The 68,054-nt window shown below is 38.0% G+C and overlaps 11 protein-coding genes, 1 long non-coding RNA gene, 4 other non-coding genes and 1 pseudogene across 18 annotated transcripts; 7 read left to right on the top strand and 10 right to left on the bottom strand.

The window, feature by feature from the left end:
* Positions 1-1,517: 1,517 nt before the first annotated feature.
* LOC126611258 (AAA-ATPase ASD, mitochondrial-like) lies at positions 1,518-3,507 on the bottom strand. The gene is made up of 2 exons (XM_050279467.1): positions 3,442-3,507; positions 1,518-3,204 (listed from the first exon to the last, which is right to left on the bottom strand). Exon 2 carries the CDS (start codon positions 3,171-3,173, stop codon positions 1,713-1,715), a length of 1,461 nt encoding a protein of 486 aa, XP_050135424.1. The 5' UTR covers positions 3,174-3,204; positions 3,442-3,507; the 3' UTR covers positions 1,518-1,712.
* A 2,178-nt stretch (positions 3,508-5,685) lies between these two features.
* LOC126611259 (AAA-ATPase ASD, mitochondrial-like) lies at positions 5,686-7,339 on the bottom strand. Its single transcript, XM_050279468.1, has one exon. It carries the CDS (start codon positions 7,287-7,289, stop codon positions 5,844-5,846), a length of 1,446 nt encoding a protein of 481 aa, XP_050135425.1. The 5' UTR covers positions 7,290-7,339; the 3' UTR covers positions 5,686-5,843.
* Positions 7,340-19,238: 11,899 nt separating this feature from the next.
* Positions 19,239-19,862, top strand: LOC126610432 (uncharacterized). Its single transcript, XM_050278480.1, has one exon. The coding sequence runs from the start codon at positions 19,239-19,241 to the stop codon at positions 19,860-19,862; it is 624 nt and encodes a 207-aa protein (XP_050134437.1).
* Positions 19,863-24,243: 4,381 nt separating this feature from the next.
* Positions 24,244-26,197, bottom strand: LOC126612061 (AAA-ATPase ASD, mitochondrial-like). The gene has a single exon (XM_050280362.1). It carries the CDS (start codon positions 26,035-26,037, stop codon positions 24,493-24,495), a length of 1,545 nt encoding a protein of 514 aa, XP_050136319.1. The 5' UTR covers positions 26,038-26,197; the 3' UTR covers positions 24,244-24,492.
* An 8,928-nt stretch (positions 26,198-35,125) lies between these two features.
* LOC126612692 (small nucleolar RNA SNORD14) lies at positions 35,126-35,251 on the bottom strand. Its single transcript, XR_007619261.1, has one exon. It is a non-coding gene; the product is annotated as a small nucleolar RNA SNORD14 (small nucleolar RNA).
* A 68-nt stretch (positions 35,252-35,319) lies between these two features.
* On the bottom strand, positions 35,320-35,418 carry LOC126612729 (small nucleolar RNA R64/Z200 family). The gene has a single exon (XR_007619289.1). It is a non-coding gene; the product is annotated as a small nucleolar RNA R64/Z200 family (small nucleolar RNA).
* A 62-nt stretch (positions 35,419-35,480) lies between these two features.
* On the bottom strand, positions 35,481-35,570 carry LOC126612728 (small nucleolar RNA U54). Its single transcript, XR_007619288.1, has one exon. It is a non-coding gene; the product is annotated as a small nucleolar RNA U54 (small nucleolar RNA).
* A 253-nt stretch (positions 35,571-35,823) lies between these two features.
* Positions 35,824-35,909, bottom strand: LOC126612726 (small nucleolar RNA Z199). The gene has a single exon (XR_007619285.1). It is a non-coding gene; the product is annotated as a small nucleolar RNA Z199 (small nucleolar RNA).
* Positions 35,910-36,715: 806 nt separating this feature from the next.
* On the bottom strand, positions 36,716-39,235 carry LOC126612576 (pathogenesis-related thaumatin-like protein 3.5). Of its 3 annotated transcripts, XM_050281038.1 has the most exons (3): positions 39,103-39,235; positions 38,894-39,023; positions 36,716-37,567 (listed from the first exon to the last, which is right to left on the bottom strand). In XM_050281038.1, exon 3 carries the CDS (start codon positions 37,557-37,559, stop codon positions 36,849-36,851), a length of 711 nt encoding a protein of 236 aa, XP_050136995.1. In that variant the 5' UTR covers positions 37,560-37,567; positions 38,894-39,023; positions 39,103-39,235; the 3' UTR covers positions 36,716-36,848. The 3 variants fall into 3 exon arrangements, with proteins under 3 accessions (XP_050136995.1, XP_050136994.1, XP_050136993.1); XM_050281037.1 differs by lacking the exon at positions 39,103-39,235 and having other exon boundaries at positions 38,899-39,017; XM_050281036.1 differs by lacking the exons at positions 38,894-39,023; positions 39,103-39,235 and adding an exon at positions 37,724-37,852.
* Positions 39,236-39,614: 379 nt separating this feature from the next.
* Positions 39,615-41,849, top strand: LOC126612575 (serine/threonine-protein kinase D6PK-like). Its single transcript, XM_050281035.1, has 2 exons — positions 39,615-40,288; positions 40,877-41,849. The coding sequence occupies exons 1-2, from the start codon at positions 39,615-39,617 to the stop codon at positions 41,748-41,750; spliced, it is 1,548 nt and encodes a 515-aa protein (XP_050136992.1). The 3' UTR covers positions 41,751-41,849.
* A 2,365-nt stretch (positions 41,850-44,214) lies between these two features.
* LOC126609612 (uncharacterized) lies at positions 44,215-44,771 on the bottom strand. Its single transcript, XR_007618210.1, has 2 exons — positions 44,617-44,771; positions 44,215-44,531 (listed from the first exon to the last, which is right to left on the bottom strand). It is a non-coding gene; the product is annotated as an uncharacterized LOC126609612 (long non-coding RNA).
* Positions 44,772-48,006: 3,235 nt separating this feature from the next.
* On the top strand, positions 48,007-49,967 carry LOC126612597 (glycerol-3-phosphate acyltransferase RAM2-like). The gene has a single exon (XM_050281057.1). It carries the CDS (start codon positions 48,233-48,235, stop codon positions 49,778-49,780), a length of 1,548 nt encoding a protein of 515 aa, XP_050137014.1. The 5' UTR covers positions 48,007-48,232; the 3' UTR covers positions 49,781-49,967.
* Positions 49,968-51,861: 1,894 nt separating this feature from the next.
* LOC126612598 (probable prolyl 4-hydroxylase 7) lies at positions 51,862-54,573 on the top strand. Its single transcript, XM_050281058.1, has 8 exons — positions 51,862-52,069; positions 52,166-52,252; positions 52,359-52,416; positions 52,555-52,659; positions 53,389-53,446; positions 53,564-53,739; positions 53,827-53,887; positions 54,095-54,573. Exons 1-8 carry the CDS (start codon positions 51,963-51,965, stop codon positions 54,403-54,405), a joined length of 963 nt encoding a protein of 320 aa, XP_050137015.1. The 5' UTR covers positions 51,862-51,962; the 3' UTR covers positions 54,406-54,573.
* A 165-nt stretch (positions 54,574-54,738) lies between these two features.
* LOC126610429 (transcription factor MYB35-like) lies at positions 54,739-56,768 on the top strand. Its single transcript, XM_050278477.1, has 3 exons — positions 54,739-55,173; positions 55,286-55,415; positions 55,952-56,768. Exons 1-3 carry the CDS (start codon positions 55,041-55,043, stop codon positions 56,766-56,768), a joined length of 1,080 nt encoding a protein of 359 aa, XP_050134434.1. The 5' UTR covers positions 54,739-55,040.
* Positions 56,769-57,846: 1,078 nt separating this feature from the next.
* On the top strand, positions 57,847-58,555 carry LOC126610428 (uncharacterized). Its single transcript, XM_050278476.1, has 2 exons — positions 57,847-58,187; positions 58,342-58,555. The coding sequence occupies exons 1-2, from the start codon at positions 57,898-57,900 to the stop codon at positions 58,553-58,555; spliced, it is 504 nt and encodes a 167-aa protein (XP_050134433.1). The 5' UTR covers positions 57,847-57,897.
* LOC126610885 (uncharacterized) lies at positions 58,464-61,200 on the bottom strand. Its single transcript, XM_050279034.1, has 9 exons — positions 60,905-61,200; positions 60,730-60,810; positions 60,254-60,592; positions 60,021-60,156; positions 59,764-59,926; positions 59,454-59,582; positions 59,078-59,272; positions 58,862-58,984; positions 58,464-58,766 (listed from the first exon to the last, which is right to left on the bottom strand). The coding sequence occupies exons 1-9, from the start codon at positions 61,047-61,049 to the stop codon at positions 58,656-58,658; spliced, it is 1,422 nt and encodes a 473-aa protein (XP_050134991.1). The 5' UTR covers positions 61,050-61,200; the 3' UTR covers positions 58,464-58,655.
* Positions 61,201-61,482: 282 nt separating this feature from the next.
* Positions 61,483-65,742, top strand: LOC126610886 (uncharacterized; annotated as a pseudogene).
* Positions 65,743-68,054: the final 2,312 nt, after the last annotated feature.

The following is a 68,054-nucleotide window of genomic DNA, read 5'->3' as shown; positions in this document are numbered from 1 at the left end:
CAAAATTTATGATGGTTTTTTAAAACGTGATTTCTTAAGTACAACCATTGCAATCCGAAAACTTGTTTGTTATGGAACTTGGGAAGTCTTAAAACAATTTTTGACTTTCAATCCCACAAGTTATCAAAGCTCTAGCGGCCGTAAAAGAGTTTGAATCTGTGGTGTTTTGTGTTTAAATCAGCCCCATTTTTCCCCAACAATGATGTCGATTGAAAAAAAAGTGTGAAAACAGAAGTTTTGTGTTTTTAAGCAACATGCTATTTCTTGAGTTAGTTTTGAGTTGACTTTTTGGAAATGCTCCAACCAAACACAAATTATGCAATTGAAACTCAAAAATTGTTTTTGAATTAAAAAGATTGGACTCAAATTCAATACCAAACATGCTCTTAATTATTGATACTTACTTTCAATAACCCTTGCTGCATTTACATTTCACCTTCTTATCCTTTCTCATGCCTTGTGTTTTTAGAGAGATTTTTAAGAAACAGGTTCATCGTCATTGTGATATTTCAAACCATTAATACTATGCGTAATATTTTATCTTCGAAACCTTGTATGTAGGGGATACGGTAGCCGTGAATTCATTCCACCTAAATTCTTATTACATTGTTAAGATAAACGCACATTGATCAGGGCGCAAAATGGAAGAAATAGGGTGATGTTATCTACACAATTATTTTTACTTCTCACATCTTTGTTAATTTCTGTTATTTGATCATTTTCGATTTTTTTGATCCAACGGCCGAAAATTAAGAAATATGAGTAAGAGGTAAAAATAATGGGTAGATAGCAATACAAGAAATAAGGTAGAAATTATACCGATAATTCCAGTCTCTTTGCCTTCAAGGGCTGACTGTTTTCTTCACTCTATTCAACTTATGTCTACTGGAGTCAATGTTTTAACTTCGCTTTTCTTGCTTGGCCTTGTGTTTACACGTGGGCAAGCAGTTCACTATTAACCACACTGATATCGGTACTATTCCGATTATATAATTCTATTTTGTTAAAGAAGGGTGGGGTAGAGTGGATAAGGATCCTCTCTTGAGCAGATGGAGAGATCCTCCTGACCAGGCTCATCGGACCGTTCATTTTTTATCCAACGGTTATAATTATTATAACTTTTAGAGCGGTCCCTGTTTGTAGCCATTGGGTAAAAAATGAACGGCCCGATGGGCCTGGTCAGGAGGATCCTCTCCATCTGCTCAGGAGAGGATCCTGGTCCGGGTAGAGTGGAGTTGGTATCGGTTAGTGAATAAATTAAGCATTCTGATCGTCGACCGTTGCCTGGTGGTTTCGTCGCCATACCCCGAAAACGATATGGAAAGTACGTAGAAATTTAACAGAAACAAGCGATGAAGCTTCACCCTGGCAATCGCCGCGGCCAGTTGAACCCACATTTCTCCAGTCATCTGTCATGTTCGTCTGCTGTTGAACAATCAGTTAACTGCAACTTACATGCAAGCCAAAGAAAAACAAGGAAACTAATCACACTCCTGATGGAAATTGCAGACAAATAGTTGTTAATTGAGAAACTTATAAGCTTATTTTTCCTAAAAAAACACAGATACTAGTTGCACAAATGAGACTTTACTAGGTTGAAATTATTCGAAGAAATAGACATTTTTCCTATCAAGCTAAGCTGATGTTCCGTTCCGTTTCACTTCGGGCTCATCTTTCTGTGCTTCCGAATCTTCTTCTTCCTCTGCCTTTGGTTATGCTTCTTTCTCTGCATTCAAATTTTCGTCTTTCTCTGCCTTCTGTTGAGCTTCTTCCTCGGCCTTGATCTTTGCCTCCTCCTTCGCAGCCTCGAGAGCTTCGATCAAGTTCTTCAAACAAGACTCAGCATCCTCTACATCAGATTTCGGCATCAAATTCTCTGCAACATCAGCAGGTGTCATATCCGTTTCCCCCAACAAACTCCCAATCCTTTCAAACAATTCGTGCGTCTCCAAACCCAAATAATTCCTAGCAAGAACTTTGAATGCTTCAAAGCAGCAGTAGGACAATTCTATGTGCTTGTCCATCCTTCCTCTTCTGATGAGTGCAGGATCGAGCTTGTCCACATAATTAGTCGTAAACACGATCAGTCTCTCCCCTCCACAAGCTGACCAAATCCCATCGATAACGTTTAGCAGCCCCGAAAGAGTCACCTTGCTCGGTTTGTTTTCTTGATCTTCCCTCTTTTTCCGAACTGAATCCTTTTCTTCCTTGTCCTCCTCATCCTTTTTCTTCTTTCGCTGTCCGGTAAGATCAAGCGAGCAATCAATGTCCTCAATCACAATTATAGACTTACTCGGCGTGTCTATCAGAAGCTTCCTCAGCCCAGTGTTGTCCTTAACCTGCGTTAGTTCAAGATCATAGACATCGTAGTTCATGAGGTTAGAAATAGCAGCAATCATGGTAGACTTTCCAGTTCCTGGTGGCCCGTAGAGGAGATAACCCCGCTTCCATGCCTTCCCGATTTTTGCATAGTACTCTTTTCCCTTACTGAACTTGATGAGGTCATTGATGATTTCTTCCTTCTTTTTCGGGTCCATTGCTAGGCTTTCAAATGTTGCCGGGTGCTCAAAAACAATGTGGCTCCATTTCGTCCCTCGGTATGAATTCCAATCCTCTGCAGGATTGTTGATGTAAAGCTTTCTTTGCCTGTTGCTTGCCGATATCGCCTTCCCCTCTTTTATCACATGATCAAGGTAAGACCCCGTCATGATATCTCGATAGCGTCTGTGGAACGTCAGCTTATAACATTTCTTCTCATTAGATTGAGGGTAGATAGAAAATGAAGTCTGGTTCGCCATTCGTTTCACCGAAGCCCACGAAAACGTAATGCCTTGAAATTCATCGGTGATTTCTTCGTTGTCATCCATGCTAAGGACTAGAGACTTGCTGTTCTTGACATCATGAGCCTTGAGCCGCCTCACTCGGGCAGAAAACTTGGTGCTGAGGTAGCTCCGGATGGCGGAATAGACTTCACTTTGCTTGCGAAACTGATTGGTGTGCTCATCAAATGTAATTTGCACGTAAGGGTCGAAAAAGTTCGCTAGTTTATGGATGTATAGTTCGACATGATTTCGAAGTTGCACCGGAAGGAAGTCTCGAAATACGGCACTCATGAACATCACACTCGCAACCATCGAGCCTAATTTTGCCCACATTTCTCCCATCATACGCATTTTTTCTGGTATACTTTCTCGGATCTCCTTCCTGTAAATCAAAGTTCAATACATGTGCATAAATAACCAATTAAAAACACAGAAGGAACCTTTTTTACGCACATCAAATTGTGATTTGTAAGTAAGAATGACTGCTTTTAAAGAGACACAAGTAGTTTCCTTGTATTAACGGAAATGAAAATGCCGTTTAATTGTTCAGAAAGTAAATCAAGAACATGAATGTTTTGTAAGTAAAGAAATTATCAATAGCTAGAGATAGCATACTTACTTCCACCTAGTTCTTCTCAGGAACTTGTTCACAGTTCAACAAAAATATATAGCAATGACAAGAAATGTTGTTGAACTTGTGTCTTGTGGGGTTTTTAACATTCTGGCTCATGTTCTTGCTGTGCTCTGCTGCCCACAAGTTTTTCATGTTTTTGACTTAGACCTTTGGTACAGATATTGTTATTCAAAAAAAAAAAAAAGAGGAAATAAAAGGTAGTAGTTGCAAATTAAAGCTTAGCTAGCATGTACTCGAAGATGTTTAGGGTCTGTTTGGTAACGTATTTCGGGAGTGTTTTTAGAGAACGAAAACAAAAAAGGGAGTTTGCATTTTCAATAAATAAGAACGTTTCAGGTAGATTAATTAGAAAATATTTTATGAGATAATTGTATTAGTGAGCTTTTATAGACATTTGAAGAAAATGTATTTCACCATAAAAACAATTGGCAATATGAGAATTAGCTCAATTCCTTATAAGCTCATATAAGGTCTCTTCTCCTGTAAATGCCAGACTCATTCTCAACACGTTCCCTAGTGACAAATTTTCAAGCCAAACACGTGGACAACACAAAACGAGGTGACGTGGAGAACCTTTGGCCATTGGGTTTCACATACAGGGTAACCTGCTCATAGCTTCAACTTCTCATTATTTATAGTCAGGGCCAGTTCATTTTGTTTTTGTTTATTTTGCTAAGGTTAAGTTTTGGCAATCAGAATGACAAGTTCCTGGAGACCTTCTCCGTAAATTTCCCGACTTCTTTGCTAATATATTATTCATACTACGATCATCCAAATTAAGAGCAAAAGTCACTGTCAATTGCAGTAACCACTAACCACGTCCGCTGCAGGACGTATACTCACATGACGCATCTAACAAAGCAGTGCAGAGACAATATCGACACCGATATGCTACCGAATGATGTCAATGTGTGTCATGGATGGTGAACCTGGAAGGTTCGGACTTGTTTCGTGGCCTTTCCTTCACTCTTCTTTTTCATTTTTTTAGTTTTTTACGTATAGGCCGGCACTTTAGTCTTCCATTTCGACTCATGCTTTCTTCCGGTGATGAAATTCCTGCCTGTAGAAACTGATGTGCAAAATCTTCTGTCGCTGATCGCAGCGTTTTTTAATCGATTTATGGATTTTTATTGTAGAGATCACAATTGTTCTTCATAAAAAGCTTTTTCTGAACGATTTCCTTGCGGCACAGGTTACTTATGTGCCATACATTAATTAATTTATTTATTACAACCCAATAAAATGATTCTTATTACATATAAAGGAAAACCACACACTGATCAGACTGTACAAGGTACAAATTAAGAAGGGTTGAAATTTATACAGATAACTTCACTCGGGGCCAAGGGGGACTGAAATACCTGTGTGAGTCTTTTTGGCCCCCGAAAGGTGGATTGCCGTGGCGAAGCCACCAACTTGTTCCCTTTTTAAAAAAAGATATAGATAATTTCATTCTTTTTCGTACGATATCTTCGCGTGTTTCAACTTATGTTCCATTACATTTCTCTTCGACTTTAGCAGACTGGTCTTTCTCCTTCTGTTCTTTCTCTTCCTTTCAGATTGTTGAACAATGGAAGAATCAAGAACAGAAATGTAAAGAGAGAGCAGACTCGAGAGGAAGAGAGAAAGAGCTCCATAACTCTTTTTCATTACTTCTTTCACGCTAATGATTACAAGCCAAAGTGGCATCAATAGTAGGCCTGGCATTTTGGACCCAACCCGTTAACCCGACCCGACCCAACCCGTTAATATTTGTATTTGGGTGGATGCTTAACGGGTCGGGTCGCTAACGGGTGAACCCGTTATTTAACGGGTCACTTTGGGTGAACCCGTTAGACCCGTTAGGACCCGTTAACACCCGTTAGCACCCGTTAGTTGAGGATAATTTAGTAATTTTAGTAAAGTCTTAATAACAAAAAATAAACTTTATGCAAAAAATAATAATAATAATAATAATTGTTAACGGGTGATAACGGGTGAAACGGGTGACCCGTTAGCTTAACGGGTCGAGTTCGGGTGACCCGTTAGCTTAACAGGTTGGGTTCGGGTGACCCGTTAACTTAACGGGTCGGGTTCAACCCGACCCAAACCCAATAAACCCGACCCGTTTACAGGTCTGATCAATAGGTTATACCATCCTATACAGTTGTAACTAACTATACACACCAACCAATCATAATATGACACCCGACCCAAACCCAATAAACCCGACCCGTTTACAGGTCTGATCAATAGGTTATACCATCCTATACAGTTGTAACTAACTATACACACCAACCAATCATAATATGACACATGTCAACTAACTTTACACATCAACCAACAATTTGACACATGTCACAATCCTAACCATTCTAATTTACACACTAAGCGCATAATACAACCTATCACAGTTTTGCCGCTTCCTCTGCCTCTGATTTCGCTTCATCCTCGGCCATCATTCTTGCCTTCTCCTTCGCACCCTCGAGAGCTTCGATCAAGTTCTTCAAACAAGATTCAGCATCGGGTATAACTGACTTAGGCATCAAGTTCTCAGCGACATCAGCAGGAGTCATATTGGTTTCGCCCAACAAACGCGCAATCGTTTCAAACAGCTCGTGTGAATCCAAATCCAAATAATTCCTAGCAAGCACTTTGAATGCTTCGAAGCAGCAGTAGGACAACTCTATGTGTTTGTCCATCCTTCCTCTTCTAATGAGCGCAGGATCAAGTTTCTCCACATAATTAGTAGTGAACACGATCAGTCTCTCCCCTCCGCAAGCTGACCAAATCCCATCGATAAAGTTTAGCAGCCCCGAAAGAGTCACCTTGCTCTGTGTGTTTTCTTGATCTTCCCTCATTTTTCGAACTGGATCCTTATTTTCTTCCTTGTCCTCCTCATCCTTCTCCTTCTTCTTCTTTCGCTGTCCTGTAAGATCAAGCGAGCAATCAATGTCCTCAATCACAAGTATAGACTTACTCGGTGTGTCAATCAGTAGCTTCCTCAGCTCAGTGTTGTCCTTCACCGTCGTTAATTCAAGATCATAGACATCATAATCCATGAGATTAGACATGGCAGCAACCATGGTAGACTTTCCAGTGCCTGGTGGCCCGTAAAGTAGATAACCCCGCTTCCAAGGCTTCCCGATTTTTGCATAGTACTCCTTTCCCTTTCTGAACATGATGAGGTCATTGACGATTTCCTCCTTCTTTTTCGGGTCCATTGCTAGGGTTTCAAATGATGCCGGGTGCTCAAACACTACATGGCTCCACTTTGTCCCCCTGTAGGAGTACCAATTCTGTGTAGGATTGTTGATATAGAGCCTTCGTTGCCTGTTGCTCACCGATATCGCCTTCCCTTCTTTTATCACATAATCAAGGTAAGACCCCGTGATGATATCTCGATGGCGTCTGTGGAACGTCAGCGTATAATGATTCTTCTCATCAGCCTGAGGATAGAAAGAAAATGAAGTCTGATTCTTCGTTCGTTTCCTCGAAGCCCATGAAAGATTAATGCCTTGAAATTCATCAGTCACTTCTTCATTGTCATCCATGCCAAGGACTACAGACTTGCTGTCCTTGACATCATGAGCTTTTAACCGCTTAGCCCGGGTGGAAGACTTCGCGCTGAGATAGCTCTGGATGGCGGAATAGATTTCACTTCGCTTGCGAAAATCATTGGTGAATTCATCAAAAGAGATTTGGATGTAAGGGTAGACAAAGCTCACTAATTTTTGAGTGTATCTTTCGACATGGTATCGAAGTTGGCGAGGAAGGTATTGTTGGAATATGGCAGCAACGAACATCACGCTCGCAATCACCGAGCCCGTTTGAGCCCACATTTCTCCCATCATCTTCGTTTTCGTCGGAAGGGTTTTCGGAAGCTCTTGAAGGTTTAGGTTTTTTATTTTTGTTTCTGCTACGATGAAAGACATGGTTTTATATAGGGGAGGAGATGCTCGTTTCTTGGAAGATAAGTTTCAGTTGTATACAATATTTAATTGACTAAAGGAAAGCAAGAGGAAGTTTGGTGGAATTCTCCAAAGGCGGCCCGCCATGAAAAAGAAGAGGTTCTGGAGGGACGTAACGACAAAGTTGAGTGAGCTGGACAAATTTGTTTTTTCTTCAAAATCCACATAAATAACATTTAAAAATTACATTTTATATCACGAATTTTTTTATTTTTTGTTGAAGAATTGATAAATTTACATAAAGAATGAGGGATCTAATCTAAGTCGTACAATTTTCTTGTTATAATACATTGGTAACAAATTTGACAAGAATACCCCTGGTAGCCAGCTTTTGTAACAAATTCTATTTGTTCTTCGCCTCATTCAAAAGATTTTAATCTAAAACTTCTAAACAAGTGGAGTGAAATAAACCATATTACTAAATGACATATTACTGAAGCTCTATCCTAATAATCAAGGGTAATTAATTCGAGCTTATGAATCAAGTGACAAGAGCAATTAGCCATGTATAATAAACGAAGAAAATAAAACAAACTCTTTGTTTTCCATGGAACCTAGATCATACGTGAAAAATTTAGATAGGAAAAAGTAAAGTTACACCTAGTCAAGAGACAAAAATCTTACCCCTCAAAACACAAGACGATGAAGGAACAAAAACTTGAAGAATACAAGAAAAAAGGGGGATGTAGGAACTCCTCTAAAACAAAACTTAAATGCCGCCACGAACTGCAACCAAGCGACAAGCTACAAACCATATAAAAAAAATTACCTCGAACGAAGATAGGAAGCCAACGCGGTCTCTTCTATAAGACGCATTTGCAAAATCAAGTATTAAGTTCCCCCACGTAAAACTACTATTCATTCCCCCAAAATTAGCAAAAGCATCCGCCAAACAGGTTTCTTCCAAAAAATTATGCAAAACACGCAAGTGCAAGTGAGCAATATCATAAACAATTTGCCCAAGAAACTTTGAGAAACCCTGGGACATCCATGAAGCGAGCTAATAAAAGGTGAATGACATGCATAGAATCTGTCTCTAACCAAATGTGTTGTCACTCTTTATCTCACGCAATCTAAATTGCCTTGATCACAACAATAATCTCAGCAACAATTACACTTGGACAAGAAGATTGTAAACATGAAATTTCAAAATTTCAATGCATACAAAGATGAGGAAAACTCTCATAAAAAAGACCATTGGAGTCACGGAAAACACCACCACTATCCACAAGACGATTTATTTAGAAAACCCATTTGTGTTAACCTTAATCCATCCAACAAAAGCAAGAGCAATCAAAGAAAACAAAACCTAACAAGTGGATAAGTGGATAAACATATCTTGAAATCTCACTACTTCTCTCTTACCAATATGGGTCATCACATCAAGATTTGAATCTATGTCAATTACGATTCTTCTTCAAGATCTTTATGAGCCCTTGAAAGCTATCTATTTACTATTTCTAAATTGCAGTTTGTCACTTCAATAAGATAGTCTTTCCACCATTAGGAGTAAATAAGAATGTCAACGTTCATGAAGAATGGCACGAATTGGCGTGGACGTTGCCCGCTATGCCTCATCTCAATCCCTGTACCACATAAGTATAATAAGCACATGCAATGTATTCTAGCTTTCAGAATGTTGCTCCAAATGCATTTATCTGATCTAGGTAAAGTGACGAGACTATATACCAACTGCAAACATGTCTATAAAGATAGAAGTACCTAACAGAAGTCAAGTTAACATCATGAAGGGTGTGCCGCTTCGGTTGGACGGCCTGGTACATCGGTGGATAGCCAATCTGTCATTGGCCTGAAGCGTGACAAATCATTGGATTTGTAGGATTCACTTCCCTAGGAAAAAAAGGCAAGGCACAAAATGAATCCGTACTCAATCACTATCTTAATCATTTCCATCTCAGGAGATTAATCTGGATTACTCCCTTAACTTGAAGTTCTTGGTCCAATATACTAGTTTGGGTGAGAATTTGTATAATTTTGTGGAGATAAAATTAAAAATTAAAATATATTTAATTGAAAGGGAGTTTTGGGTGAGTCGGCATTGATTATTCCGTGTGAATAGATTCAAACAATCCGGTTCAAAAGTTGACTCGATTACTTGCTCAGTAGGTTAAGTTAAAGTAAAACCAAATGGAAATTATTATTTTGTTTAAAAAATTGGAAAATGTATTAGTTCTATGACGTCATATTGCAATGATGTCATCCTTGTCTTTCAGTTCAGCATCATACACATACTTTCTTGGTACTTTCCTTTTAGCATGGTCCAAGAGTAAATCATGAACCCAAATGTTTGTTAATGAAATATGATATCAACACATAACTGATGAGATGTAGAGCAGACGTTTGTTTCAGAGCCGGACTAGTAAGGAAATATTAATGAGTAACCGTAAGCCTTGCTGCATTTACTTTTACCTTCTTATCCTTTCTCAGGAGGCTCCTTGATCAGTTATGTCTTCCCCTTGTTCCCTTGTTTTGTGTTTTTAGAGAGATTTTTTAAGTAACAGGTTCATCGTTACTGTGATACTTCGTACCATTAAATACAAATTCATGTGTAAGATTTTATTTTCGTAACCTTGTATTTAGGGGACCATGGTAGCGGTGAATCCATCCACCTAAATTCTTATTACATTGTTAAGATAAACACACATTGATCTGGGTGCAAAATGGAAGAAACAAGGTAGAAACTATATACTGATAATTTCAGTCCTGTGCCTCCCAGGGCTGACTCTGTTTTCTTCACTCGTTTCAACTGATGTCTAACCTTGCTTTCCTTGCTTGGCCTCTGTAATTTACAGATGCGGACAAGCGAAGCGGCCACTACTAACCACACTGATACCAATAGTATCCCAAATATATAATTATATTTTGTTTAAGAAGAGTTGGGTGGATTGGAGTTGGTATTGGTTAGTGAATAAATTAAGCATTCTGATCATCCGCCACTGCCTGGTGGTTTTGTCGTCATGCCCCGAAAACGATATGGAAAGTACGTAGAAACTTAACATAAACAGGCGTGAAGCATCACGCTGATTGTTTAAAGTGAATATCTTAAGCATTCTGATCATCTACAAAGCTGGTGGATTCGTCTCTATGTCCAGAAAGCGATGGGGAAAACACGCAGAAACTTAGCACAAACAAGCATGATGCTTTTGATGCGATAAGAAAACATTTAGTTAAAGTTTTCTATTTTTGTCAAATGTTAGATGAACAAAACAAACCAAATGATTTTGTATAGTTTTTCAGTCATAAGAGTCACTTCCTTACAAATATCTAGAATAAATATGTTGAGCTCACAAATTTTATGTTCTAGATCCCATGACTAATGTTTTGCCAATGGGAGTATGTGAAAGGTATCTGTTTCATTTTGTAGACATTTACAAAGTTTTGTTTTACTCTCTTAATCAATGGGAGTAATAATAATTTATCTATATAATTTTGTCTCTGTTAATCAATGGGAGTAAGAGATTACCTTTTGTATTAAAAATTTGAAGTGTTAGTGGCTGATACTTTAATAGTAAATTTTGTTCATAAGTTTTAATAAGAGGTCCTGATTTTGTAAACAATATGTCGTATTTTACTTGTTCTCTTATTATATTCTAAATTGACAGAAAAGTTGGATTTTGTTACCAACCTTGTTGAGTTCTTTTATGAACTACTTTTGTACTGAAATATATTTTCATATTTTCAGTTCGACTATTGTGAGCTAATGTTTTGACTATTAACTCTTGACACCATGACTTTGTTAGCAACAAAGTGCTTTAAGTTGAATGTGTATGTGATCTTGGAGTGCAAGGAACATACCAAGTTGTTCTTTGTTTTCTTTGGTTCTTGTTGACCTTAAAAACTACTAAGCCTACGTGGTGCGCAGGCCGAGTAATCTATAAGCTAACTACGTCCTTCGGTTGAATGCGGGGCGTGCCAACTTGTCGGCCGAGCTCGGCCGAGGAGTAAAATTTGTTGCTGTTGCGTTGGGTGCGCGGCTGACTTCTGCGTCTTGCGATTGCGACCGAGGAAGGAACACGTCTCGGCCTCTTGGGTTCTCGAACCTGAAGACAAGGCTACTATTCTTACGAAGTTCACAAATCGTCGTCGTTGGATTCGGTCACAGTGATGGTATTCGGCACAGATACTCAAAGCGGATATAAGTCTTAATGGTGAACGTGGTTCGGCCGTTTGAATGCCGAACTCTAAATCCCACTTGAGAGTATCCAATCATAAAATAACTCGGCGTGCAATGCGCCGAGCTTAGTAAGTTGTAACACCTCACTTCGTCGAGAAGGCTAATGAGATGACCTCGACCAATAAGGATTCGGAAATCCTTCTTGACCGAGACTTGGATAGGTAACCAACCATCCTCGTCGCAGTGCTGTTGATGCCAACGGAAGATGCTGCGAGATCGGCTGATTCTACGGTGGCAGAGCTATCTATGCCGACTGAAGATATCACCGGTTGCTTTCACAGTGCTGTTGATGCCAACGGAAGATGTGTCAGCGAAAAGAGAAAATAAAAATCTCAAGTTGTTGAGAGAGTTTGCGCAGGGCAGTTGTGTGTTGAATTGAAAGGGGCTCGAACGATGCACAACCTCCTCTATTTATAGCACCGGATACCTTCAAGGTCGAGTTAAAAACCTACCCGGATTAGGACTTCTTCTCCCAATCAAACTCCAACTCGACCAGTCCTTTTTCACTATACTTTTGAACCCAGTCCTATATCGAGCCGGATTCACTTCCGGGTTGTTAATCTCACCGAGACTCCTCATTGCACCAAGATTCGACTCGTCTTGCAGCATGACTTAACCGACCCAGGTTTGGAAGCCCACGAACTAAATGATCCATGGTAACTTTGTCGTAGGGCCTTCCGGGCCGAGAATAATTCTATACTCGGCCCAAACTAATATTTTGAGCCCAAACAGTTCTGCATTCGATTCAAAGTGACAGGTTGCTAGGAAAGGTTATTGCATACTTATGAAGACTCAGTGATCACCATGAGTTATTATTTTGTTAGGATGAATCATTGACATTCAAGTTGGAGAATGTAAAATTGTGAATGACAATGAATGTTGTATTGGATCATTTTGTTGTAAGCCACTTGTCTATCAAGTTGTTAGCAACTAAAGTGATCTGATAGTCCTAACATAATAAGGATTATGGAGTCTTATCTCTTGCAATTGACCTAAAGAAATCTGATGGATTTCACTACAAAGATATAGTATCATGGTGGGACTTAAACACTTAAGTGATAGGGTTTGACTTTCACAACCAATAATAGGATGGCTGTGATTAAACCCTAACGATATAAATACCACGGTTAAGTCTCTGCTTCCATACGCTTAATCTCTCAGATACGCTGAACCCTATTCATATAGCAGAGAGATATTATTAAAGTACTGGAAGTAGAAGACTCCCTTTGAAACCCTAGCAGTCGTGGCGTCTTCTTCCTCCACTTTGGAAGATAAGTTTATTTCCCTTAATTGTTTGATTGGTTTATTGTAATTATTTATGTTTTATCTGTGATCCTAGTAACTTGTTGTTTTTCAATTACCTCTTACATGTGGTATCAGAGCCACTCAACTCGTCTAGGATTCAGAATTTCGATCATGGTTGGTTTTGAATATAATGGTAACGTATCATGCCATCACTTTTTATCCTTTACAATGTGTAAAGCTTCCGCAAATAATATGATTCATTGATTTAATTGCTGATAATTCAATATGTGGATTGATTATCATATTGGCTTTGCAAATAATTATTTAGATGTTATTATTATTTTTTTTAATCTAACCCATCTGCAGAAATTACTTCTGCGTGCAGTTGTATTATTTTGTCTGTAGATACAAATCTGCCAGGGAATTTGCAAAACTTGGGGGTTCGGATTAAAGGTAATCTGTTTGAACAAATTTTTGACAAACTGAAGGCACAATTAGTTTGTGTTTTAGTTAAAGGTCTTTTACTTATCGATCCTGAGGCTTCCGCTTATTTTTAGAGTATTTTTATAATTACTTTTCTGACTTCATGATTCTCATGTAATTATCAAAAATGGTTTTGTTTTGCTTTCATGGGAAAACATAAAGATAAGTTTTCGTAGCCTTATTGCGATAATGATTAATTAAGAAGCAAATCTGATTGCTTTATATATGGCTATACCTCTAAAATATATATATATATATATATATATATATATATATATATATAATAATTTTGCATTGGATTTAAAGTTCAAAGGCTTGACACATATGCATCTAAATAATTTGATTAAACTATTATTATTTTTTAACATGATTAATACCAAGATTGGCTTTGATCCACTTGGATGGCATTTGTGTTGCTCCTGGGCAGTGGTCAGGGTTCCTTGTTCTGGAATCCCATTTTAAATTAATAATTATTTTTGCACGCTTCTCTCTCCTAGCACACCGTGTCAATGATCAGGTATAAAATTTCGGTTGTTTTCGAAGGTTTTTCAATGCGAATCACTTGCCATCAGGAGATAACTTGGGTGAGCCATTGTGATCTTATATCATGTTCGCATGCATTTTATGTTTTATGGGCCTTCAATTCCTAATGCCTACAATGAGGCTTTGAGGATTTTCCTCAATCGCAAATAATTTTGTTTATTCCAGTCCGCTGCATATTTTTGAGTAATGGTTTACAAGAGTAATGGTATGGAAACTTTGGTGTATTAGTTGATTAGTTGAACTAATTTGAATATAAAGTCCATCTGCTTTTGCAAACTAACTTTCCCATACATATTAATTAAGTTGATTTATGCTTCCATCTATCGTTATGCCTGGAAGCATCCCTCTTCAGGAATAAGAATTTGTTAACTTTTGATTTCCCTTATGCTTCTATGACTGATGGTTGAGACCAATTAATGTTGAGACTTTCTTTTCTAATATCAAATAAAAGTTGACGGATTAATAAGTCTAATTTATCATTCATTTAATATTATATATATATATATATATATATATATATATATATATATTACAGTTCATGTTTGCTACGTTTGTCCTTTGTGACCATCTTCAAACATAAAATTACAAAGTTGAGACTCAGGTGCTTTTGGGAAATTTCTTAAAAGACACTAATGACTGGGCTTGATAAACATCCTTTTTTTTTTAGAGACTTTCGTAACTCCAAACCTTATGTAATTGTTTTCTTGTAGTTCAGAATAGATTGTATATACTGCAATTTTTTACGTTTTTGGGACATTAAATAAATTTATAGTAAAGTGTTAAAGGTGATACCACGCTGCTGGAATTCTGCAGACTTCAGCAGCAAAGTTTGTTTGTGATATTATTTTGATGTACTTCTGCAACTCCTAAATTCATGAAATTTTATTATGATATATATTAAGATGTTTATTTTAAATCTGGAAATTTTCATGAGCAGTGGTCTGAAAATGAATTATTGATGAAGTTTTAATCTCGGGAATGTACTGCAGAATTTATAAGGCTTCTGCAGCACATTCCATTTCGATTTATTTTTAGCCCACTTGTAGAATCGAACAAATTATGGAATTTTGGGTTACAATAAATTTATGTCTACTTCATTTCTGGAAATTTTCATGCGCATTGGAGAAAAATTGAATTTTTGGTGAATTATTTAGTCTCCGGTATGTACTGCAGAATTTTTGCCCTTTCAGCACATCCCATTTCGTATTTTCTTTTAGTACACTTGTAAAGTGTCAAAAATTATGAACTATTGGGAATTAACAGATTTGTATGTTTACTTATTGTCTGAAAATTTTCATGCATATCGGATGAACAATGAATATTTGGTGAATTTTAATCTAAGGTATGTACTGCAGATTTTCTGTAGTTTCTGCAGCACCTCTCTTTTCGAATTCATTTTTGGCTCGCTTATAAAATTTTAAAAATTATGAAATTTTGCAAAACAGTACTCATATATGTCTAGTTCACACCTAAAAAAAAAAAAATTTCATGACAATCTAAAGAGAATTGAGTTTTTAGTGAATTTGCAAACTAAAGTGGTATTGCTAAATTTTTGGTACTTCAAAAACTAGTTATGTTATGCAATATTGTTTTCACTAATTTGTGCATATCCAATAGTACCAATTGTTTGACATGTTTATTTGTTGTCCTGGTTTTCAATGCAAATTCTCAATTCTAATGACTTTTATTAGTCAACACTAATTAAATTTTGGTTGAAAAGTGTATTGGTTTATTTTGCTCAAACCAATGTTTTGCTTGGTCATCAATTTTGATTATGAAGATCACTGTCTTTTGAGACAAAAAAATTGGAAAGTGACATCAATTTACTAATTGATCATTTGGGTCCCTATCGAATAACTGAATAACCATATTTCCTCTTTCGAGGACTTTATTGTTTAATGTCAAACAACGACATACTTTTTGTGTCTGATTGAATCTTTTGAGAATCATTGAATATCCAACAAAACGGTTATTTAATATTGTTCTAAAAGATTATTTTGAAAAATCAGAATTCTAATTTATATGGCGAATACTTTTGTCCCAATGGGAATTTCAAGAAATCACTCACCAATTATAAATTAGTATTATAGAAAATCATGAAATACTTTTAACATATGTTCATTTGGTCAAAGCTATTGAAGCTATATGTATTTTGTGTATTTTATGTTTTGGCTAGCTATGCAGGTATTTTCTTTGCATAATTAGTTTCTGCCCAAAGGTGTAACAATCATGCAATTTGCGTTTGGTTTGATCCTCCACAACTCGACTACTTCCATGATGAATCTTGCAAAATCGAGAATGAGTAGGTAAATTTACCAATCTTTTGTCTTAATTTTCTTTGAGTTCTAAATTGGATTAAAATGATTGTTGAAAAATTGATGTTATTGAGATATCTAAGTGTTTATTTTAATCAACTTTGTTTTAGAATTAAACATAAATTTTCAGTTTGAATTCTCTTAATAGGTTTCATTTTTAATTGATGACCTAATCTTTAACACATATGTGAGTCTTCTCTCATACACTAAAATAAAATAAAATTTGTAGTCATTGCATAAGTTTTCTTTTATTGCTTCAACTAGCCTATATTTTGTTATATGAAAACCACTTTCTCTAGTGTTTAATCTTGCAATTTTGAGTGTTTGCCCAAGTGGGAGAAATAATGTATTATGGGCTTCACACTCATCAATTTTGCATGCTTTTAATGGTCATAGTTTTGGTAGATAAAACGTACATTATCATACTTGTTTACATTTTTATATATGCACCTAATCTTGCAAGAAATTCAAGAAGGGTTAATGAGTATATTATGCTCAAAAGTGTTTTGCTTATTAATTCTTGTTTGTTGTTCAAGAAATTGGACTTGTGATTTATATGTTATTGAGGAATAATTAATCTGCTCAAAAGTGTTTTCTTATTCAGTACAACTATAAATCAATGTATTGTGAAACATGGAATTGACAAGATTGTATATACTTCATCTGCTCAAAAGTGTTGAAACTATATAAGTTTACCCTTGTATTTATGTTTTAGCTATGCAAACCTAATATAATTAGTTTCTGTCCAAAGATGATTATGGAATTATATGCTTTTGATGCGATAAGAAAACATTTAGTTAAAGTTTTCTATTTCTGTCAAATGTTAGATGAACAAAACAAACCAAATGATTTTGTATAGTTTTTCAGTCATAAGAGTCACTTCCTTACATATATCTAAAATAAAGATGTTGAGCTCACAAATTTTATGTTCTAGATCCCATGACTAATGTTTTGCCAATGGGAGTATGTGAAAGGTATATGTTTCATTTTGTAGACATTTACAAAGTTTTGTTTTACTCTCTTAATCAGTGGGAGTAATAATAATTTATCTATATAATTTTGTCTCTGTTAATCAGTGGGAGTAAGAGATTACCTTTTGTGTTAAAAAATTTGAAGTGTTAGTGGCAGATACTTTAAGAGTAAATTTTGTTCATACGTTTTAATAAGAGGTCCTGATTTTGTAAACAATATGTTGATTTTACTTGTTCTCTTATTATATTCTAAATTGACAGAAAAGTTGGATTTTGTTACCAACCTTGTTGAGTTCTTTTATGAACTACTTTTGCACTGAAATATATTTTCATATTTTCAGTTTGACTATTGTGAGCTAATGTTTTGACTATTAGCTCTTGACACCATGACTTTGTTAGCAACAAAGTGCTTTAAGTTGAATGTGTATGTGATCTTGGAGTGCAAGGAACATACCAAGTTGTTCTTTGTTTTCTTTGGTTCTGCATTCAATTCAAAGTGACAGGTTGCTAGGAAAGGTTATTGCATACTTATGAAGACTCAGTGATCACCATGAGTTATTATTTTGTTAGGATGAATCATTGACATTTAAGTGGGAGAATGTAAAATTGTGAACGACAATGAATGTTGTATTGGATCATTTTTTTGTAAGCCACTTGTCTATCAAGTTGTTAGCAACCAAAGTGATCCGATAGTCCTAACATAATAAGGATTATGGAGTCTTATCCCTTGCAATTGACCTAAAGAAATCTGATGGATTTCACTACAAAGATATAGTATCATGGTGGGACTTAAACACTTAGGTGATAGGGTTTGACTTTCACAACCAATAATAGGATGGCTGTGATTAAACCCTAACGATATAAATACCACAGTTAAGTCCCTGCTTCCATACGCTTAATCTCGCTTAATCTTTCAGATACGCTGAACCCTATTCATATAGCAGAGAGATATTATTGAAGTACTGGAAGTAGAAGACTCCCTTTGAAACCCTAGCAGTCATGACGTCTTCTTCCTCCACTTTGGAAGATAAGTTTATTTCCCTTAATTATTTGATTGGTTTATTGTAATTATTTATGTTTTATCTGTGATCCTAGTAACTTGTTGTTTTTCAATTACCTCTTACAGTATGGCCATATTACGAGATTCCCCTGCCGTTTATCGAAATGAGCTTGTAGTACCTTTTCTCACCAACAGGGTAGAAAGAATACGTCTATCTTTTCAACATGTTTGTCCCAGAAACCCACAAGAAACTGAGTCCTTGGAACTTGTCGGTGACCTCTTGATAGTCATCCAGGCTAAAAGCAAGGGACTGTTAGTTTTTTATGTCGGCCTTTAGGCGCTTTGCTTGCGTAAAGATTTGGAGCTTAGATATTTCTCAATGGAGGAATAAGGTTCATTGCGCTTGAGACGCTCTCCAATGAATTCATCGAATGTGATTTGGATGTAAGGGTAGACGAAACCCTCCAATCTTTGAGAGTATTTCTTAGTCTGGCTTCGAAGGCTGTAAGGAAGGTATTGTGGGATGATAGCCCACGCAAACATCAAACTGCCAACTGCGGATTGTTGAATTATAAGTCTCTAGCTGATTGAGTATTAGAAATAAGATGAGTTTTAATGTGTGTATTCACTTGAGCATATCTACCAAGTGTAAGGTTAAATGATGTAAGGCCATGAGTGCCATGTGGTGTTTGATCCATGTAATTAGGTTGATGAGTGACTAAGATTAAAAGTAGTGTTTTGTGTGGTCCTAAAGCTAAGGCCATCAGTTAAATGTAAAGCAGTGTTAGTGCGCATTTTTCTGTGCAGTACAAATATTCCTCTGCAATACTTTTGCAGCAGAGAGAACAAGAAAGAAAAACTTTTCGGTTCAACTTCTATCTTTGCTTTGCTTCTGTTCAGCATTCTGAAAATAAACCCAGCAAAATCAAGTTACACTAACATGGCCTCAGAGCCTTGTTTCGATTAGATCTTGGCGTGTTTCTGTGAGCTCAAACATCACCGTTTCTGGACTCGGTGAAGTTTGCCGGAGTTTGTTTGTGAGCTAAGAACTACGTGTTTCTGGATTCACACAAGCTCACGATGGCTGGATCTGGGAGTGCTGAAGTGAGGACCCCGATCTTCTCCGGTGAGAACTACGAGTTCTGGAGAATCAAAATGGTTACCATTTTCAAGTCATATGGACTGTGGAATCTGGTGGAAAAAGGGATTTCGGTTTCTGATTCGAAGAAGAAGAAAGCTAAGACTGATGAAGATACAGATGTTGATGCTGACGATGATGAGAAAATGGCTGCAACCTTCATGAAAGATGCAAAAGCACTCGGAATCATTCAAAACGCAATCTCTGATCAGATTTTCCCTCAAATCGCAAACGCAGACTCAGTAAAAATGGCATGGGATCTGTTATATGGCGAATATCACGGTGGGGATCAGGTAAGATCTGTGAAACTCCAGAATCTTAGACGAGAATTTGAATACACTAGAATGCGTGATGATGAATCTTTGACTGGGTATCTTACTCGTTTAAATGATCTGATTAATCAAATGAAGACGTTTGGTGAAATTCTGTCAAATGAGAGATTAGTTCAGAAGGTGTTAATCAGTCTCACTAAGATATATGATCCTATATGCTTAGTGATAGAAAACACCAAATGTTTAGAATCTGTTGAACTGCAAGAGGTACTAGCTATATTGAAGAGTCAATAGCAGAGGTTTGATTTGCATTCCTCTGATGCAACTGAGAGAGCATTCTCTTCTCTTACTGTTAGTTCAAAAGGGCAGAATCGAAGTTATGCTCAGTCTAGTACTTTTAAACCACAGAAAAATTGGAATCAAAAGGGTAAGAAATGGGATTTAAAACCAAAGTTTCAGCAAAAATCATACACAAATGTTGCACAGAATAGTATTTCCTCACAGATTATGGGTCAAGAGAGTGTAAAACCTCAATGTAAGGTGTGTTCAAAGTTTCATTATGGTGAATGTAGATATAAGGGGAAATCCAAGTGCCATAACTGTGATAGATTTGGTCATTGGGCCAGAGAGTGTACTGTTGGAAAGTCTGTTCAAAAGGCAAACTGTGCAAGTCAAATGGAAGTGACAGGAAACTTATTTTATGCAAACTGTGCAGTTGCTGAGACTAAGGTTAATGGAGATTGGTACATAGATAGTGGCTGCAGTAATCATATGACAGGAAATGTTGATCTTCTTGTTGATGTGAATACAAATGTTGCAGGGAAAGTTCAAATGCCAACAGGAGGGTTAGTTAATGTGGCAGGAATGGGATCACTGGAAATTGAGACTAACAGAGGAAGAAAATACATTCGAGAAGTCATGTACTTACTTGGTTTGAAGGAGAATCTATTAAGTGTAGGACAAATGGATGAGCACGGATACTATCTTGTGTTTGGTGGACATATGTGTACTGTTTTTTATGGTCCTTCTCTGAAATGTCAAATTATCCGTGTAAAAATGAAAGAAAACAGGTGCTATCCTCTATCTCTACGGCCTGAGAAACAACTTGTGTTGAAGACCAGTTTTGCTCATTGTTCTCTGACTTGGCACAGAAGATTAGGTCACCTACACTTTGGTGGAATTAAGAAATTGAAGGATAATGACATGGTACATGGATTACCATATCTAGATGAGTATGACAAAGTGTGTGAAGGCTGTCAATATGGTAAGCAACACAGAGAAAGGTTTCCTAGTGGTCAAGCACAAAGAGCTGGTGTTCCACTTGAATTGGTTCATGTAGATCTGTGTGGACCGATGAGAATCGAGTCTACTGGAGGAAACAAGTACTTTATGTTGCTTGTAGATGATGCAACCAGGATGATATGGGTGTATTTTCTTAGATTCAAATCTGAAGCTTTTACTTGTTTTCAGAAATTCAAGGCCATGACTGAGTTGCAAAGTGGAATGAAGGTAAAATGTGTAAGGAGTGATAGAGGAGGGGAGTTCTTATCAAATGAATTCAAGCAATACTGTGACACAGAGGGAATCCAAAGGCAACTGTCTCTCTCTTACACTCCACAGCAAAATGGAGTGGTTGAAAGAAAAAACAGAATTGTGATTGAAATGGCCAAGTCTATGCTTCATGACAAAGGAATGCCTTACTATATGTGGGCAGAAGCTGTGCATACTGCTGTCTATCTGTTAAACAGATGCCCTACCAAATCACTGGATAGTATAACACCTTTTGAAGCTTACAGCAAAAGGAAACCAGGTATTGCTCATTTGAAGGTTTTTGGCTCAGTTTGTTATGTTCATACTCCATCCGAGCTAAGACACAAGCTAGAACCCAAGAGTATAAAAGGAGTCTTTGTTGGATATGCAAAATGTGAGAAAGGCTATAGAGTATTTGATCCAATCTCTAAGAGACTGATTCTGTCAAGAGATGTTGTGTTCGATGAAAACTCAGCTTGGGGTTGGGAAAGAAGCACTAAAAGATATATGTCACTGCCTACTTATGAGTTTGACTCTGTTGATACACAAAGAAGTGAAAATGCAGAAAATGACCCTCAAGTTTCAAGTGATTTATCATCTGGAATATTGGAAGAAGCTGCAAGTGGTATTGATGATACACAGATCAACTCTCAGTCAAGTGCAGGTGTGAATGACACTCAGTTTTTTTATCATACTCCATTAAAATGGAGAAAGCTGGATGATGTTCTTGCTCAGTGTAATCTTTGTATTATAGAACCAGAGAAATATGAAGATGCAGCTAAGGATGAATCTTGGATGAATGCTATGAAGGATGAGCTCTCCATGATTGAAAAGAATGCAACCTGGGAGTTAGTGGACAGGCCAAGTAACAAGCCTATAATTGGAGTAAAATGGGTGTTTAAAACCAAACTCAACCTGGATGGAACTGTGCAAAAGAACAAGGCAAGGCTTGTTGCAAAGGGATATGCACAGAAACCAGGAATAGACTACAATGAGACCTTTGCTCCTGTTGCTCGATTAGATACAATCAGAACCCTTATAGCATTGGCTGCACAAAAGAGTTGGAAACTCTATCAACTTGATGTTAAATCGGCTTTTTTAAATGGTGTTCTAGAGGAAGAGGTTTATGTGGAGCAACCTGATGGTTTTGTAGCTAAAGGGGAGGAAGACAGGGTATATAAACTTCACAAAGCCTTGTATGGTCTAAAACAGGCACCACGGGCCTGGTATGGAGAGATAGATACATATTTCTCACAATGTGGTTTCACAAGAAGTTTAAGTGAACCAACACTGTACATCAAGACAGAAGAGTAAAGCATTTTGATTGTGTCGATCTATGTGGATGACATAATCTATACTGGGAGCAACAAACAAATGCTTGAAGAATTCAAGGAAGACATGAAACGAAAGTATGAGATGACTGATTTGGGCCTTCTCCATCATTTTCTTGGAATGGGAATAATTCAAACCACTTCAAGCATTTTCATCCACCAAAAGAAATATGCAAACTCTCTGTTAGACAAATTTGGTCTAAAAGAGTGCAAACATGTGCTTACTCCATTGGTTGCAACTGAGAAGTTAACCACGGATGATGGAAGTGGTGCTGCAAGTGAAGAATTATACAGAAGTTTGGTGGGAAGTCTCTTATATCTCACTGCAACCAGGCCTGATATTATGTATGCATCCAGTCTGTTAGCCAGATTTATGCATTGCCCTACCAGTAAGCATGTTGGAACTGCTAAAAGAGTGCTAAGATACATTAAGGGTACACTTGATTATGGTCTGGAATATGTGAAGGGTAAGGACTTAATGTTAATTGGGTTCTGTGACAGTGACTGGAGTGGATCAATTGAGGACAGTAAAAGTACTTCTGGTTATGCTTTCTCCTTTAGCAGTGGAGTATTCTCTTGGGCATCTGTGAAGCAAAATTGCGTTGCTCTTTCCACTGCAGAAGCAGAGTACATCAGTGCTTCAGAAGCAACTACTCAAGCCATTTGGTTGAGATTTGTTCTTGAAGACTTTGGTGAATTTCAAACCGAAGCCACTCCAGTGCACTGTGACAACACCTCAGCAATTGCAATCACCAAGAACTCTGTGTTTCATCAAAAGACCAAACACATTAACAGAAGATACCATTTCATCAAGGATGCACTGAAGGATGGCATCATTGATCTGGTGTACTGTCCAACTAATGAGCAACTTGCTGATATCTTCACAAAACCTTTGCCTAAAGATCGGTTTAATTATCTCAGGAGCATGCTAGGAGTGAAATCAGCTCAAGACTTAAAGGGGAGTGTTGAATTATAAGTCTCTAACTGATTGAGTATTAGAAATAAGATGAGTTTTAATGTGTGTATTCACTTGAGCATATCTACCAAGTGTAAGGTTAAATGATGTAAGGCCATGAGTGCCATGTGGTGTTTGATCCATGTAATTAGGTTGATGAGTGACTAAGATTAAAAGTAGTGTTTTGTGTGGTCCTAAAGCTAAGGCCATCAGTTAAATGTAAAGCAGTGTTAGTGCGCATTTTTCTGTGCAGTACAAATATTCCTCTGCAATACTTTTGCAGCAGAGAGAACAAGAAAGAAAAACTTTTCGGTTCAACTTCTATCTTTGCTTTGCTTCTGTTCAGCATTCTGAAAATAAACCCAGCAAAATCAAGTTACACTAACTCCCAGATGAGCAACCATGTCTGCTGGAGTCATGTTTAAACTTTGCTTTCTTGTTTGGCCTCTGTATTTTGTTGAGAAATGATGTATACTTCATAGCTTTACATAAATAATTTTTTCTTAGAGAAGGGAAAATACGTAAAATTTAGCGTAAACAAGCATGAAGCACCACACTGATTACTTTGTATGAATATACTAAGCATTCTGATCATCTACAATGGCGGGCGGATTCAGTCTCTATGCCTCGAAATCGATGGGAAAAAATGCAGAAATTTTGCATAAACAAGCATGAAGCATCACACTAGCAAATCTCCGCGTCCGGTTGAACCCACATTTCTCCCATCATCATCATCATGTCTGTCTACTGTGGATCAATCAGTCTTAGTTTCTTGCAACATACAATTAGTTGTTTAGTGAGAAAATTTCACTTTAAGAAACAAAATAAGATACGAAAGAACTTAATTAACTAAGGATACTTTGATAAAACACAGATTAGAGTTACTTAGTTAAACTTATTCAAAGAAATAGACATTTTTTCCTTGCGGTACAGGTTACTTATGCCCTTGATGATCGAAACGCTTATGTTCCATACATTAATTAATACAGCCCCATGAAATTATTCTTAGTACACATTAAGGAAAAACACACACTGATGAGACTCTACAAAATACAATATAAGGAAGGTTGAAATTCATACATATGATTTCACTCTCTTTCGTTCATCTTCAAGCCCTAACTCTGTTTTCTTCGCCCGTTTCAACTTGTTTTCCATTGCATTTCTCTTCAACTTTTGGCAGGTCTTTCTCTTTTTCTTCTTTCTCTACCTTCAGTTTTGCCTCTTCCTCTGCCTTTGATTTTGCTTCTTCCTCGGCCTTCACTCTTGCCTCCTCCTTCGCAGCCTCAAGAGCTTCGATCAAGTTCTTCAAACAAGATTCAGCATCCTGCCTAACAGACTTAGGCATCAAGTTCTCAGCGACATCAGCAGGAGTCATATTGGTTTCGCCCAACAAACGAGCAATCGTTTCAAACAACTCGTGTGAATCCAAATCCAAATAATTCCTAGCAAGCACTTTGAATGCTTCGAAGCAGCAGTAGGACAATTCTATGTGTTTGTCCATCCTTCCTCTTCTAATGAGCGCAGGATCAAGTTTCTCCACATAATTAGTCGTAAACACAATCAATCTCTCCCCTCCACAAGCTGACCAAATCCCATCGATAAAGTTTAGCAGCCCCGAAAGAGTCACCTTGCTCTGTGGGTTTTCTTGACCTTCCCTCATTTTTCGAACTGGATCCTTATTTTCTTCCTTGTCCTCCTCATCCTTCTCCTTCTTCTTCTTTCGCTGTCCTGTAAGATCAAGCGAGCAATCAATGTCCTCAATCACAATTATAGACTTACTCGGCGTGTCAATCAGTAGCTTCCTCAGCTCAGTGTTGTCCTTCACCGTCGTTAACTCAAGATCATAGACATCATAATCCATGAAATTAGACATGGCAGCAACCATGGTAGACTTTCCAGTGCCTGGTGGCCCGTAAAGGAGATAACCCCGCTTCCAAGGCTTCCCGATTTTCGCATAGTACTCCTTTCCCTTTCTGAACTTGATGAGGTCACTGATGATTTCCTCCTTCATTTTCGGGTCCATTGCTAGGGTTTCAAATGATGCCGGGTGCTCAAACGCCACATGGCTCCACTTTGTCCCCCTGTAGGGATGCCAATCCTGTGTAGGATTGTTGATATAGAGCTTTCGTTGCCTGTTGCTCACCAATAACTCTTTCCCTTCTTTAATCACATGATCAAGGTAAGACCTCGTGATGATATCTCTATGGCGTCTGTGGAACGTCAGCCTATAATGTTTCTTCTCATCAGACTGAGGATAGAAAGAAAATGAAGTCTGATTCGCCGTTTGTTTCCTCAAAACCCATGAAAGCTTAACGCCTTGAAATTCATCAGTCACTTCTTCATTGTCATCCATGCCAAGGACCAGAGACTTGCTGTCCTTGACTTCATGAGCTTTTAACCGCTTAGCCCGAGTGGAAGATTTCGCACTGAGGTAGCTCTGGATGGCGGAATAGATTTCGCTTCGCTTGCGAAAATCATTGGTGAATTCATCAAAGATGATTTGGATGTAAGGGTAGACAAAGCCCACTAGTTTTTGAGTGTATCTTCCTACATGGTACCGAAGATGGGGGGGAAGGTATTGTTGAACTATGGCATTAACGAACATGACACTCGCAATCACCGAGCCCATTTGAGCCCACATTTCTCCCATCATCTTCGTTTTTGTCGGAAGGGTTTTAGGAATCTCTTGAAGGTTTAGGTTTTTCTGTTTCTGCTACAAGGAAAGACATGGTTTTATATAGAGTGGAGGAGATGCTCTTTTCATGGAAGATAAGTTGACTAAAGGCAAGCAGCGGGAAGTTTGATGAGTTTCATTGTTCACAATATTCCATTGATTAAAGGAAAGCAAGAGGAAGTGTGCTGGGGTTTTGCAACTGTAGCCCACCATTATTGACTAAAGACTACAAAAGGCCATTTTTTACGGCTTTTTAGTTCTAAGATTGACAGAACTTCTCATTAGATATCTAAAATTTAAAATGATAGAAGTGGTCTGTGAGTTTGTCCACCGTCATCATTTTAGTTTTTTGTAAGAAAATTTCTGTTAAATAAGAACAAACATAACAAAATACCTTCAATTTAATAAATAACGGGTCAAAATGATTTGAAAAAAAATTGAGACTATTTTCCTTATTAACGAACATTTTTCACGAAATGATTGACTGTGGACAAACTCAAGTACTAGTTCTATCAATTTTAAATCTCAGAGACTAGATGAGGAGTTATACCAATCTCAAATACCCATATTTCGAATGTGAGCATGCAATGGGATGATTTGTAGTACAAAAAATGAGTCTGCAGTATTAAAAGAGAAAACTGCCATGTATATATAGGAGATTTTCTCTTCGGGAATTGTTATTAGCACTTCAAAAATCTCATTTGACACTCTAAACTTGTTAGATCCCACATTGCCCAGGGGTGAGGATCCTCTATGCCTTATATGTACATGCTCACCTCCTTTAGCACGTGGCATTTTGGGAACTCACTGGTTTCGGATTCCATAGGAACTCCAAAGTTAAGCGAGATTGGGCGAGAGCAATCCTATGATGGGTGATCCACTAAAAAGTTCTTGTTTGAGTTCCCAGAAACAAAACCATGAGGGCGTAGTTGGGGCCCACAATAGACAATATCGTGCTACGGCAGAATCGAGTCGGGATGTGACAAAACTTTCTAGAATTAGAAAGAAAAATACACTTGTGAGGAGTGTAGAATAAGATTTTTGAAATGTTAATAACAATTTCCTTCTCCTCTTTTAGATGTTCCAAATTATGTGCCGTAATGGAAACACTTAGAGGTGAAAGATTTGGACATGGAATCGTAGACCATAATGTTGCTGTTATGAAAATTCCGAGTCTCTGATAAGAAAACAAAAACAAGACTTACAAGTCAATGGTCCACCTCACCACTCAAAACCAAGGCCAATAACATCTACATCTTCCTCGTTTAATGACAGCTACTCCCGTGCCCTTCGAGATAACAACCGTGTTGTCGAGGCTATCCTTAATGCTATGAGAATCGACACTGGTACGATCGTCCAAAGACTTCCAAGTCAGTGCCATCCTTTAATGTACACATATCATGTCTTCTAGCTTAAAATTTAAGAATTTTTCTATGTTAGAGAGATTAACAGGAAAAGTATTGAAGTAACACCAGTTGTTTGCAGCAGTCAGCTGTCAAATATAAAAGCTGCTTTCGGTAGACAAGAAGACCGGAAGCTTGTGTGGAAGTCCGGTTTAGAGAACATATTTTCGTTTGTACTCAGTTAGTGCTGACCGAAACGTGCTCTTATTTTCCGCTTATGGACACCGAAATTTCAGCAAACTTTTCTGTCCTGGTATGTCGAACATTTTCTCGAATCAAAATTTCTCCAAACGTATAACACAAGTAAATATTGAAAATAATGGTTCCATATGAAGTTTGGGATTGGAGGGTTTGGAGGGAGTAAGGTGCAGTTTGGGATTGAGGTGATTAAAACAAAAGCTGGTATGAAAAAAAGTTAGGAGCTTTTTTGTGTTTGGTAAACATTCAGCTTCAGTTTTTTTTCACAGTTTTGGGTGAAAAAAACCAAAAACAAGAAGCTGCAAAACCCAGCTTTGAAAAACCGGCTTTTTTTCACATTTGTTTTATATAAAAGTTTACCAAACACTATAATACTGCTTTTTTTTTTCAAAAGCATTTTTACAAAAAAATTTACCAAATACTCTACAGCTTTATTTCACAGTCGCTTATTCTCACAACATAGCAGAAGCAGCTTTTTTTTCAAAACACATCAATACCAAATCAGCCCTAAGTCGTGTTGTTTGAATGAAACGAGTATTTTGGTTTTGGCGTGAGTGATGAGTGGGAAGAGTTTTTTTTTTCTTTACAAATTTTAAGGGTTTTGGTTTTGGCGTGAGTATGGGTGCAACTTGGATAGGAACATCCGATTCCGACCGATTTGAGCTGAAATATTCCAAAGATTTTGTCCGATTCAAATTCAAACATTTGAAATCCAAAGATTTTGTCCAATATCAGGAACATCATACAGAAGTTCAAGTATACCTCGTTAACTCTCAACTCCTCAACTCCTCAACTCCGTCACTCTTCTCCCCATTGTTTTCTAATTCACCTCTCCTTCGAACTCTTCAACTACAAATTTATATATAGCAAATTGAACTGTCCATTTCAAATCATACATACATAGGCAGAAAAGCAAAAACTAAACTCCCGCCACATAAATTAACTGGTAACCAAACAAAGAAAAATTCTTGGAAACCAGAACAAATCCAATTGAACCTTCATGCTGAGTGATTGTAATTGAAAAAAAAAACGTATATTTAAGTGCCCAAAATTGGAGTTTTACATCATATTATGTTCTTCTAACACAAATGATTTCTCGGCCGTTAGGTAATTTATGTGGTTTTCAATCAATAGTTGTACTTATATACCAAAATGGTAAAATAGTTGAACACAAATGAAAGAAATTAATAAGAAATCTAAGTTAGAGCTGTTAAAATTCACTTTCATCTGTACAATTCAAACCTCCACACATTTATTCATACACTTCACCAATTGTAAGACACTACTAATTGCCAGGATAGCAAGATAATGAATTTTGTGAACGAAAAAAAAAATTATATGCAACTTCAACTTACCATGCCAAAGAAGCTCCATAAGAGTAGTAGCATCCTCCTTATTGCATGCATCAAAAGCATTGCAACCATAGATCCTGGAAATTATAAAAATTTATAAAAATTCATCCAATCAAGAGACAATGTAATAGTTGTGGGAAGGTGACTCTACAACCAATAATCTAAGATATACCTCACAAATTTGCGATTCCATCATAATTTCACACAAAAAAAGTTTGAATTTCTTACTTTGAGTACAAAACTGTATTTTGTAGTTTTAACCGTGGTTCTTTTCCGGCCAAATTTCAATCAGTTAAGGAATTTCCTTAAGAAAATTACAAAACTTTCTAAGTGAACGAACAAAGAAAGAAGCAAAATTTCTATGAACGAATTGCATCCTGATCAAAATTAGCTTAATCGTTTTAAACACAAAATTAGCCAAAAGCGGTAAAGGATTACATCCAATACAAAACTTATCAATGATTGCACCTGCTTGCTTTACGTTCCAACCAAAATTTGCATTGAACAACAATAAAAAAAAACAAAAGAAAACAGAGAGAATATCATATTGATTGATTATGCCAACATCAAAGCCAAACAATAAAGCAGTGAGAAAGAGAGAAAATATAAAGATAAAATCCAAAATTGGATTTAGAAATTTAAGTCCTCCTCTCTCTTCATGTGTTTGTAACTTTTCAGCCCTTTTTTTGTATTGTTGTGCGGTGGATGAGTGTGAGGTGGGGTTAAGGGTAGCAACCGTTCCTGGAAAAAAAAAAAACCACTCAATTGGAAATAAATCCAAACTGATGCAATTTTGCTTTGCAAAGGGAAAACTTTGTAGAACGTGGAGGTTACTTTTTTAACATATGAATTGCAACTTTTGCTTGCAAAGGGAAAATAAATCCGGAACAAAATTACAAAAATATCATAGAATGCTAACCTTCAGTCTTGACTTGAGTATGAAAAACCGGAACCGGATCCCCTCCATATCCAATAAAACTAAGCCTACTGAGCAGGTCATTGAAATTTGATTCAACGACTACAAACAATGGGACCCTCTAAAAGTTATAATAATTGTAGTCGTTTGATCAAATTTCAACGGGTTGAATGGCCTGCTTAGCAGGTTCAATAAGTGCTAAAATCTTACTTTGTTAGAATTTGAATTTTTTTAGGTTGAAATGTTCATAATTTTTTTTAGACAACAAGCCAAAAAGTCACCTTAAGAAAAGTTAACACAAAAAAAAAAATCGCGTAATCAATTACTACATAAATAAATAAATATATATAACCCCGTATAGAGCCCGAAAGTAAATAGCCCATCATTAGGAGAAATTCTTGTATAAAGACTGACGGTTCGAAGCTCTTTGTATTGGGATTGACTGGTACTTTAGCGTTGGGAATTTGCTTTTGGACTTTCTTTTTGTATTGGGATGGACTTACTTTAGTGATGGGAATTTGATTTTGAACTTTCTTTTTATATTTGGATAGATTTATAGTTTAGTTTTGGATGCTTTTGGACTTTCTTTTTGTATTGGGATGGACTTACTTTAGTGTTGGGAATTTGATTTTGAACTTTCTTTTTATATTTGGATAGATTTGTAGTTTAGTTTTGGAAATTGCTTTGGAGTTTTCTCATTTTGTATTAGCGTTATTTTTAATGAAATAAGTTGTTTGACAAAAACAAACAATTGGGTGTACACTAGATGATATTAAGGAGGTGGTTTGGGATAACAGTTTTATTTTAAAGAAATTTATTAAAAAAAGTTTGGTAAACAAAGATAAAAATCGTGTTCAAAACAGCAGAAAGCATAAACAGCTTTATACTTACTTCCAAAAAAGATGCTTTTTCTCATTAAAGATATGAATAATACCAATTAATATAACTTTTTTATTTACAATCTTACTTTCATTTTTTTTCCTAAAAGGACCAAGACCCTATTTGGTGAGCTTGATGAGATGGGTTGTTTCCAACTAATTTATACTGGTAACTCAACCAATGTTTGATGTGAAAAATTGTAATGTGAACCGGATTGGCTACAAATCCAAAGTAAGGAAACTAGGATGGATTACGTAACTGTTTGGGCCCAAAATATTAGTTTGGACCAAGTATAGAATCATTCTCGGCCCAGAAGGCCTTACGACGAGATTATCATGGATCGTTTAGGTCGTGGGCTTCCAAACTTGGGTCGATTAAGTCATGCTGCAAGACGAGTCGAATCCTGGCGCAATAAGGAGTCTCGGCGAGATTAATAACCCCGAAGTGAATCCATCTCGATAAAGGACTGGGTTCAAAATTATAGTGAAAATAGGACTGGTCGAGTTAGAGTTTGATTAGGAGAAGAAGTCCTAATCCGGGTAGGTTTTTAATTCACCCTTGAAGGTATCCGGTGCTATAAATAGAAGAGGTTACGCATCGTTCAAGCCCCCTTCAATTCAACACACAACTGCCCTGCGCAAACTCTCTCAACAACTTGAGATTTTTTATTTTCTCTTTTCGCTGACACATCTTCCGTTGGCATCAACAGCACTTTGAAAGCAACCGGTGATATCTTCAGTCGGCATAGATAGCTCTGTCGCCGTAGAATCAGCCGACCTCGCAGCATCTTCCGTTGGCATCAACAGCACTGCAGCGAGGACGGTTGGTTACCTATCAAAGTCTCTGTCGAGAAGGATTTCTAAATCCTTTTTGGTCGAGGTCATCTCATTAGCCTTCTCGGCGAGGTGAGGTGTTACAATTTATTAGGCTCGGTGCATTGCACGCCGAGTTCTTGTATGATCGGATACTCCCAAGTGGGATTTAGAGTTCGGCATTCAGACGGCCGAACCACGTTCATTATTAAGACTCATATCTGCTTTGAGTATTTGTGCCCTTACACTTTGGTGTCGATTCGGCGAGAGTTTACTCTGACGAATACCATCACTGTGGCCGAATCCGACGGCGACAATTCGTGAACTTCGTAAGAATAGTAGCCTTGTCTTCAGGTTTCAAGAACCCAAGAGGCCGAGACGTGTTCCTTCCTTGGTCGCAATCGCAAGACGCAGAAGTCAGCCGCGCACCCAACGCAACATCAACAAATTTACTCCCCGGCCGAGCTTGGCCGACGAGTTGGCACGCCTGCATTCACCGAAGTACGCAGTTAGCTTATAGATTACTCGGCCTGCGTGCCATGTAGGCTTGGTAGTTTTTAGGGTCAACAGTAACCCAACCATACACACAAGTTACAAGTCCCTATCCAACTCTCCGTTCTTCCACTCCATTTCTTCTCTTCTTGTGCAATTTTTTCTGTCGGTAGCAATCTGTTTCTTCAATTTGTTTTTGTTCATCATCTTCTTTTCAACCGACGCTCTTCTTCGTTTCAGCGACCGCTTTTCAGCCTCCATGTCTCGTCGCGAGAACCGTCGTTTGGATTGTCGCAAGCAACACCGTCGAGTCGTCACGAGCAGTGCAATCGATTCTTCGATGCTACATATTTTAGCTAAGCTAGCTATCCCATGTCCCAAAAGACAGAGGAGAGAGATTTTCGTATATTCCAAGTCAAACAGTCAAAATCTGCTATATGTTTCTGTTTGGACCCGATTTTACATCATCGGCCCAAGCGATCGAGGCCGTTGAGTGGACATGATTCTCGACTGGCAGATGAGACAGTGGAAATAATTTGATTATTAAAAGATAATATTATAATTATCTTTTAATATGAATTATCTTGGTATCTTTTTAAACCAACTAAATAGAGTGCGATTCATATCCCGAAATAAGCAGTAGAATTCGAATTGATGTCTGACAGCACTTGGAAGTAAAATGAATTTAAAATTCGTCTTATCAGAATGGTGATGGCTATTATGGATGAGGTGAGGATGAGATAGGAGACCTAAGGGGGTGTTGTCAGATGAAGTAAATTAATGGCATGTATGCCGTGAATCTCCCAAAATCTCCCAAATATATATATATAGCCTGCATGCCTATATGGCTATGCCGTGAGGCTCCCAAATATCTATTTTATATATATATATATATATATATATATATATATATATATAATAGTAGTTATCACTATTTGGTCAGATGATGTGATAAGCCTTGACATGCTTTTGATTTGTTTGAGAGGGCACGGCAGTTGAAGGATAGCCCTCTGATATGGATCAAATTTCTTTTCACAAGTTTAAGTTGCAGTTGGACTTTACAACTCTATCTAGTCGTGCCAAGCAAGTACATCAGCCATTATAAATACAGAGTCACGAACAACGGAAAGAGGACCTCCAATTCAACACACAACTGCCCTGCGCAAATTCTCTCAACAACTGAGATTTTTTATTTTCTCTTTTCGCTGACACATCTTCCGTTGGCATCAACAGCACTGTGGAAGCAACCGGTGATATCTTAAGTCGGCATAGATAGCTATCACCGTAGAATCAGCCGATCTCACAGCATCTTCCGTTGGCATCAACAGCACTGCGGCGAGGACGGTTGATTACCTATCCAAGTCTCGGTCGAGAAGGATTTCTGAATCCTTATTGGTCGAGGTCATCTCATCAGCCTTCTCGGCGAAGTGAGGTGTTACAAGTGATTACATTCGGCACGTTGAAAGCCGAATTTGATATTGGACTTCGTAAAAATAGTAACCTTATCTTCAGGTTCGAGAGCCCAAGAGGCCGAGACGTGTTCCTTTCTCGGCCGCAATCGCAAGACGCAGAAGTCAGCCGCGCGCCCAACGCAACATCAAAAAATTTACTCCTCGGCCGAGCTCGGCCGACGAGTTGGCACGCCCCGCAATCACCGACGGACGTAGTTAGCTTATAGATTACTCGGTCTGCGCGCCACGTAGGTTTTGTAGTTTCTAGGGTCAACAGTTTCTTAAGCAAAAAAAAATACTCATCCCATCCTTTTTTTTTTTTTGAGAATTTAACAAAAAAATTCTTTAACTGTTTATTTTAATAAAAAATTATATTTTTACACTAAAAAGTTAATTCTAATATCATTCACCTTACCCTTTATTTTGTCCTTATCGTTAAAACTTAAAATTTTCAAATCTTTTTCATTAGTTTTTCTTTTTTTTTTAGTGAAAAGTTGCTTTATTAGAACACAACAATTACACTAGAAAAAGGCCACATACATACACACAAACAAAAAGACCTTCAAAGCAATTAAAGAGCCTGAAACAAAATTTTGAGCCCAAAACAAAAAACAAAGGAGTTTTAATACTGTTCACTTTAACGAAAAATCATATTTTTACACTAAAAAGTCAATTCCGGTAGTACTATTCAATTTACCCTTTATTTTGTCCTTATCGTTAAAACTCAAAGTTTTCAAACCCTTTTCATTAATTTTTCTAAAAAAAACATTGAAACTAACCCTAGCAGCTTCAAACCGTCTGTGTATTTACTAAAATAGATTAACAAAATAACCTTAATTTTATTTCATTTTTTTACAAAGATGATCTTTATAATATGATTTATAATATAAACGATTGTGCAATTCAAACACAATAAGTTTTGAGTAAGTTTCTTTTCAAACCTTTTTCATTAATTTTCCTAAAAAAAACATTGAAACTAACCCTAGCAGCTTCAAACCGTCTGTATTTACTAAAATAAATTAACAAAACCTTAATTTTAATTCATTTTTTTACAAAGATGATCTTTACATTATAATTTATAATATGAACGATTATGCGATTCAAACACAATAAGTTTTGATTTCAAGTTCCTACTCATCAACCAAACATTATTGTTTTATTAAATTAGATATTAAATTAATCACCGTACGTTGAGCTATATAATCAAACGGTGATAAAAACTAGTGACTACTTGGAGTGGATGTTTTTTCCTTGCAATCTCTTTGGGATTTAGGTTTCTTGCCTAATTAATGGTGAAGTATGTGATCGTGTTTGGGTCGACTAACCCCCACCTTCTCATTTGTCCATGTTCTGTGTAATAATGGCCATCCATGACTCACCCTTAGTGATTATGATAGTGATTATGATAATGCAAGGAGGGACGCTTTAGCATTAGATGCAACGTCGTGGTTAGGTTGTGAACTCCTCGCACTACTCTTTTCTAATAGTTTATTCGGTTGTTTGCCTCGGAGTAGGTTTTCTTGTAACTGAGCAGTAACTGCGCAGAACAAATGTGAAGGAAAACAATCTCAGACATCCAAGGAAGGAAAAAAGCAGCATAAGCTCTCAAGCCCGGCGAAAGGCGAAAGCTCTTAGGCGGCCACTGCGAATGTTCTTGAGAAACAAGCCTTACATTTTGTCATCATCGATATCCATTTTTTTACATTCAGACAAAAATTCTAATTCAAAAAAATAATCATAATATAAATAAAAATAATAATTCTGCTCAGATAATTTGAATTTTCATTCTCATTGATTTTTTTACAAAACCTCTGAAGTCTGACATGTGAATTAATTCAGAAATCATCACAGCAGAATATTGTAAAAATAAATAAATATTAACCCCGAAAACAAAAATTAAGCAACAAGTAGAAACTAATTGCTCTCATAATTTCTCTTAAGAGTTATCCATTCATGTTCTGAATCGGAATAGCGTATATTGCCAATTCCAGGCACGTAATCACAGAGCAAGATTAACACAAAATTCGAACAGAATTTAAAAAAAAAAATAGTTTAAACGAAAATTTGAAATTGGTAAAAATTGGAAGAGCGATCAGAGATGGTTAAGGGTTGTCGGTCACGGTTAAATCAGAAACACGGACCAATAAGTTCCTCATCATATCAGACTTTAAACCCTAATATTTCTAATTAAATTGGTTTTTTTTTTTTTTGAGAAATTCATGAAACAAAAAAATATCAACAAAAAATAGGAAGAGTGGAAGAAATCATCAGAGACTTAAATACTACGAATCACGGAAAATGGAGCGTATCCATCATATTGTTGCAGTATTTTCTTCATCACCTGATTCGCAATTTCCACATCACAAAACTAAAATTGAAGTATAACAAACTAAATAAATCATACATGAAGAGGGAGGGGCGGCGGAGGCGGAGGGGCGGCGGAAGGGGAGCGGGCAGCGGAGAGTGTGTGTTTCTGTGCAGTTGACGAGAAACCCTAGAGCGACAGGAGGTGGAAGAAGAAGATGGTTTGGAGCTCTAGGAGAGCATATTTATAGTGTAACGGCGGAGGTGTTAAAACCCTAATGCGAAGGTTCTGGATTTTGATATGGGCTTTCAGACATAAATGGGCCTTGTATTCACTTACTACGTATTCATACTGCAAAGGCCCATCTCTATACTAGTCCACAAATGAATTCCAAAAACAGATCTTTTGGGCTAGTATGACCTACAGGTGGGCCAGGGGCTATTCCGTTTGGTTCGGTTAAACTTTCAAACCACATACTGACTCAAAATTTTGCTTACTCACTTTTTTTTACGTGTGAACGGTTGAGATTTAAGTGATTAAGCTTGTGAAAAAAAAAATTGCAATGGAGAATTTCGACACTAACTCAATGCAAGTGTTAACAAAATAATAAAAGTAATATTGACAATTAAGTTATGTTTAGGTGAGTTTCAAAGAGTCAAATTCGATAGGAACCAAACCGCTTAGTTTGGTTCTGTTCGTATAAGATTTCATTGCTTTAACATAAAATTCGAACCAAACTGCTCAAATTCGTTTGGTTTGGTCTGGTCTAGTCTGGTCAGATTGAACAATTCGAACAATTGTCTGACTACTCCTAGGTCTTTCCCTTCTAAAATTCGGAGAAATTGAGGATCCAACGAAAATAAACGTAACATATAAACATAACCATAAGAACTAAAAGCAAATAAAACTTGATACTTATTACAATGAAAATACTCTTAATTCAAATATAAAACTGGATTACCACAAATGAAGGGCAAACTAGCTACAAAGAGGTATACCCAGCAGCACCCCACCCTGCAGGACAAAATGTGATCACATACTCGCTTGCCTTGCAAGTCACCAATGGAGGTGGTGAATCATAAGCATAGCTGTAATACGACGGGCAAGCATCTTTGAATATCTTCGAGTACACACTCGGCTTGCATTTTTCCGGGGTTCCATACTTATTCCGGCAACAAAACGAGTCCGTATCAAACGCCAAACAAGCGCTTTTGCACGCCACAACTTCCCCTTCGTCGTTTAAAACCTTCAGCTCATCGGGGCAACAAGTTTTCAAATCTTTCAAACACCCTCTGACAGCGCAATTGGATGCCGCTGGCCTTGATAAGATTGCAACCGGAAGATTATATCCATCAACCACGCTCACAGCGTAGAAATTTGGCTTGCCTTTGTCGTCTTGAAGCGAAACTTCCACTAGTGTCACCGGTGGATTGCCTATTAGTCCATTGCATGCTAATCTTCCGCCACAATCTCCTGTTTCGCAAGCAGGCTTGCAGTTGGAGACAAAGTCGCATCCTGTTCGGGCCCAAATCCGACCACTCCATGACCACGGGGCAGTAATGGGCTGAGTATGTCCGGCGGGGAGGAAGAAGCCGCCATCAGCTATCACAGGCTCTCCGGTGTTGGGGGCAGTCGCTGGCCATATGGGGAAGGGGCACTTATTCTGTATGTAAAATGTAACTGTATGTGCCATTCCCTGTCCTGCAATAGAATATATTGATTCAATGCTGTCATACATATAAGATTAAGAACATATTTGACACTGAAAAATATGAATCTACTCTAAAAGCGGAAAGTGATTTTCGCATTCACGTTTTCTCCCCTGTACTCCTAATTTTTATGTTTCAACGAAATTACCAAATAACATGAAAGTCCACAGTAGGAGCAGAAAGAAAGCGGCAACAGAGTCAGGCAACTTCATGGTACATTCAGGTGGAATACAATGTTTGTTTAGCAGCAACATTTATAGGTAAAGTTAAATGGTGCTTCTTCTTGGATTGCACTTCAAGGTTTGAAGTGGACAATCTTCGGAGATAATTAAGACAGGATTATAGTTATGTTGCCCCTTTAAGCAACATTCTTAAACTGCCATTTGGACCCTCCGTTGACAAATCATGAGAAGCAAAACAATGTCTAATTACTTTTGCACACAAAAATCACCACTAATAGGCCACATGGAAAAAATAAGATGGGCAGTAATTATCAGCGGTGCCGACTAAGCAGAAAAAAGAGTTATGTGACCCTCAATTCCCAACTTTAAGGTCACTCTTTTATATGGTAAAATATTATGTGCAATCGATTATATATGATAATGTGTCTATTTTTCTTCTCATGTGATATATTATGTGAAGGAAGAGATACTAAAATAATGCTAAACATAAGAGCATATAAGTTCGGTTATACCTAAGTTTCTCTCATTTTGTGTGCAAAATCTCAACTGAGTATAAACTTGTTCATGTTATACATCTCATGTGTCACGTGAGGAGCAAGATTGATAAGGGAGGATATACAATTGGTTGCACCTAAATTTCTCTTAGAAAGCAGAAAGGCAAAAGCTTTACAACAATTTGACAACGGGTCAATGATGATGAAAGATTTGTGTAATATGATAAACGAAATATTAAGGAGACTCACTCAAAAGTGACTCTCTATGAACTAATGTTGACATGAGAATTAAAGTTAAATTGTGAGGTGATAAAAAGTTTATAGAGAGTCTCCTTAGCATTTCTCAAAAACTCTCGGATAATCATCAATGCAATTAATGTGGTAATCAAGAAATTCAACCCAGGATTCTGACCAGACCCTCTCAGCTTTTGTGCATTGTTTTCTTTCCAAAATCCAGATAATATTTGTTATAACAATAGTGATATTTGTTGCCCATTTTATAACAAAATAATAAATGAGTTCCCTTCTTGTTCCGGTCTCTGCAAAATATGTTTCAGAAATTCAAAAAATAAAAAATTGCCTCTTTTTAGTAAAATCTATTCACATACATGGAAAATGACATTATTGTCCAGAGTGGATTACCTTACCTTCTCCTTCACCTGCCACATTCAGCTGTCAAGAATATCCAATGGTATGCACACTGCATCCCCTGCATCAATTTCACTTTGCAAATTTGCTATTCACCATCTCAGCAAATACCATCTACTCAAGTCTGGATGCAGTACATTGAAACTGTTCATACTCACAAACTTATATACACCAAAATGTCGCTGTGACGATATATCACGGACCTTCCACCAACCCAAAATTGAGAATCACATTGCACCAAACACTCAAACCAGAGGGAAGGCCACCACGGTATTGGCTGAGGAGGTGTAAAATATGTTTTTGCACTTTCGATTTCATTAGAAAAATCTGAAAGGCTTTTGTCGTCCTCGTGAACAGGGATTCTCTGTTCCTTTCTCTCTCATCCTCCCTCTCTCTCTCTCTCTCTATCTCTCTGTGTTGTGTTTTGTCTCCAAGCTGTAACATTTTCTGGGACAGAGAGTAAGAAAATGGACATTGGTTCTCTCACCCCGTTCTTCCCACACTCAGTCTCATTTCAAATTTGAACACCGTTTTTGTACACTCTCTTTTGGGTCCCTACGCTCAGCTCCCTTCTTCGCGCCCGCGTCTCTCTCGTCCTCCCTTTGACCACCTCGTTCACACCCCCATCCAACCCCATCCCACCACCAACCCCCATTTCTTATCGCATTTTTTGTCTCTGACATTCATCGAACACCTCATCCGCAACCTCTCAACCATGGACAAGACGCCCCCTTCCGGCGAATACCAGAACGGCGAATCCGTCACCAGCAACCTCCAAGATCTCAGCTTCCAAAACAGCTTCAGCATTAGCATGTGTAGCAGCACCGTTTCTGGGTCCGATAGCACCAAGGTCAGCAGCACTGGAACTCCAGAAGTACACAAGAACGCCGAGAATGCTGATTGCGAAGACGAAAGTGACAAAAGCAGTTTAAGTCACTTGGGTAATTCCAGCCTGTCCGATCCGAACGAGGGCAGCTGCAGGAGCTTCTGCCCTTCGAAGCCGCACAAAGGCAACGACGCGCGGTGGGACGCGATACAATCAGTGAATTCCAGAGACGGAGACTTGGGTCTCGGCCATTTCCGGCTGCTGAAGAAGCTCGGCTGCGGTGATATCGGAAGCGTCTACTTGGCGGAGCTGAGAGGGATGGGTTGCTTTTTCGCCATGAAAGTAATGGACAAAGGAATGTTGGCGGGGAGGAAGAAGCTGATCAGAGCTCAGACGGAGAGGGACATATTGGGGTTGCTGGACCATCCGTTTCTTCCGACCCTCTATTCGAATTTCGAGACCGATAAGTTTTCTTGCTTGTTAATGGAGTTTTGCTGCGGCGGCGATCTTCATACGCTGCGGCAGCGCCAGCCCGGGAAGCATTTTACTGAACAAGCAGCGAGGTTAGCGTCGATTTGTCTTGATATTACCCTTTTGTCCTTGTATTTTCTCTGCGTGATATTATTAAGGAATAAGGACGTCGTAGTTCTTTCGTCTGTATATTGTATCCACACTGATAACTATTTAAGACACGATAGATGGATGATGAACGGACACAATTAATTAATCCTTCGATTTTTCATAATGAGAATTCGGAAATGATCATATTCCCTATTTAAGGACTTTGAAAATACATTAAAATAATTGAAAGCGTTTTTAGTATAAATATTTTTCAAAACTCACCACTTCCTTCAGTTTTCAACCATCTTGTTATGTTTGTAGCCACAACACTCTTATATGTGGTTGGACGGACCTAGATCCCAAAACCGTTGGCTTGATAGCCGTGTGGCCACCAACATTATGATTCCGTTAAATCCTCCCCCTTCCTGTTCTCTCTCGTGGGGATGGACTTACCTACATCGCGTACTGCACTGTGGCAGTATCTCACAGTTATAACGCAATATATGTCATGTGTTTTAACATTCTTACATGTCAGTGAGTATTGGTTACATTCATAGTGATTTATGATCAAATTGCATTTTGTTTTGCAGGTTCTATGCTTCAGAAGTGCTTCTTGCCCTAGAGTATCTCCACATGATGGGAGTGGTGTACAGAGACTTAAAAACAGAAAACGTGTTAGTGAGGGAGGACGGCCATATCATGCTTTCCGATTTCGATTTATCGTTGAGATGTTATGTGAGTCCTACTCTCGTTCAGTCCGGCAACGATCCATCTTGTAGAATAACTACTTACTGCATTCAGCCTGCATGCATTGATCCGTCGTGCAAATTACCGGTTTGTGTTCAACCTGCTTGTTTGCAACCCTCTTGCTTTAAGCCTCGGTTTCTTAGGTCCAAATCAACCAAGGAGAAAGCCGAAAGAACAGGTTTTGGAAATTCGGATTCGTTGCCTGTACTTATTGCTGAGCCAACGAGTGCCCGCTCTATGTCATTCGTCGGGACACATGAGTATTTAGCTCCCGAAATAATCAGAGGTGACGGTCATGGTAGCGCAGTTGATTGGTGGACTTTCGGTATCTTCTTGTATGAGCTGCTGCATGGGAGGACGCCATTCAAAGGGAATGGAAACCGGGAGACGTTGTTCAATGTGGTTGGTCAGTCTCTTCAGTTTAAGGATGGATTCAACGTCAGTTTCGCCGCAAAGGATTTGATCCGGGGCTTACTTGTGAAGAACCCTCAAAAGAGACTGGGATTTCAACGTGGTGCCACAGAAATTAAACAGCACCCCTTCTTTGCAAGCATAAATTGGGCTCTCATTCGCAGCACGCGCCCGCCGGAGATTCCAAAACCGTTTGATCTTGCTACTCTAAGTCACACATTCAAGTCTGCAGTGCCTCAGAACAAGAAGGGAGCTACCGAATCGAATCGATCGTCAGGTCCATACTTAGATTTTGAATTTTTCTGATGAATTTTGATGGCGCGAGAGAAAGGATTTTAGCATTCTTGTGAGTTGTTCATGTTCTCAATGACATATTATCTTCACATAATTCCTTCATTCAACTCATTGCATAGTGGGGGTGTAAAATGGAACCTAGCTAGCTTTCCTTTGTCACTTGGCATGGGCGTTTCTTTACCCTTAAGAGCAACTCCACCCTTGGTGGTTGCTCGAGGGACAGGCGAAGAGAAAGGGCCCGAGGGCCGGTGGATAAGGCTCCAGCGTTGGGCAGCCCGAGTGAAGGTGGGAGCCCGAGGGCCAGGTCCGTGGAGGATTGCCAGCCCTACAGCCCGAGGTGGGTGTGACGTCAGGCTAACGCCAGGCCTGGCGTCGGTCTTTTTTTATTTTTTTTGTGTCAGGCGCGTGCTCCTCACTCACGAGTAGGGGCGCGTCAGCCGACAACTTTATAGGGCACGGGGCTCGCACGCTAGTTTTCGCAGGTGATCGTTGGGAAGCCACGTGGCTTCCCACGATCCGTTCGATCTCAACGGCTCTTTAATATGAGCTGTTCGATTTGAAACGGTAATTAAAAAAAATTGATTTAATATCAACCGTTCGATCTGAGATCAACTGTTTATATTAATATGCTTTATAAATTAAAAAAAAAAGTTTTAAAATTTAGAAAAGTTACCGTTGTGACATGTGGCACAATCTGGAGTGTTAGAATTTAATTTTTTTTAAATCCAACGACAGAGATTAATTATTTGAATAAAAAAATTTAAAAATTGTAAAAAATCCGAAAAAAAATTCTGAAAATTTAAAAAAAATGTTTCTACTTTTCTATAAATACCTTCTCATTGGATAAAAATTTTATCGAAATTTATGACCAATAATAGTCGTTTTGGGTAAATGACACGTGGCGCAACGAGAACGATTTAAAATATCTTATCCGAAATTACAAATAAACTTATTTAGTATTATTTTGTAAAAAACAATAATAATAATAATATTTTATTGCCTATTGCCAGGGCTATTCAAGTGCAACAATGGAGATGCAAAAGGCAGTTACTGTTCATTAGGGCAGTTACTGTTCACATGGTGGATTGAATAGTGGATTGCCTGGGGGTAGGGCTCCAAGGGTGGAGTTGCTCTAAGGACGTCACAATGGCGGGGCAAGACACTAATCACGCGTTGGCATATGAAAAAATTAAAAACGCTACCCTTTGCGATTTGTTTGGAATACTATAACATCCAATTTGTAGATGGTTACTTAAGTCTCTCTCCCTCTATTGGTGTGAGGTTGTGGAGAAAAACATCGGGCACATACTATTTACTTCATTCGTCCTGACATAAAACTAGGAACAAGATTTGGTTACTTAAAGAATGCGTAGGAGTTCCTACTCAAAACCGTTCGTTGCCGATTTATAAAACTTTGTGTTTATGATCGGAACCATTTATGTTACAAATCACTCTATAAAAATCACCTCTGCAAAAGTCAATTAAAATTACGGTTGGTTGTGTAGTTTTGTTGTACAATAAATTGACTAAACAATCTTACTTTTAATTCATTTTTTACTGAGATGATATTTTCTAAGTGATTCATATATGAAAGGTTCTCAATATATGCATGAAGCTCTGTGATTCTAACATGAAGAGTTTTGTGTATAAATTCTTACTTATCCTTGAGTGGTCAAACATTGTTCATAAAACCAGCATTCTTCATGTATTTTAACTCACCAATTATTCTTGAACCCTACATGTTGTACGAACTGCCTTAATGAGGCAGCCCTACACAAACATCGGGCACAACAATTTGCCTCGTTCGCTCTCACATAAAACCAACCGTCCCATGTATTAAAACTCACAAACCCTAACATATTGTACGCACTACCTTAGAGCACTTCCAGCGTTGGCTGGAGCTCAGGGGACAGGCCAGCAAACAGGGCCCGAGAGCCCGGCCTATTGACTCCAACGTGTGGGAGCCCGAAGGACAGGGCATGCTCAAGCACCAGGCCTGTCACGAATTGCCAGCCCGTGAAACCGAAGGCTATCTGACGTAAGGTTAACGTCAACCCCTTTTTTTATTTTTTTCTGTTAGGCGCTTGCACTGCACCCACGCGTGGGGGCGTGTCACCCTACATGTTTTCAGCGCATGGGGCCCGCAACGCAATTTCAAATTGTTTCCGTTGGGAAGCCACGTGGCTTCCTATGGTCCGTTGGATCTCAATGGCAAGAAAATGTAGACCGTCAGATTTGCAACGGTGAAAAAAATAAAAAAAATCTTATTTAATATCAACCGTTGGATCTAAGATCAACGGTTGATATTATTCTCCTTTATAAATAAAAAAATAGTTTTAATTTCAAAAATGTTACCGTTGTGCCACGTGGCACAATCTGGAGTGTTGAAATTCAATTTTTTTAATCTAACGGCAGAGATTAATTAGTTGAATAAAAAAAATTTAAAATTAATAAAAATCTGAAAAAAAAAATTGAATTTTTTTTAAAAAAATTGTTTTTACTTTTCTATAAATACCTTCTCATTATCATCTACCTTACACCATTATTTCATATTTTCTCAACTACTTTCAACCACATTCTTATCTTTCTCTCAAAGTTTCAATCCACTTTTTTTTTCAACAAATGACTACTGATGCAGATACGAATTGGACGCTTCTTGAAGATGTTGCGTTATCATCTCTCATTCTATGCTCCTCGTCCTCTTCCCTCTCATTTTGGGCCACCTGGAGATTGAACATTTCTTATGATTGGTTAAACAATTCTTCCTCTTGCTGATCAAGTTTCCACATCATCCTTAAAGAAGAAGACATTGTAAAAATGAAGCATAAACTATGAATAATGATATAGATTTTCGTGAAGAATGAAGCAGAAACCACACCTGGAGATTGAACATTCCTTCTGATTGGTTAAACAATTATTTCTCTTGCTGATCGATTTCCCACATCATCCTTAAAGAAGAAGACATTATAAAAATAAAGCAGAAACTATGAATAATGATATAGATTTTCATGAAGAATGAAGCAGAAACTATTAATAATGATAGAGATCTTGAGAAAATTGGTGTAAGATTTGTGAGGATGGATGGTAGATTATATGGAGGATTCAGAAATGATTAGGTTGTAGATAATGCCACGTGGCATGCTGTCATTCGTTGAAAATCTGATGGAAATCTATCCTAAAAAATTATGACACGTAAACACGACGTGATTGGTTAATAATTTTATCGGAAATCCATCACCAATAATTGTCTTTTTAAATTTTATGACACGTGACGCAACGAGAACGATTAAAAATCTTATCTGAAATTACAAATAAAATTATTTTGTATTATTTTATAACTTTTCGGATAATGACACGTGACGCAACGAGAACGATTAAAAATCTTATCCAAAATTACAAATAAAATTATTTTGTATTATTTTATAAATAAATAAAATGATAATATTTTATTGCTTATTGCCAGAGCTGTTGAAGTGCAACAGTAGAAATGCAAAAGACGGTTATTATTTATTAAGAACAGTTACTGTTTATTAAGTGGATAACATAGTGTCTTGCTTGGGGTGTAACTGCTCTTAATGCGCCAGCCACACACGTACCGGTACTGCCATGATGTGGCAACCCTATTGAATACTCCATCAGTGGTGTCGTCTTTTCAATCACTTCACTATATGTTGGAGCCGGAATTGACATGAAAAATGTCTGAAACTTTGGCTGGAAATGCACTTTTTGAAAATGAACTTTTGTCTCCTTAGCACTTTGATCTCTTTTGTTCTTTTATAATCTGATTTATGAGTGTTTTGATTCTGCTTTTTTTTTTTTAAGAGCGTTTTAACAAAAAACTTCTAGTATTGTTTATTTTAACAAAAAATTATATTTTTATCTTTTTTTAGTACTATTCATTACATCTTTATTTATCATTTTTACTAAAATTAAATTTTTTTTTAACATTTCATTAATTTTTCTTTTTTTTTGAATGGTTCCATGCGCTTCTTTTTCTTGTGCAGCCAGCCTTTCTTTAGTATTATACTTGAGGGTGACGTTATTTATACGCTTCTTATAATTTTCGGTTATCCGACCAAATGCATTAAAAATGATCAAATGACACAAATTAATAAAGAAAGTGTAAAAGATAAAAAGAAGTATGTGGATTCCACTACCCAAACTTTTTCATTAAACTTTTCCTAAATTGTGAAAATGAAAATTTTATTTGGACCCATTTGTTTTATCCCGACATCCAACTAAGCAATTTTCTCTAACGAACTCCCAAATTTGCCCCTAAATAAAGAAAAGAAAGAAAATAGAGAGTGGTCTTTTTATTCTCTTTCGCTTCCTCCCTCTTCGAAAATAGAGAGTGGTCTTTTTATTCTCTTTCTCTTCCTCCCTCTTCTCATACCTTTAGAAGAATATGAATCATCATACTATATCGGCGTCGATGCCAACGTCGACGTCGAACATGGCTCCGCACTATGCTCCCGTCAATCCCACTTCAAATCGGCCTCCAATTGACTGGATCCACATTCAAATAGAGAAACAAGAAGGAGAGCATCAATGATCGACGGTATTCCACTAAACATTTAATGGCAAAGTTGGAATTCTAAATTTAATTTTCTTAAATTCTTTATTTATTTAATGGCAAAGTTGGAATTCCACTAGATATATAAAAAAAAATGAAAACAGTATTTAACTTTCAGTTTTTGTTTTCACTTTTGAAAAATAAAAAATTATTGGTTAACTAGGTTTAGTTTTCAGAAAATAAAAAGCAAAAAACAATTCAAAATTTGAATTTGGGTTTGAGTTTTTATTATTTTTTTAACTATAAAAACTTAAAACAAAATAGTTATCAAACGAGACATAAAAATTATTATATTTCACCACAACTTTTACATCGAGCATTTTTCAACTCCCTCCTTCCCGAGAGAAGTTTCTATGCTATTAAAACATAGCCCAATACATTATATGTCATCATAAAAGTTGAAATAACTTTGTAAGTGTCTATTTCTGACCTTATAATATAGGAAGCCTTTAAGGGAAGAGATCCCTATTTTTTTTATTATATAAAAATAGGGATTAGTTGTGGGATCCACATGACATTGAATTTTAACGATCTGAACCGTCTATTTTTCAAGTTGCACCTCATAGATCATTCTTCCAGAATATTAGGCAAATCGGAAATATTTAAGACATCTAATTGGGTTTAAAAAAAATTAACGTATTGTTTGAGCCCAAAAATATGGTTTTGAGCCAAGTTTATAATGTTCTTGGCCTAATGTTGGTTGGGCCGAGTTCAGAGTCCTTCTCGGCCCAGAGGTTGTGCATGGGTATCATTGAGATTGAATTGAATTGTTGCAAGAATTATTTATTAATCAAGACTTACAAACTAGATGATTCAGATTGTAAAAATTTGATGTGGAATAAACCTCATACCTAGTCTCTATTTAAAAAAATAATAATAGAAATTCTTTTGCAAGAAGGGCCTGAATTCATGACATACTGGGTCATGTTTCAAATCTACTGGATAATCTTCATCCTCCCCCTCACCCCCTCCAGCTACGTGTCATCAATGACAGTCTTAAAAGCCACATGAATTATTACGGTTATTGGGCCACCGGTGGGCCGAGCAAACCAAAGACCGCGCGGATAACTTTCCATTATCATCTGATTAAGGACAAATACGAGGCCACTACACGACAGACATCGGCGACACGCACGAAGATGCTCTCAATTTCTTTCACCAAAACGCATTAAAAACATTAAAGCATGATAGAGATCAACGTTCATGTCATTAGAGTCATGCATGGCTAATAGATCAATATTTTTATTAAGAAATCATTTTGAGGTTTACGATACAATATAATCAGTTTAATTATGTTATAACACGTTAATATTTATTATAATATGACTTTACAAACTCGGTGTTTAGAAGAAAAATTTCTTATGACTGTCATCGTTAGCATGATATATTGATTCACTTACATTATACCTTAACTCATTACAACACGTAAATTGACTCACATTTTGAGTAATGTGACTCATATTCCAAGTAATGTAGCATTGTCGATGTGCGCTCAAAGCACAAAATAGTACATTGTATGTTATAATTTTTCAGATACACTAAAAAAAACCTATTCATAAACGTCTCCATAATATTAAGCACTAATACAATAATTAGCATCTTTCTCTCTCATCGTTCATTATTAAGCCTCATACACAATACAACACACACAAGACAAATGGGTGGTGAATCCAATATGATGTTTTCACCATTTCTCACTTGTTTTCGGAACTCTCGGCGACACTGTCATTGATCACATAAGCCAAAACATTCAAGCAACCACCATATTGCTCTCTCTGTCTCCCTCTATATATATCCACATACAAACCCTCTTAGTCAGGTGCTAATAACAAATTAACACTAACTAAACATAAAAATTGTTAGTACAAACAGTTTTTCCATAGCCAAGGTAGTCTAATTGGCAAAAAATTCATTCCCCTCCATGGCCACCACTGTAGAGGAACGTTCTCTTCCTACCTTCTCGACAATCGACCGCTGCCCGTCAATTGGTCGCGAAAAACATACCGTGATGGCGGACATGGATGGCACTTTGCTTAGAGGACGGAGCTCATTCCCTTACTTTGCCCTCGTCGCGTTCGAGGTCGGCGGCATACTAAGGCTTCTCTTTTTACTACTGGCGTCTCCACTCATTGGCCTGCTGTACTACTTTGTATCGGAGTCAGCCGGCATTCGTGTCATGGTTTTTGCCACCTTCGCCGGCATGAGAGTTTCCGACATCGAATCCGTGGCGCGTGCGGTACTCCCCAAGTTCTATTCAGCGGACTTGCACTCCGAGACGTGGAGAGTCTTCTCTTCATGTGGGAAACGCTGCGTTTTGACCGCGAACCCCAGAATCATGGTGGAGCCGTTTTTGAAGGAGTTTTTGGGTGCTGACCTGGTTCTGGGGACTGAGATCGACACCTACAGAGGCAGAGCCACTGGGCGGGTTCTCAATCCCGGAGTTTTGGTCGGTGAAGCCAAGGCCAACGCGCTTAACAAAGCGTTTGGCAACGAGCCCTCGTCCGCACCAGATATCGGGCTCGGTGATCGGAAAACGGATTACCCATTCATGAACCGATGCAAAGAGAGCTACGTGGTTCCTGCTACGCCGGAAGTCGAGGCGGTGAGCCACGACAAGTTGCCAAAACCGATAGTGTTTCACGACGGAAGGCTGGCTCAGAAGCCATCGCCGCTCATGGCTTTGCTTATAATTCTTTGGATCCCGGTCGGTTTTCTTTTAGCTTGCTTGCGAGTAGCAGCCGGCTCACTGCTTCCTATGCACGTCGTATACTACGCTTTTTGGGCGTTGGGCGTACGGGTGTATATCAAAGGGACCCCACCACCTCCCGCCAAGAAATCCACAGGCCAAACCGGAGTTCTTTTCATTTGCTCCCACCGCACTCTCCTCGACCCGATTTTTCTCTCGACCGCTCTAGGCCGGCCCATTCCGGCCGTGACCTACTCTCTCTCGCGCCTGTCGGAGCTCATCTCGCCAATTAAGACCGTCCGGCTCACCCGGGACCGGGTCAAGGACGCGAACCAGATTAAAGAGCTCTTGGAACAAGGCGACCTCGTCATATGCCCCGAGGGAACAACGTGCCGGGAACCATTTTTGCTCCGGTTTTCAGCCCTGTTCGCTGAGCTGACAGACGAGCTCGTCCCCGTAGCCATGTCAAACCGGATGAGCATGTTCCACGGGACGACGGCTCGAGGATGGAAGGGGATGGACCCGTTCTACTTCTTCATGAACCCTAGCCCGGCGTACGAAGTGACGTTTTTGAACAAGCTGCCTTACGAGATGACTTGTGGTGCCGGGAAGTCGAGTCATGACGTGGCGAATTACATACAGAGGAACATCGCGGCGAGCTTGTCGTACGAGTGCACCACCTTCACGCGGAAGGACAAGTACCGGGCTTTGGCGGGGAACGACGGCATCGTGGCGGAAAAGTCTAAGCGCGCGGCTACAGCTAAGAAAATTATGGGCTGCTAGCCATAATTGGTGTGTGTGTTTTTTTTTTGTTCCTTCTCATAAATTTAATCGCAGATAATCACATGCATATAACAACTTATGCATGGTAATTAGTTGAAATACATTTACTAGTTTAAATGTATTTGTTATTCCTTTGCTTTGTACTTTCGCCTAGTCCTAGAGGTCAATTGTGAGAGAGATTTTTCAATGTGATTGGTACACGAGGTGGTACATCACATGTCACTATACAAATTGTGAGATATATATATTAAAAAGTTAATAACTTAAAAAGTAAAATTTTCCACCACTTACAAAACATGTGATGTACCACTCGTATTCTCGTCACAATTAAAATTTTCTCTAATTTTGATAAGGATAATTCTATTCACACATTCCCTTTAACCTCCTACACACTTTTGTTAATCTTTGTTCATTGATTTTTTTCAATTCTTTAGATCCGACGGTCAAAAATTAAGAAGGATGTGTGAGAGGTAAAATTGCATGTGTGGATAGTACAACCTTTTTGAAAATACCTAAGGCCAATTGCCCAGTTAATATGAGACATTTTTCAATATGATGGAAACACAGTGCAATATGCTAAGTGTAATAATATTTTCGTGCAAAACAATAAAATTTGTGAACTTTATTATAGTAGTCAACAGTTAATATTAACTGGCCCAATAATAAAGAGGTTGGGTAGTAGCAAAATGTAAATTCCCACAAGATCTCAGGCCCAATATTTAACCTTCCTAGGCCCAATATTTAACATTGTGTTACACAATGCAAGCCTAGATCTTTGAAGTTATACAACGAACGGAATCGAGAGTTCTAAGTGGGTCATTTTTTTTATTATAAGTATAATTAAGAATTTGGGATGAACGGGAAGTCGATTTAGTTACAGTGCGTAACTACACCTAACTCATGATTTACAAAAAATGTTGGTCGATGAAGACAATAGAATAATAGTCACAAAAACAAAAAAATTTATCATTGTAACAACTGACCTGACGAATCAACTAGCTACTAACTCGAAAAACCGATGGCACTAAACCGCACCATCTATACTCAGTTTACATGATAAGTTTTAGACCCATGACGAGTAGGAGAAAGCAACATTGCTGCAAAACATGAGTTTGATCCAACACCTCACTAATCCACTTAATGTGATAGCTACCCAATCAAACAGCCCTATCGAAATTTTTCTCTAACTAGCACAACAAAAAATAATCAAAAGGGTTACCAACGTAATTTCTTGAAGAACAAAGTCAATCCACCAGAAAGTTGAGAGAAATCCCAAAGGGTTAATATTGATTGATGATTGAATGATTACATTTGTTACATCATGATGACTTAAATAAAAGATTACAATTGCTTGGAACAACTAAAAGAAATCTAGGGATTAAACAACATTAATTAAACATTAATCGGATGGAAACCGAAAGGTATAGTATTTACTACGAAACTTTAAACACTATTTTGGAAGCTGAAACGATATAAGGTAGCCAAAATCCAACGCATATTCGTGGCGTCGTTCCTTTTTTGAAAAAAATATCACGGGCCCAAATCAGAACTCGGACACTAACTCTATAAATCCCACCGCATCCTTTTATTTTCCGACGATCCATTTCCTCTTCGATCTATTCTGTCATTTCTCTACCTCACCAACCCTTGGTATTTGTTTTTCTTTCTTTCGACTGACCTTTTGGATTTTGTATACCCTACGAGCCTCAAACTCAAGGAACATTCCAAAAAATAACAATTGGGGCTTTGACCGTAGAAAACATATGGAATTGGATCCTCCCCGAGGGATCCTCCCCGAGGGATCCTCCTAACCGACACGGATCGTTGGATTTTGATCTAACGGATATAATTATTATAATTTTAAAGAGACCTTCCTATTTGTAACCGTTGAATCAAAATCTAATGATCCGTATTGTCCGATCAGGAAGAATCCGAGGCTTTGCCTCGGAGAGGATCCAATTCCAAAACATATCCATTTACTTGTCACACCTGAATAAAAAGCTAAAAAATCGAATTAATTAATTAACTTTTAGCAAGAAAATTAATTAATTTGCAAACCAACCCACCGTTTTAGTACTTTTACCGCCATAAAACCCCAAGGAAGGGCCAACGTCTTCCCTCTTCGTCTCCTCCGATTCTGTAACATTTCTTACAGACCTTCACCAAAGCCCTAGATTTTCTCATGGATCTTCGATGCTTTCTCGCACTTTCTCTCTGTTTCCTCTGCATTTTCCCTCACCTCGCCCATTCTCGAACTCGCATCCCAGTATTGCTCGAGCAGAAGAAAACGTATTTCTCCGTCTCTTTCTCTCTCTACGTATTTTTTTATCTACATTTTTGTGGAATTAAATTTTTTGTTTGTTTGGAAATTGTGTGAATTTTCAGCGAGGGATCGGTGATCAGATTGAGAAGAGGAGCTTCATCTGCTACCTTCGATCCGACTCGTGTCAGTCAGCTCTCATGGCGTCCCAGGTTTGTTTTTCTCAATTGCATCTCCAATAATATCTGCTGAATTTCTCTTTTTATTATTGTTTCATTAATTTTTTTTTAAAATTCCCGTGTGATCAACAATCTACAGGGCGTTTTTGCATAAGGGGTTTCTTTCTGAGGAGGAATGTGATCATCTAATTGAAATTGTAAATGATTTTCTTCCCTATATTTTCATTGAATTTTGTTTTTAGTCCATCTGAAATTCACTAATTAGAGTCTTTAATCAGTAATAATTTGGTTTTAATTTTGAATTTGGTTTGGTTTGTGTGAATTTCGCGAGGTAGGCGAAGGATAAGCTAGAAAAGTCTATGGTGGCCGATAACGAGTCTGGCCAGAGTATGGAGAGTGAAGTCCGGACGAGCTCCGGCATGTTCCTTCTGAAAGCTCAGGTTTGTCAATTCCTCTGCTTTCCTGAATGGATGGTTTGAATTCGTTCGATGATTTTGATTTACTTCATTAATGTCGTAATGGTATCAGTCTAATGCGTTGTGATTCAATTTTTTTGTCACTTCATGTTATCCATTATACGTTTGAAGGTCTGCGGACATAGCTTAGAAATAGAGGATGTTGATGAGTTTGACAATTTGTAGTGCATCTTACTATGTACACATTTATGTATACTGTTTGTGGTAGATTCAACAACTCATAGTAGTCCTTTCGTGTAGTTCTGGACCTTCTAGTTCGGTACAATTGTTAATTTCTTTTGGTGTTGTCCAAGTTGTGGAATTATAACTGAAAAGCCGAACATTCTTCGGGTTATTAAGTATGGTTTTTCCACTGTGGACAATTGAATCTAGTGTGCGGAAATGGTCAAGATGATCATCTTCTTCTAATTTACATAAACTCAAGTTTGTTGTTCGTCATATAAAAAATGTGTGAGTGGGATTATTGATCAAACCTTCGTATCAACGTATCTGTTTCGGAAAATAGAGAAGTTTCTGTTTGTGCTTAGTTGTCAAGTAATGATCCTTCTTACTATGCTCTGAGGTCCATACCCATTATTCTCCTTTTGGTACGTTGCATGATAGATACATTCCCATGTGTGCATATATTTTCTATTTATTCTGTGACTTTTGAACTCAGAAGGCTTACTTGGTGTTCTTTGTTTCACCTTAAAGGATGAAATAGTTGCTAACATTGAGGCCAGGATTGCTGCATGGACCTTTCTTCCAGTTGGTAATTTCTCGTGCGCATTTGATTTATAGCTTATTGGACTACTGAGAAAGTGTCTTATTTCATCTTTATTGAAGTCTTATTTCATCTTTATTGAACTTCCTTTTCTTTTCTTATCAGAAAATGGGGAGTCCATTCAGATACTGCATTATGAACATGGTCAAAAGTACGAACCACATTTCGATTATTTTCAAGACAAGACTAACCAAGAATTGGGTGGCCACCGTGTTGCCACTGTATTGATGTATCTCTCTAATGTTGAAAAGGGTGGGGAAACAGTCTTTCCCAATTCGGAGGTAATTGGTTACTTGCAAGGCTGAATTCTCGTCCTCTTTTTTTTCCTTACCTATTGAATTTTCATTCGTCTTCTTATGTGTTGACAGGGAAAACTGTCTCAACCTAAGGATGATGACATGTCTGATTGTGCTAAAGACGGCTATTCAGGTATCACGTTATGATATGGTCACGTAAACTAAATGTATTTGAAACTTGCTGCTTAGTTATCTTTTAACTAATTCACAAGTGGGTGTGTCCTGTGTACAGTGCGGGAGCGGGTAGTGAATTGTAGTTTGAAATTCATAGAGACAAATCGTATTTGCTGTTATATTTGTGTTGTATTCATTTATTTACTATGTCTATGTATCCTTACAGTGAAACCGCACAAGGGTGACGCCTTGCTGTTCTTCAGTCTCCATCCCAATGCAACAACCGATCCAAGCAGCTTGCACGGGAGTTGCCCTGTCATTGAGGGTGAGAAATGGTCTGCAACCAAGTGGATTCATGTGAGATCCTTCGAGAAGTCACTAATAAAGCGTGCAACTGGCAGGGTTTGTTCAGACGAAAAAGATAACTGCCCCGTGTGGGCTAAAGCGGGAGAATGCAAAAAGAACCCAACTTATATGATAGGCACGGAGGGACTTCTTGGATACTGTAGGAAGAGTTGCAAGGCGTGTTCGTCCTAAGGGAGGTCAATATTTACACAGAACGGTTAAATGCTAAGTTGTACATAACATTGAGCTCTGCCATAGTGAGATATATGTTTGGCGCTGCTGTGCCCAGATCAAAATTTTAGAAACATTGTTCATTGTTGCACAGTTTACTATTACAAATATGAAAGGTTATTCGTTGAAGCATCGCGAGCTCTTTACATCCTATGAATGTGTTGAAATGACTAAATTTGCTAACGGACTACACCACGAGGGTTTAAAATCCTAATTTTTGTTACCACGCGGCCTTGGATTTATTGTGCTTGTGCCTTAACCAAATAATTCATCCAATTTGAGCCAGCTGAGAGAGAGAGAGAGAGAGAGAGAGAGAGAGAGAGAGAGAGAGAGAGAGAGAGAGAGAGAGAGAGAGAGAGAGAGCATAGGTTTGTGATGTCATGTTAAACCGTTAGTTTTCCGAGAGATGAAAATGATCATGCAATTCTGGTTAATTGAGAGCCTATTAGCATGCATTCCTTGCCCTCTTCTCTTTGCCAATTTCTTTCCTCTTTTTAAATAACACTTGCAAAGCTTAGAACTTGCATCACCATTACATAATTATTCTCTTTCACCTCTCTCTCTCTCTCTCTCTCTCTCTCTCTCTCTCTCTCTCTATGGGAAGGCCGCCTTGCTGCGATAAATCGAATGTGAAACGAGGCCTCTGGACTGCCGCAGAGGATGCAAAAATTCTTGCATATGTATCGAAATATGGTGTCGGAAATTGGACATTGGTTCCTAAAAAAGCAGGTTCAGTTTTATGCTTAACTTATTTAATTGCTAACCGAAGTGCCTATTTGATAACTATTTCGTTAGTTTGTCCGATGTTTAAAGATTATGTGTTTGCATGGTTTGTCTGCAGGACTCAACAGATGTGGGAAGAGTTGCAGGCTTCGGTGGACTAATTACCTGAGGCCTGACCTCAAGCATGACAACTTCACTCCTCAAGAGGAACAACATATCATTAACCTTCACAAGGCCATCGGAAGCAGGTGGAGTTGATTTCTTTGTTTACTTTTCTCCTTTTCATATGAGTGTTGTTGTCAATACCACAAGCAAATACAACAGTTTACAAACTTTTAGCCAAAAAAGCGAATTGATGGACACAGATAGACAGTAAGCCGTACATAAATTGAGGTTTAGTGTCCCTTTAATGTATATTTAATATCAATCCTTTTAAATTTTTTATGAAAAATTTGTAACTGCTTTTATGTGCACATATTTGCTTAGAAAAATTAACCAAAAGATGTCTCTTTTAAGTAGATAAAATTAAAATGCCAAGAGATTAATCAAGATTAACATGAGAAAAGTAAGATTCAAAGATCTGATTTGGCCTTATTGAATGGATTTCAAACACTCACTCTAACTCTAAAGCCTGATGACATGTTTACTTGCTTAAAATGAGAATCGAAATTATTCTGATTTCCGACTTTTTCATATCTACAAGCAAATAAATATTGGAATTATTCACATTATTAACTTCCTATGCGTTTACTAACACATGCAATACTTGTTTTATGCAATGCAGGTGGTCTCACATTGCCAAGCAACTACCAGGAAGAACAGACAATGACGTCAAAAACTACTGGAACACCAAGCTCAAAAAGAAGCTTTCCAAAATGGGAATTGACCCTGTCACCCACAAACCCTACTCCCAGATCCTCTCCGACTACGGAAACATCAGCGGCCTCCCAACCGCTGCCGGAAATCAATTATCGTACTTCTTTAAGTTCTCAAATAGGGCATTCGCACCCGAACCAGAGCCTTCTTCCGGCATCACAGGAATCCCATATACCCGTGTGATGATGAACCCTAATATTAATGGACAAGGATCAGAGCACAATTCCTGTGATAGCACACTTTCACTTGGCTTTTTGGCTCATCGGTTTCAAGAGAGTGTGCAAATTGAGCAGCCGCACTTTTTAAATGAAGTAACCTCCTCTTGCTCCTCATCATCCTCTCCTCGTGCCACAGATCATCAATTAATTTCTCAACCAACTTACGCGTGCCGGGAATCACACGAGGCTCAGGTTACGCCGTCTTCTTCTCCGTTTAACTGGAGTGAGTTTCTTCTCCATGATCCTTTTGCATCAGCTGATCCTTTGAAGCAAGAACAAGATTTGCATGACGTGGTGATGTCAGCTTTAGAAAACCCTAAACTTGGAGTGCAAGGCAACTCTGATGCAATTGAGGGATGTGATTTCGGAGGTCAGAGGAGCAATGGCTTGCTTGATCAGCAAGCTTCTTCGTCTTCCATGAGTTCGTTTGTGGAGACTATCTTGGATCAAGACAGTGAGATGCAGGCAGCTTTTCCTCAACTTTTGGATGCTTCTTTCGATTATTAATTAGTAGTTAAACTTTTTTTTTTTTGATAAGACGATATCTTATAAACTATGATAATTTAGAGAAAGGCGGATTCGAACTTTGGATGCAACGGGCGAACATACTACTATTATCAACCGGTAATAACTTACATCTGCATTAATGAAGTTAATTTCTTGTCTCAATTTTAACATGTTCCGTTAATTACGTAATGAAATTATCTATATTACTTTTCACTTGCCACCAAGGATCAGACCACAATAATCGAGATGAAATTATTTAAGGTTGAGGGAGAGAAAAAACTACTTTCCCTTGTCATCATTTTTAAGTAATTTTTCTACAATTAACCATATTTGACGAGAGATTATTAGATAGTATTAGAAAATGATCACGTTTTAATATGGGTGGATTATTGTTATATTATAACCTAAGGCATAAATTCGCCATCCACTCATTATAATGTGAACTAACAAGTTACCAAAACCAAGGAGAGATGATACTCGTAAAATGAAGGACTTTTTAGTTACTCGTTAAAAAGTTCTTGTGTAATATTGGAATGTGGACAATGTTTGAAATTTCTTTGATACTAGAAAGATATGGGGAGGGGTTGAAGTTTAGACTTCATCCTATATCAAAGAAACTCTTAAATTTTAGCTATAATCGATATATTTGACATATCAGTTAAATATTAGAGAAACTCTTGCATTTCGTATAAACCAGTGTTGACATTTCCTAAAGTTTTATTTGAAATTTCCATATTTTTTTTAGCAATTTTCCATTATTTCTATCGAGAACAACTGATATCGATATCAATATACCAATCGATATTTTCGTAAATTTGCATATCGATATTTACACCGATACGAATATTTTAAACGCTGAATGTTTTACGCAGCATAGTAATGTAATTGCATCTAGAATACTATAACCACATAAAAACCACTATTTGATATTTCCAAGTCACTTAATGAAAACTCCTCTCGCTCAGCTGTAATTACGGGTAAGTGGCCACAAACTCAAAACAAGAAACCGTTTTGTTAGTTAGAAAAAGGAAAGCCTTTTAATATCATCCTCCTCCCAGTCAAGGAAGGGGACCGAAAAAAGACGGATGAAACAAAGCAAGACGGAGACAGAGACCGAAAGTATCGATCAATGACTGCGTTGCAGAGATCGGCGACTTCATTCCGAAGGCAGGGCTCCTCCGGCCTCATTTGGGAGGATAAGATTCAAGTCCTCGAAAAAAAGCCTACTCTGAAGGTCGCTATTTCGATGAACAAAACTGACGGGGAAGAACATCCAAATCGAGACGAAGGGTTTCGAGAAAGAAAGGATGCTGATTCACATTCCTCACCAGATTCATCTTTACGTTCTAAGCCTGAAGAAAATGTTCATAAATGTTCTTTGTGTACTGTTTTCGGGCGATGTATGAGGCCACCTGCAGCGTAGTTGGATCTTTGAAGATTTGAATGAAATCTATATTTCTTACTTTCTTACCATGAACATCTGGAAAGATGAAATTATTGATCATCAGCACGCAGATAAAAGAAGCAGCTTCAAGATACAATCAGTGGATTTAAATGGAGGGGAGGGAATGAGACCTGTAGACGCAGCAGGAGGAGGAGAGGTGAAGATACTGGCTCTTGCTCCGATTTATAGCCAAACCTGTTGCTGCCAAGAAGCTGCATACAGAAACCGGAAGCATACTGGACACGGAAGTATGAATAAAATTTTCTTCTTTATTTCACTCTTCCTGCTGAAACTGTACATTCAAAATTCTATATACATACAAATTGAAGAAGCTCAGTACTAAGATTTTGAGACTCAGATTTTGAGACTCCATATGTTCTCGTATTAGTTAACTTATTTTTCTGTTATTTATCGATTTGAAAAACTCGAGTATTGTGTTGGGATTACAGAAACTTTTGATTCAGAACCACCGGTAATGATTTATTATTGTAGTCAACTTTGTTGAACCGTATGCAGCATAACAAATGCTCCGGCAACTCTTCTGCTTTGTTCCCCTATTTGAAATTCACAATGCATAGCACAGATTAGGTGTCGATCTTAAGTATGAGGTAAATACGCCAAGTTCAGATTTATGAAATATATTGTTTACCTGAATTGTGAGACCAAAATCCAATATCGTCAGCTTCATTCTTTCGTGAAATGCATCAATACCTTTTCTAGGGATGTAGCTGAATCTGTGCATATCCAAATCGATCTCGAAGTAGTTTTCTCCCTGTATGAGTATGATTGGAGGGAAAGAAAGGTTAAATGGATATGGTGCATTTTCTGATAATTATGCAGGTGGAGAATCGAAACCAAAACTTACCAAGTAAAATTCATGTTGAGGACGTGAAAGAACAGGTTTTTCATTGTAAGCATTCATTAGCTTCTTCTCGGCTGTGTTTAAATGAAGATCCTCCAAATTTGCCACTCGGCCCAAAATTTTCAATCTTTCCCTGAAGGGTGCAATTGTATCGACAGGGAATCCTCTAACTCTCTCCACTTCATCATTGATTAATCTCTGTCAAGAAATTAACCAAGGACACAATAATTAATTAGTTATACATACTAAATCAACCTAATGAGCGAGTCACGAGTCTGCCATGTGATGCAGCATATTTTCAAGAAAACCAAACTTCGTAACTTTATTTATACGTGTTAAAAATCAGGAACGGCCACAGCTAGAGTTTCAAGCAGCTTACAGTGATACTTTCTCGGAAATGAGGAGGAAGCTCCTTCGAATAAGTTTCAGAAATCTTACAATACATAACCAAGTTCATTCCTTCTCCATCACCATCGCCTATGAAAAAATTGGCTGGATAAAGTGGTATCTGTAGCATAGAAGATTCACATAGAATTTGAGAAAAAATTACAAAGAGCATTTAGCATAAGAAGAAAAACTATTCCCAAACATAGAGGACAAACAGATTATGAACATACAAACAGGTTTAGCACGGAAACGAAATAAGACGTAAAAAGTTCAGGAAAATAAGTTTGTGAAGGAATAGGCACCTGAACATTTACAACAAGAATAGAAGGGACATCTCCGGTGGTACTCACAACCGGAAGTTTCACAAATCGAGCAATGTGATCAATCTTTTTCGGAGATACGAAAATATCAGCGGCAAAAGGATAAAATGCAGCGCAATTCGGAGCAATTTCTTTCTTCTTATCCCTATCAAGCAAATGAAGAGTTGATGCAAACACAAATCAGACAGATTATTCCGAGGAAAAAAAAAAAGATCAATTTGAAAGTACTAAGCTCTCACCTAAGATAATTTTTACCCCGGACTTTGAAAGTGTTTGGCTCGAGAGGTGACCAACAATCTGGCATTCTCTTCTCAATGGGACAGTAGGGAATTGTAGAACCGGCTAGTGGTCTTTTCGCAAGCGATCTCGGTGAAACTAACACAAACAGGGAAGATTAAGATCAGCTGCCAGTCCACATTGTTAAGCTGCATCATAATACTAACAAATGGGAAAGTCCACGGGCAACACTCACGTAATGTGGGGGTGTGATCAATTGCAGCTGCAGCAGAATGCCCTTCCCTCCATTTAAACGAAAGGCCTTTCCTCCTCAAACTTGGCGTGGCCGTGGTTATTCTTTTGTCGCCCGACAGGCTATTGGAAGGACGACAAGGCAAGCAAGAATTTTGAAGAATCCCACAGTGATCCAGTCCCTGCATTCTGTCCCCTCCGCCATGTTCGTCCACGATCTCCTCTGCAGACACAGCGGAGGTGGAATGCAATGGCGGCGGTTTCTGTGCCTGCCGAGAAAGACCTCTCGGTGACAAAACACTCAACGTGGATGCACTTTCCGACTCGTTTAATGACATCACATCTGCATATTATATCAAACCAACCCACTTCTTAAATAATACTCTCGCCTAAACTCGCTTAACTTCGATGACATAACGCTACACAATTATTTGAAAAAAAAAAAGAAAAAAAAATACTGAAATTGAGAAATGATAATACCATCGTAAACACTGTAAAAATCGTCATCTCGCTCCGACTCGATCGCCGAATTTGCATCAAAAAACGCCCCATCCATACTTCCTGCTGGTCAGAACTCATCCGATTAAATTAAATCAAAACAGAAACAAATAAAATAAAAAGCAAACCCAAACCAATCAAAGAGTAAATTAAACACCTTGGAGTGCAGGAACGGAGCGACCGGAGGACGACGAAACGCGCCGGCGAATGACTCGTCTCAGGCGGCGGCCGCCGCCATTCTTCTTTTTCTTCTTCGAGAATCCGAAACTGCAGCCCTTCGGCCTCGAAGCACAAGCTCCCATTTCCCCAAAACTAAATTAATTAAATACTTAATTAATCAATTAATTAATCAAGATTCGAAGCCTCCTTCTCGCTCGCTTGCGACTTCGGAACTGGGCAAAGTTGGAGTCTTTGTGACGCCCGGAGAAATGTCAATTATGTGGAACGCAGAAGTGACTAATTTTTAATTATAAATTGGATTTTAATTTTGGCAACGGGTAGTTTGGTGGGATAGTTCAGTTTCTGTGACGCGCTCTTTCCACCTTAGTAATCGACGGCTGAGACGATGCCGCGTGGCGAGCTGATCGTCATGGTTAGACTCCGTGTTTGCATTGCATGTATGATGTGGCACGTGTCAGCTTCATGTCGTTTCAGAAATAATTTCGGCGACGTTCTTCTTTTTGTATAAGTGGACAGAAATCATCTTCGGATTTTGCTGTCTGAAGCATAAGAATCAAACAAATTTAAATAATTTAAATTGTTCGACGGTTGTTAATAAGATCATCTCCAACCGACGTGTAGAAAAACACACGTAGTTGAGTTACTATAGGCCCAGCTCAATAGCCCCACATGTAGGCCCAGCTCGTATTCAGCCCAAGAGAAAAAAGGATACTTGATTCTGATAACTTGAGAGACGAAGTGAGGAGCTCGACCTCTACAGTCTACAGCTTGAGGTGGAGCTCAGGCGGAGCGGCAATGGTGGTTTCGTCTCCTTCGATTCTCTCTCCATTCCGAATGAATGTAACAGCTACGGAATTTGGCTGGCCTTCTACCACTCCTCCTCGCATCAATTTCTGCAAACAATCGACCACAATCGCCCGTCGTCGTCCACGCTTCCGGTAAACCTCATCGTTTTTGTACGACACAGTTCATCTGATCAAAGTTTCGTCCTTTTTCTTAGAAATTTGAACTTTTTAGTTGTGTTAATGGCTGCAGAATCGGAGAAGGAATCGTGGAGTGCGTCCGTTGATGGAGCAGTACGGTTTCAACCCCGACGAGGCCTTATCTCCTGAGCCCTTTCCAAACGTACCTCTCTCTCTTCCGTTAATCTGTTTGATTATTACTGGTGATATATATATATATATATATATATATATATATGTGTGTGTGTGTGTGTGTGTGTGTGTGTGTATTTACGTTTGGAAATTGGAACGTTAGGGGAAGAGGAAGAAAAAGCTAAAAGAGTCTGGACGGGACATGCAAATTACACCAAGGGAGCCCAAGGCCCCACGAACTACCCATAAGTTGCTTACTGTATACAATATCTCCAAATTTTGTGTCTTTTCTTATTAGTTTTTAATGCAAGTTAAGAACACATTTAGCTGCTACTTGTTGATTAGCGAAATGGCGGTATACAATAACATGTTTGTCAGTTGGAAAATAGTGAAATACTGATTTATTAAGATTTCTCGAGTATGAGGTTGCAGCCAATGTAGGTTCTTGGAGGAAAGGCTCGGAGAATGAAGTTGCTATCTCCAAAGGGTATGGATGTGCGCCCGTTGATGGAGGTCGAGAAAGGTGCAGCCTTTGATATCCTGCAGGTAAGTAAGTCTTTTGTCTACGACACGTGCTTGTAAATTTGACATTTGTGCTTGTAAATTAATATTTGTGCCAAAAATCTTAGGCTGCTGGGGGTTGTCCTGCATCTTTAAGGCCTGGCCGTTGGTTAGACTTGTACAGTGGTACTGGATCGGTTGGAATTGAAGCTCTTAGCCGAGGGTACTCTCTGAGGTACCATTCATAAATTAGTTCATATCTCTTTCTACTACAAAAATCTTGAATTTTTGTATAATAGTTTTACGTATGTACTTTAGCTCTCAACTCATAGCTGAAGTGCTGAACCTACAACAGTCTAAAGTAGTCGTCTAGTTTTAAGTGAAGTTGGGTTTTAACGTGGAATCTCCAACGAAAAGTTTTGTACAATGCATTTTTTTTCTGTTTTTGTTGTACATTGTAGCATGTTTCTCTCGTCTCTTTGGGTCAAGGAACATACATCTTTATGGATTTCCTACCTTTCACAATTACCAATTCCAGGTACATTTTGTTGAGATGGATCCATGGGTCATTTCAGATGTTTTACGTCCAAATTTGGAATGGACTGGGTTTCTTGATGTGTCAGTTATACATACTGTTCGTGTTGAAAAATTCATGTAACGTGCACAGAAACTTGCAGGTATGTGCTAATACTCTCTTTCTCTCTCTCTCTCTGTAACATAGACAAAGGATGAGTGCTGATTAGAAGAGACTTCATGGTGCAAAAACATTGTCATAATCTTATATTTGTCATCGTCATATTTCTTAAGTCATATGTACCATATTTCATTTTCTTTTTATATCCAATCATTACAATAAAATTCAATTTCCTGCAGGTAAAGAACCATTTGATTACATTAGTGTTACCCCTCCGTATATGGAAGTTGACTATGCAGTGCTGATGGATCAAATATCAAGTTCGGACCTAGTTGGAGAAGATACCTTCATAGTAAGTTCTGATTTTCTATTTCTGTTATTGCTTATGTTTTTGCCAGTTCTTCATTAATCTTCCAAATTCATGGTCTAGGTAGTTGAGTACCCACTAAGGACTGACATGTTGGATTCATTTGGATGCCTTGTGAAGGTAATGGACACTATCAGCAGTTTTACTATGGATAAAGCATTATGAAATGTGAGATAATGATAGCTATCCTAACCAGTGACCACATAACTATATTAGTTGTTTCATTGGCAGTATATATGAGTTGTGTTTTCGACATGGTCCCATAGGTGTAACATATTATGTATATGTCCATAGTGTTACATCTCTCTGATTGTTGGACCTAAATATTGCAGCTGCAGGTTAAAGACTTATCTGATAAATTAGAGTTTCCTGGATGATCAACTAATGTTAAAAATGAGTTAAACTTTTTTATGTTAAATCTGAGTTTTGTCAAGAAAGTAAGAAATCTGAAACTAATTTTTTGTATATATTTCTTTCATTGGAAAGTTAACTGTTTAGGTGTATTCCTAAGTATTTATCTTCTCCCATATCTGAGTTGCTCAAATTATTAGGTCTTATAGCCAACTTATCATTTGGTTTTGCTTCAAATAATGACACCAAAATTGCTCGATATCAATACCTGCTATATATGTGAATTCTTTTCTTATGAATACAAGATATATATGTGCTACATGGTCTATCTCTTGATCTTCCAATGCTAAAGTTATAAACTTATTTTATAACTATATAAAAAGTTGTTTCCTTTTAAATTTTGAATGCAAGATGTATGTATTTATGTTCTACATAGCCTATCTACTTATACTATTGTCTTGTTGATTTGTAGCAAAACATTTCCTTTAGAATTTCCTTAAAAATTGGTATCCTTTATTTTCTTTTGAATCCTTGCTGATATGATGTTGGCATTATTTTATTCATATTGGTGTGTGGTCTTACTCCATTCAAGGCCGGCAATGGAGGTCTAGAAGAGCGCATTGCATCTTAGTATAAAATTGGTTGACCCCACTAAGTGATTTATGCTTCTAAGATCTAAGGTGAAGCAAATACTTTTGACTGAATCTCTTGGTTTTACTGGGCCCTTGAAAGCACATTATATGTTCACCTAATAGAGGTGGCAGTATCTAAAAGTACAAATTTCATAAAGAGAGGTGAATTTTGATCAAATGACAAATGGTGGCCCTTAATAAATACTTTGAGTTTCGTAATTGCAAGTTTGATTTTCTGTTTCTCTGAAAGCACAAAGAAGTTGCATATGGAGTGGGGGAAAACTAGTAGATTCAATAAGGCATTATATCAGACATGCAGGGTACACTTGTTTTGGACAGAATACTAACTTTGAACTAGGTTCATGCCTTCATTGTGGGATGAGGAGGGTTGGATTTATTGTGACGTGTTAATCTCATATGTATGTCAGATTGATTAGTTCACTCACACTCACATGGATACTGTGCATCACAAAGAACTAACATTTTCTGACTGGATATATTTGCAGAATTGGATAGACAAATATCTCAAATTCAAGTCAAGTTCAGTATTTAAATAATATTGGATAGGTACCTTTCTGGTAGCATTTCTTTATCTGTCACTTAATAATCGTCTCTCGGGCGAGCTTTTGTACACATCAGTTTCTGTAAGTAGTGACCATGGATAAAGTTCAATCATGTGGTATCATCGTCAGATTTCGTAAAACACCACTAGTTTTTTTTCAGGTTTCAATGTTTCTGATTCCTCAATTAACTGTCACTCTCAGGTTGTATTCTTAAAATGCTAGGGTTGTTGCTGACATTGATGAGTCTGATGGGAAATTCCCTATTATACCCTTCTCATGTTATGATTAATAAGAAAGTAGATTTTGGAAATATACTTGTGTGTTTGCTTCTCCAGTTTGTATCTTTGTTATGTATTACTGAATTTAGTAGAGTAATTATGTGCTCACATATCTTTATTCAACTCTTGTTACTCTACAGGCTTTTAAATTTTGCACATCCGCATGCATGTGAATAAAACTAGTTCAGTCTGTTACGAGATCATCCTTACTTGAAGACGCTTGAGGAGTAGGTAGAGTAAGCTTTTGTGATACATTGTATATCATATATTCATGTGACTGACTGATGTTGAGTAGTGTTGCAACTGACTAGGGGACAGAAAAACCTTATGGTCCTGTAATGAATTGATTGCATCAAAGTAATTACATAATTGATAGCTTAATTCATAGTTCTAAAGCATTTACCCTCTTTTTAGTGGGACTTTTAAATTCTGTTTGGAAATTTCTCCTCATTTTGAGGGCATATTTGGAAAATTATGCCTAGGTGACTATTTGGTATTGTTTTGTTTGAATGAAAAGTAGCATATGAACTTTCTTTTTATTATTAATTATTACTTTATTACAGACAATCATATGTCGAGATCCTTACTAAGCAAGAAAACTCTCAACCGTAGCCAAAGTTTTAGCCTGACACCTTTCTGTTTATTAATATTATTATCATTGATATCATTTGGTTTCTGTTGTTTGGGTGAAGAATGTGGGTGAGGCCGTTTATATAATGTGAGATTAGTTTAATTCAGTTAAGAAGTCAGGGGTTAGCTTGTACTCTGGAGCCAAGTATTCATCATAGGTGGGGATGGAGGAGTTTGTGTGCAGCTACCATATAGGGTAGCTGACTCAAACTGTAGGACCAGCGTGTGGTTGGGTGGGACCAAATACAGGGGGACCCGACTCTGTTGTTGGGAGGGTTGGACAGGTTACGTGGTCCAGCAATCGGATCCAAGATTTTTCCGGTAGAGGGGAACAAGCAAACCAGTAAGTAGGGGGTTCCAACTTCCTCAGTCCCGATTGTATATAATGGGGTAGCTCTAGGCTCTATGTCTTTTAGAAACTTGGGAGTACGTAAGGATTAGGAGGACAGTGAGGTCCCCTATTAGCTGCAAAACACAAACTAAAGCAGAGAAAGAGAGTTCAAATGGACCCATTCAACACAGAAAAGGGTTAGAATAACGAACTTTTCTGTTTATTATTCTCCGCTTATTCTCTCTCTCTCTCTCTCTCTCTCTTCACTCACACTCACAGATACAGATCTCATACAGCACCTTCTTGTATGAGCCTTTAAATAGAACCAACAACTCTACCCGCCAAGTTACAACCTAATCATTTGTTCTATTCTGTTCTCCTTTTTGCTCTCTCTCTCTCTCTCTCTCTCTCTCTCTCTCTGTGTTTCCATTTGTGCTTGCTTGTCTGAGAGTTCATCCTTGTCCTCTCGCCACAAGCATTGGTCTTTTGGGTACAGTCTTTATCTTGGTTTGAAATGACTGGCCATCAGGCGTGGTCGGAAAGCCAGTAGGTAAAACTTAAAGTCGGAGGGGGCTAAGGGGAGACATATACATGGAGAGTCGCAGGAAGGTTTTAAGAGCTCTGTTTGGAGCTCTTCTGCTGCTGGTTGTCTTCTGGTTTTTCCTTGCTGGAATACTTGTAAACCGCGGTGCCGAAAAAAAACCAACCGTTACAGTTTCATCCACTAAAATCTTCAAGCATTGGAAGTTGATTAGAAGAGAGAAGCATACTGTTGTCTGGGACTCCACCTTTATCTACGTGAGCAAAAGAAGAGTGCCAAATGGACCTGATCCCATTCATAACAGGTACTTTCATTTTCCTTCATCAATTTGTACTAGTATATTTCTCTCTCGCACAATAATGTCTGCTGCATGCTTAAATATGAGGGAAGGGGACATGCATACTGAGACTGAGGAGAGAGACTTCCCTATACCCCGGGATGCCACTAGCGTCCCAGATCAATAATACAATGCTGTGTGGGGGATTTAAAACTCATGGCATTGTATCATTGGTCCGGGAAACTAAAATGGCATCCTGGGGTGTAGGTAAGTCCTTCAGTAGACAAAGATCCTAAAGAAAGAAAACCAATATAGGAAAAGCCAGATCACATCAATTGGAAAGAGAATATATTGTTTCCATAAATTACGTTTCATATGAGACGTGACGGTGAACTTTATTAACCGGCTTTGATATCAACACTAAGCAAAAGAAATCGATAAATTTATTATATATTCTAAATAGAAGGAACTTATATTTCAGATTATATATGGAAATTGATGATTGTCTCCCTCTTTATCAAAAGCTTCTTTATATACCAAGCTTTCTCTTATTTTTATAAGCAACACATAAAGGCCTTGGAGAAAGAAGAAGACAACTTTTGTTGTGGGAGAGAACATAAAGAACTAGCTTCTCCTTTTTCTTTTACTAATTTTGTTAATCTATTTAAAAGTGTTCATCCGCTCTTTTTTCCCGTAAGAATTCAAGATTAATCAGGATATTAATTGTAATCTTAAGTATGATAGAAGACCATGGAGCCCCCGAATTGTTCGCCTCTCATATTTTTAGTGCTTTCTTTTTTGTGTATACAGGAGAGCAGTGAAGACTAGACAACCACCTACACGAGCCTAGACGTGCGGAGTTTTGAAGCATCAGAACTCGAGCAGGAGGCATGTACAATAAGTTAATTATATATCTGCATTCTGCATT

This window comes from Malus sylvestris, chromosome 17, assembly GCF_916048215.2.
Source record: "Malus sylvestris chromosome 17, drMalSylv7.2, whole genome shotgun sequence".
In the NCBI taxonomy this organism is placed as follows: Eukaryota; Viridiplantae; Streptophyta; class Magnoliopsida; order Rosales; family Rosaceae; genus Malus; species Malus sylvestris.
Note: the sequence above shows the minus strand (reverse complement) of the source record. Positions and strands in the feature narration are given on the sequence as shown.

What these genes read in the sequence shown, in the direction of transcription:
- LOC126611258 (XM_050279467.1), bottom strand. Translation starts at nt 3,173, where the DNA reads ATGCGTATGATGGGAGAAATGTGGGCAAAATTAGGCTCGATGGTTGCG.
- LOC126611259 (XM_050279468.1), bottom strand. Translation starts at nt 7,289, where the DNA reads ATGATGGGAGAAATGTGGGCTCAAACGGGCTCGGTGATTGCGAGCGTG.
- LOC126610432 (XM_050278480.1), top strand. Translation starts at nt 19,239, where the DNA reads ATGGCTGGATCTGGGAGTGCTGAAGTGAGGACCCCGATCTTCTCCGGT.
- LOC126612061 (XM_050280362.1), bottom strand. Translation starts at nt 26,037, where the DNA reads ATGATGGGAGAAATGTGGGCTCAAATGGGCTCGGTGATTGCGAGTGTC.
- LOC126612576 (XM_050281036.1), bottom strand. Translation starts at nt 37,829, where the DNA reads ATGTTGCTGCTAAACAAACATTGTATTCCACCTGAATGTACCATGAAG. An exon ending in GTGGACTTTCATGTTATTTG is followed by an intron (nt 37,568 to 37,723) that starts GTAATTTCGTTG and finishes ATTCTATTGCAG; the next exon opens with GACAGGGAATGGCACATACA.
- LOC126612575 (XM_050281035.1), top strand. Translation starts at nt 39,615, where the DNA reads ATGGACAAGACGCCCCCTTCCGGCGAATACCAGAACGGCGAATCCGTC. An exon ending in TTTACTGAACAAGCAGCGAG is followed by an intron (nt 40,289 to 40,876) that starts GTTAGCGTCGAT and finishes TTTGTTTTGCAG; the next exon opens with GTTCTATGCTTCAGAAGTGC.
- LOC126612597 (XM_050281057.1), top strand. Translation starts at nt 48,233, where the DNA reads ATGGCCACCACTGTAGAGGAACGTTCTCTTCCTACCTTCTCGACAATC.
- LOC126612598 (XM_050281058.1), top strand. Translation starts at nt 51,963, where the DNA reads ATGGATCTTCGATGCTTTCTCGCACTTTCTCTCTGTTTCCTCTGCATT. An exon ending in CAGCTCTCATGGCGTCCCAG is followed by an intron (nt 52,253 to 52,358) that starts GTTTGTTTTTCT and finishes AACAATCTACAG; the next exon opens with GGCGTTTTTGCATAAGGGGT. An exon ending in TGCTAAAGACGGCTATTCAG is followed by an intron (nt 53,888 to 54,094) that starts GTATCACGTTAT and finishes GTATCCTTACAG; the next exon opens with TGAAACCGCACAAGGGTGAC.
- LOC126610429 (XM_050278477.1), top strand. Translation starts at nt 55,041, where the DNA reads ATGGGAAGGCCGCCTTGCTGCGATAAATCGAATGTGAAACGAGGCCTC. An exon ending in ATTGGTTCCTAAAAAAGCAG is followed by an intron (nt 55,174 to 55,285) that starts GTTCAGTTTTAT and finishes GTTTGTCTGCAG; the next exon opens with GACTCAACAGATGTGGGAAG. An exon ending in CACAAGGCCATCGGAAGCAG is followed by an intron (nt 55,416 to 55,951) that starts GTGGAGTTGATT and finishes TATGCAATGCAG; the next exon opens with GTGGTCTCACATTGCCAAGC.
- LOC126610428 (XM_050278476.1), top strand. Translation starts at nt 57,898, where the DNA reads ATGACTGCGTTGCAGAGATCGGCGACTTCATTCCGAAGGCAGGGCTCC. An exon ending in TGTATGAGGCCACCTGCAGC is followed by an intron (nt 58,188 to 58,341) that starts GTAGTTGGATCT and finishes GGAGGGAATGAG; the next exon opens with ACCTGTAGACGCAGCAGGAG.
- LOC126610885 (XM_050279034.1), bottom strand. Translation starts at nt 61,049, where the DNA reads ATGGGAGCTTGTGCTTCGAGGCCGAAGGGCTGCAGTTTCGGATTCTCG. An exon ending in TGATCACACCCCCACATTAC is followed by an intron (nt 60,157 to 60,253) that starts GTGAGTGTTGCC and finishes TGTTTGTGTTAG; the next exon opens with TTTCACCGAGATCGCTTGCG. An exon ending in CGGGGTAAAAATTATCTTAG is followed by an intron (nt 59,927 to 60,020) that starts GTGAGAGCTTAG and finishes TTTGCTTGATAG; the next exon opens with GGATAAGAAGAAAGAAATTG.